This window comes from Pipistrellus kuhlii, unplaced genomic scaffold (genome assembly GCF_014108245.1).
Source record: "Pipistrellus kuhlii isolate mPipKuh1 unplaced genomic scaffold, mPipKuh1.p scaffold_m20_p_2, whole genome shotgun sequence".
Taxonomy (NCBI): domain Eukaryota; kingdom Metazoa; phylum Chordata; class Mammalia; order Chiroptera; family Vespertilionidae; genus Pipistrellus; species Pipistrellus kuhlii.
Window position 1 is genome coordinate 177,920,210 of NW_023425515.1, and position 68,913 is coordinate 177,989,122.

Genomic DNA, 68,913 nt, shown 5'->3' on the forward strand with positions numbered 1-68,913 from the left:
GGGCACTGCTGAGCCCTCCCTCGTTACGATCACAGCGTCCCTCAGAGCCACCAGCTCCCTGGGGCCATTGGTGCCACGTGGGTCCAGGGGCGGCATTTTACTGCACCTGCCCCTCCGAGGGGCGCGCCCTCTGGGCACTCGCGGAGGTGGGAGGGCTCCGGCTGCTGACTCCGCCCCCTGGAAGGGCCCTGTCCTTGCCCTCTGCACCAGGAGGGACTCTGCTCTGACTTAGGTCCAGGGTCGTCCAAGAGCCGTCACCCGAGCCGGGCTAGGACCCCAGCCCCCAGCTCTCTCCACTGCTCCTTTCGTCCCTCTCCCCCGAGCCCCCCCATCCTCCTGGTCTCCGGGGCTGGGAGGGCTTCTCTGATCCCACATTTCCCGTACCACCGAACTCAAAAGCAGCCCATTAGGCTCCAGGTACCTGCGCTCTTGGAGGTCATTCCTTGGGCCAGAGCCCCCTCAGCGGGGGGCCGGGGCAGGGGGGCTGGAGGGAGAGACGGGGACAGAGGAAATCCTGGGGAAGTGGCGTTGGGACTATTTCATCGCGCTATGCTACCACATGCTGGGTGAGTGATCCGCCTCAGGTGGTCCCGCAGGCTCGAGGCCCTTTGAGAACCCCAGTCCCGGCTCCGAAGAGCAGCAGCGAGAGGAGAGCATCAGGGAGGCCAGCGGGCCCTCCTGCAGATGCAGATGGCGGCCTGGAGAGGGGAGACAGCATCTAAGGCAGAGCGGGCGGAGCTCAGGGCTCCCGCTCTGGCTGTGTGGGCCCTGGGACCAGCTGCTGCTCAGAATCCCCGCGAGGCCTCTGAGCACGGAGGAAGGAGAGACACAGAGGGCGCTGCGGGTGCCTGCTGCCCCCTTCGCCTGTGGACTCAGGCAGGCCTGTGCCCTCCGGGGCGTCCTCGTCTCACCTCATCTGCTGGAGGGACTTTTCACTTACGGGGAGCTGGACCCTGCAAAAGAGCCCGTGTCTCCTCCTGGCTTCTGTGCATCTGAGCTGGGAACTTAGCGATTCATGACCCCCTGCCCTCTCTCACACACGGCGCCCTCTCGTTTCCTAATGATCTCAAGAGCTGGTTCCCCTCGGCCTCTGAGGGGGTCGCTGCAGGCTGAACCCCGCCTGTGAGTGTAAGTGCCTCTTCCTCAGCCACAGGGACTCTGGTGCTGGCACATCTCTGGGACTTTGCTCACGCTCCGTCTGAGTTCCCCTCTGTCCCAGGACCGCCTTTGCCCTGAGCTGTGCTGTCCGTCCAGGCGTGCAGCCAGACCGTTCACGGCCCTGACTCTGCTGAAGGGCAGGCCAGCTGCTCCGGAGGCTCCTCGTTTGGGGTCCGTTCCCTCTGATGAGCTCTGAGCTGGGCACCTTCAGCTGAGCGGCCACAGGGGTGCTGGGTCCTGCCTGCATCCTCAGGGGCCCCTGCTTTGAATTGGCGCCCCCTCCTGGCAAAGTTCCCCGGGGGGGGGGGGCCTGGTCTGGGCCAGCTGCAGGCTGCCCGGCCATCCCCTGCCCCACCCCCACTGGCCCCGCGGAGGATGGCGGGAGGCGGGAGACAGCGTGAGCAGCGCATTCCTCAGCAGACTTTTCATTCATTCATTTGTCCCTGTGGCCTTCCTGGGTTCCTGTTTCAGTCAATGGATGATAACGCGTTATCATTTTTTTTTTTTTTTTTTTTTTTTTTTTTTTTTTTTTTATGCTCAAAGGTGGCTGGCGGGAGCCCCTTATTGCTGGGGCATATGTCCCCATCATTCTTTGAGCATTTCCTTGTTTTCTGGCAGGAAAAAAAGCGTTCTGGGCCAGTCTTGTCTGGTCCCTGGCCCAACCCTGGAACTGGCCGTTTCTTAAACGAAGGGCCTAGTTTTAAGTTTTCCATGCGATTCCCAAATGAGGTAGAACATACAGTTATTGTACCGTGTGCGTGCATGTGCGTGCGTGGTATAGGTGTGTGAGGAGGGTTTATTTATGAAGTGCCGTGCTCAGAAACATGCCAGACGTTTTATAACCGTGTTTGGGCAGCTCTTGTTTTTTTTTTTTTTTTAAAAAAAGCACACTGGGCGCTTTAACAGCTGGGTGTGGGTGTCGTGCGATGGTGCCTTGGGCGGCGGGCAGTGGCTGCTTCGCCCCCGGGCCCGAGAGGCCCGTGCCCTCCACCTGGCGCCTGCGCCCGGGCCAGCGCACCGCGGCCGGAGCCAACACCGCTCCGCGCGCACGGCCAAGGGCAACAGCCTGGGTCAACATCAGCTCGTGCAGGACGGGCCTGAGGAATGTGCACGGGGCCCGCGGCCTGGGGAGGGGGGCGGCCTCAGGAGCCCACAGGAACCTGATGTCACGGACCCAGCTGCCCCTGTGCAGACGGGGAAACCGAGGCTGGAGGTGGCAGGGGCTTGTCCTGGGTTCCAGTGTGAGTGGCAGGGCGAGCCATCAATTGTGTTTTCCTTTAAAAAAAAATATTTTATTGATTTTTTTATAGAGAGGAAGAGAGAGGGATAGAGAGTTAGAAACATCAACTAGAGAGAAACATTGATCAGCTGCCTCTTGCACACCCCCTACAGAGGATGTGCCGCAACCAAGGTACATGCCCTTGACCGGAGTCGAACCCAAGACCTTTCAGTCCGCAGGCCGACGCTCTATCCACTGAGCCAAACCGGTTTCGGCTGTGTTTTCCTTTTTGTTTCTTCCTTTGGGGGGTCTGTGCTTTTGCCTTGGGCTCCGGGAGGCAGGTCAGCAAGCACTGGACTGGGAGTCGGGACTCCAGGTCCCAGGCCTGGTCCTGCCCAGTTCTGCGTGCAACTCGGGGATGTTACTGTCTCCTTCTTCCTTTATCTCTGGGGTCCCCACTCCTTGCCACTCTGCACCCCGGCTCCAGTGCACCCGAGCAGCCATTCAGGCCCTCACACTCCATGGTCGCTAGGGACCAGGCGGAGAGGGAGCATGTGTGAGGTGAGCCCAGGGGGTGGCAGGGAGAGGTGAGGACAGTGGCGAGCTGGGGAGCGTGCCCAGCACGAGGGCATTCAAAGCAAAACAGCACGAAACTCAGCGCGCCACGTGCTCACAGGAAGCTCAGAGCTGCAGGCCCAGAGGGCGGGAGGCGGGGAGACAGGCCACTTGCCACTTCTTGTCACGCTGTCTCCCACACAGGACCCCGACAGAGTGGGGAGCCTGGCTGGGGCCGCAGCATTCAGGCCTCGGGGAACACCCCCAGGGTGCTTGGAGGTGCGGCCCGAGAGACCAGGAGAGGGCCCAGGGGACCTGGGGGTCGCAGGTCCCTCTTCCAGCCGAGGTGCTGGTCTCGTGGAGGCTGCTTCTCAGCCAGCCGCCGGGATGCGTGCCTGGCCCGCCCACCTCCTCATTATCTGTGGCTGCCTGCTTCCTATCGCCCAGCTCCAGCTGCTTCCCCTCCACCCCCTGCCAAGAAGGAGAGGTCACTGGCCGCCAACCGCTGTCCACACCCTGACGCGACCTCTCCGAGGCCCTGCCATTCACAGAGAAACTGAGAACCAGTCCTCCTCACGCCAGGCCAGCACTGAGCCCCAGCTCTGCCTGCTCTTGGAGGTAGGATCCTCTGAAAGCCTCAGTTTTCCCACCTGTAAAATGGGAGAGGGAGGCAGTCCAGGCTCGCAGGGTCACTGGTTGTTGTGAAGGTAAGAGGGTGTCCTACAAGGCAGGGGCTGTGTACACACCTCCCCTCTCACCCCATCTCCCAGGCCACCTGGCTTCCTGGATCTGCACCCTTTCCCTTCCAGTAACCCAGGTGGCCTGTGGGCAGACATCTAAGGGTAGCCACCCTGTGCCCAGCCTCACCCCTGCTGGGTAAGTCTCCACTCCTGACCCAACACACAAGCAGGATGAAAAAACGGCAAATTCAGGGCCTGATAAATGGTGCAAACCAGGACACCTAAGTAACTCAGAAGAGGGAATGACCCAGAAACAATAGCAGGAAAGTACTAGAAAAAACATTGAGGAATATTTTTAGAATCCAATATTTTAACAGATATTATAACTTAAGATATCAATAAATTCAAATACCTCTTAAAAAGATACTTAAAAAACAACAACAAAAAACCCCCAACAACAACCACCCAGCGAGCTGAAGGCTAAACTGTGTAAAAATACTTACCACTTATATTACCAACAAGAAGTTTACTTCTTTAATATGTAAAGAGCACCTTAAAATCAATAAGAACTAGATCACCAGCCAGAAGAAGAAAAAAAAAATGGGCAAAGTTTGTAGAAGAGAAAATATAAATGGCTTCTAAACACACGAAAATATCCTTAACGTTGCTGGTAAGACGAATTGAACTGCAATGCAAGTAACTTTTCACCTATCGTACTGGTCAAGATAAGAAGGTTTGATAGCTCAGTGTCGGTGAGGATGTGGGAAACAGGCACTCCTTCAGCAGGGCTGTGGGAGTACATGCTGGGTACAACCTCTGTGAAGAGCGATGTGTCAGTATGCAGTCTTTCACATGCTAGTAATTCCACTGGTAAGAAACTTATCTCACACGTGTACTCAAACGTGAGAGTGATGCACATACAATGAGATCAACGGCTGCTGTGTCTGTAATTGCAGAATTGGAGTCAGTCTGATACCCACTGGTTAAAGTTTACTTAGTGATGAGGGAGCCACTCCAAGGAAGACTATGCAGCAATCACACAGCGGGGGAGCACTCTGTGTGTACCCGAATGGGACAAGCCCCAAACTTGTGTAAGGTTTGCAGGCATTTAAAAAAAAAATACATATTTTTATTGGTTTCGGAGAGGAAGCGGGAGGGAGAAGGAGAGCGAAACATCAGTGATGAGAGGGAATCATTGGTCGGCTGCCTCCTGCACACCCTCTCCTGGGGATTGAGCCAGAAACCTGGGCATGTGCCCCTGACTGGGAATTGAACCGTGACCTCCTGGTTCATAGGTCGACGTTCCACCACTGAGCAATACCGCCTGGCTGTGCTACTGTTTTCGGTAATGATGGTATAACGATATGTGTGTGTATATGCGTAAAAAACTTGGGAAAGAAATGCCAGCAGCCAGGTGTTAGTGTTGCCCCAGGGGTAGCTGTTGGACTGGGTTGGAAGGATACTAGTTTTCCCTTCTAGGTCCTTTTGTGCAGTGCAGTTGTTACCTATTCAAAACTAACTGTAAAACATTGACTGGCAAGGGCACTGCCTCACCCGCAGGAAGCAGGGCTGATGGGAGAGCCTCAGGCATCATGAATGAAGGAGTGGAGAGGACAGAGCTGGTCTGCACCCTGTACCTCCCTCAGCACTGCTTTTCGGTCCGGAGCAGCGTCTGGAGGTGCTGTGGGTTGGTGGAGACGATGAAGGCTTCAAGCCTGAACCCCAACTCGAAGCCGGCTAACCAATCCACCACTGGGAGCCTCAGTTTCTCAGTCTGTAAAATGGGGACACACCCAGTCCCTTTGCAGAGTTAAAATGAGACCGTGCATGGGAAAGGCCAACCCTCCACAGGGGCTCTGTAACCCCTGGAGGTTCCGAGGGATGATGGGGTCAGTGACGTTTCCCTGGACGCCATCACTGCCCCCCCCCCCCCCTGAAGGGTAGGGCTCAGGCCCCCCTCCTCCTCGGAGCACGTAGCCGCATTGCTTAGCAGAGCCGCTGAGGGGTGGGGTGGAAAATGTCAACATCAGATTAGCCCGATGGGAAACAGCACTCGTTGCCAACCACAAACACCCCCACGTTTCCCTCCGGCACAAGGGGGTTTTGGGGAACTGGAGGGGGCCGGAGGCTGGTGACAACAGTGACACCTTCAGGTCTAGCACCCCAAACCCTCTGGCCAAGGTACTGGGGGGTGGGACGCCCCGGCAGGGCTCTGGGCTCGTGGCTGCCCCACCAGGCGGGATCCGGAAGAGCTCTGCCTTAGAGAAGGTCCTGCCGTCACCGGGGAGGGGCAGAGGGTGCAGCCCCCGATCAGAGGTGCCCAAGAATGGGTCCTGCAGGCTCTCCCGAGCCAGCCGTGGCTCCTTGACAGCCAGCCTTTCGGGGGCGAGGTTGGCAGGGAGGACGGTGATGAGTTGGGGAGAGCAGGTACCTCCGAGGCCCTGTACCCAGCGCCTCATCTTCCTCGTCTCCGTCTCCACAGTAATTCTGCAAGAAGGGCCGGCCCACTGTTCCGCCCACTTTACAGATGAAGGAACAGAGGGAGCCAGTGAGCCTGGCTCTCAGCCACACAGCTTGCCCTGGGCAAAGGTGGGGTGTGAACTCCGGGTCTGTCCCTGCCAGGGGCTGCGGACTTCCCCTGCACCTGACTCCTGTCTAACGGAGGGGCCCGCTATTTTTAGATCGCTGGCTTCATTTCGATTATCCTTTTTACTAAGAGGCAGCATGGGTACCCCGGTCCCCGCGATGCTGTTCCTGGTCGTGTGGCTATTATTGGCTGCCGTCTTACCCAGCTGGGTTTTGGCGAGTCGCTGGGGCTGCCACCTGGGGACCAGGCTTGCTCAGCCTCCAGGCCCCCCTGACTGTGCAGAAGGCCCCCCTCTGACTTTCCCGAATGGGGGCTGGGACAGAGTGGGCAGCCCGTTCGCAGGCAGGACCTTGGCCTTGTCCACTGCTCTGTCCACAGGGCCTCGCACGGGGTCTGAGACATGGTGGGAGCACAATAACTTAAGGTGATCAGTTGTCCCGATTTTGGCAGGACAGTCCCGATTTTAAACAATTTGTCCTGCGGCGTTTTAAAAAAGTCCAGATTCTTTCCAAAAATCGGGACTTTTTAAAAACGCCTCGGGACACGAGACAAACTGTTCAAAAGCGGGACTATCCCGCCAAAAGCGGGACGTCTGGTCACCTCACAAATGCTGAATGAGGAAGTGAGTGAGCAGCCACCTGTCCGATTAGCATGATGAGGACCCTGGCATAGACCCAGCTTCCCCTGACCGTGAGACCAGGGCTGACCTGGGCCTGGGGCAGGGGGCAGCTGGGGTGCCCAGAGCAGGGCTGGTGGCTCCGGGACAGCAGGCGGGTGCCGCCCAGCCTCGAGGCCCGGCTTCTCGACCTGCTCAGGGCCCTGCCCCACGCTGGCAGCGAGAGCGCTTGGCCACAATCGGGCCCTTCAGCCTTCAGCTGGCCAGGGGCGGGCCTTTTGGCGGCTGGTGGGGATTTATTGGCCGCCCTGAGAGGCTGCAGTTAGGAGGCTGGGCCGGCAGAGGGGCCGCCCCACTGTTTGCCCAGCGCGGAGGAACCTGAGGCAGCACGTCCATCCCCGTCAGGCTGGAGGGGCTCCAAGCGCTGGGCCCAGCAGCTCAGGATCAGGAACCTGCCTGGCCTGGGACTGGCCCAGGGGACCACTCCCTGAGGTTACACACAGGGAGTCCGAGGGTGGGGTGGGGCGTGGTTGTCCCCAAACCTGCAGGGGGGCTGTTCTCTGGTCCAGACCAGACCGGCTGGAGGAGGCTGGGAGCGGCAGCTGGGAAGGGGCACTTGCTGATATGCCTTCGTTCCTGTGGGTTCTTGTAACTGCCTCCCCACCAGGATGTCCCCGTGAGAACAGGGGTCTGTCCATCTTCCTCCCTTCTCCCCCCAATATATTTTTATTGATTTTCCACAGAGAGAAAGGGAGAGGAATAGAGAGCTAGAAACATTGATGAGAGAGAAACATCGACCAGCTGCCTCCTGCACCCCCCCCCCCCCCCCCCCCCGCCCCTAGCGGGGATGAGCCCGCAACCAAGGTACAAGCCCTTGATCGGAATCGAACCTGGGACCTTTTAGTCCACAGACTGACGCTCTATCCACTGAGCCAAATCGGTTTTGTCAGGGGCCTGTCCATCCTGCCCTCTGCCGTGTGGGCGGGAGCCTTTTCTCACCTCGCACATGTCCCGAGGAGGGGGGCTCAGAGCCGGAGCAGAGGCTGCACGAGGCCATCAGCACCCCCACTCTGTCTGTCTCTCTCCGCCCTGGACCTCGAGGCTGTGGCTTTTGTCCTCATGCTTCCCCAGGGGCTGCCGCCTCACTGGGCCCTGTGCCTGCAATCCCGGCAGGAAGAGGGGAGGTAGGACAAAAGGTGGAGCAGGCACCGCTGATCGGTCCTTTGTCAGTCAGGGTCACTGTAGATTAGATTTCCTAGAAGTCCCAAACCTCTCTCAGGGCCAGGGCCCTCGGCAGGCCTCTCACGTGTGTTGTTGGGTGGTTGTTGTGTTGGTTGGCTCAGTAAAAACCCCCGCTCCAGGGGAAATGCCCCAATGAGGTCATCCCACCGCAGTGCCCACGGCAGGTGCGCCGCCGAGGGACCTGGATCTCAGGTTCTTTCCGAGGAGGGCTGGCAGCTGGCAGCAGGGAGGCGCTGGCCTTCTGGTCCTCGCAGCAGCCTGGGCCAGCGTGGCGATGCCCGCTCCGGAGCACCAGAGCCCAGCAGAGGCCGGGCGGGGCTGCAGCCGGAGGGGAGGGGCGTGCCCGGCTCCAGGGTCAGCGCTCTGCTCTCCACAGACAGTGCCCGTCCTAGCAGGTGCCGTCACTCCATGGCCTCCTGCCCAGGGGGCTCTGCCTTTATGCATTTATCTTCCTTTTTTAAAATATATTTTCACTGACTTCAGAGAGGAAGGGAGAGGGAGAGAGAGAAACATCGATGATGAGAGAGAATCATGGATCGGCTGCCTCTGGCACGCCCCACACTGGGAATCAAGCCCTCAACCCGGGAATGTGCCCGGACCCAGAATTGAACCATGACCTCCCGGTTTATGGGTTGACGTTCGACTGCTGAGACACGCTGACCAGGAGCTTCTGCCTTTAGAGCCATGACAGCATGGACCGCCCAGTAGATGGCACGATGTGGCCCGGTGCAGCCGGTGACGGCTGAGCACCCGGCTGAGAGGCGGCCTCCTTGATGGGATGACCGAGAGACAGCCTCGGGGGCCCTGCCTGCCTGGCTGGCTGGCTGGTTACTGGAGGGCCTGCTGTCCCCAAGCCCAGGCCTGTGACCGTTCTTGCCAGGCTGACTCTCGGAGGGACGGAGAGGAGGGGCAGGATCCTGAGGTTTCATGCCAGGCCCCAGCCCCTGGTGGTGGGCACGTGAGGTTGGGGGCAGGATAAGGGCAGGGCGTGCGGTGGGATTCTCCAGTTCCCAGGCAGCAGCTCCAAACGTCAACGATGGGAGTGAGGCGGGGAGGGCGGCAGGAGGGAATGCCCGGGAATGCCAGTGGTCTGGCGGGAAGCTGGACCTTCGGCCTGAGCAAGGTGCAGGGGCCCCAGCAGCTCCAGAGGGGAGAGGCCTGGAGCTGCCAGGGGCGGCCCCACTCACACGCCTCCCCAGCAACTGTCCCTGAGCAGGACCTGAGGTTTCCTGCTGCTGCTGACCAGCCATGCGCCCGCCCAGTGGCCGGTCGCTGCCCTCCTGGCCCTGCCAGGCACAGCTCAGCACCTCGGGGCTGCCTTCTGGTCTGGGCTGGGGCAGTGGAGGCCCTGCTGAGCTGGGAGCTGGGACAGGGCTGAGCTGAGGACAGAAACGATCGCAGCGGCGATCAGAATCACACGATCCTGCCACTGCGGCCGGCCCGACTCAGAGCCAGACCCTGCTCCGGGAAGGACACAGGGCTGTCCGGCGCTTTGTTTAAACCTGAAACTTGGCCGAGCGGTGTGTTTATTTTTACCTCCAGGCATGTGGGTGAAGAGGGAAGTTCCGGGCATGCTCTGGCTGGACAAAGAAAACGTGTCACTTCCCTTGAGGCACAGAGCTGTCTGCGGACACGTGCGTGCGCCACAGCGGCAAATCATTCCAGGAGACACACAGCTGCAGGATGGGCCGTCTCGATGGAAGATGCCGTTGTTGGGTGTGCACATCCCTCCTGAAGCCAGTGGGTTTTGAAAGCCTCCTTGGTCAGAAGCAACCGTTGGGAGGACAGTCTGCTAAGCAGTCCCGCTCCGCTCTGGCTGTGACCTTGGAGCTGGGGAGCATTTCCTCCCAATTATCCCGAGGACTGAAGTTTCCAAGGTCCACCACTTAAGAAAGAGAGTTTAAAAAGTAGTCCATGTGTCATTTGTGACAGAAGACGGCAGAGTAGGAGTAAGGGGCATATCCATGGTGCTGCCCCCTTCCCCCCTGCAAGGGCATTTTCTTATTGAATACTCACAGACCATGAGATGGTTTTATCCCCACCCTACGGAGGAGGAAGCTGAGGCTCAGAGAAGTCCTCAAATCGTACAAGGTCACACAGTGAGGAAGTCAAGGGCTGTGCTTCTCAGGATGGGGGTGGGGATGAGGACTGTGGGGTGGGCTTGGAACCCGTGTCAGAGGGACCTGGGTTCCACTATGGACTCTGCAGAGGAGATGTATGAGTTTGCCGTTGCTGCTGTAACGAACTAGCCACAAATCAGCGGCGAGAAACAACATAAATGTATCATCTGATAGTTCTGGGGGTCAGAAACCCACAGTGGGACTCACTGGGCTAAAACCAAGGTGTCAGCAAGGCCGTAGTCCTTCGGACCAGGACACACCTTCCTTCCTTTCCCGGCTCCCACAAGCGGCCTGCGTTCCTGGGCTGCGGGCCCCTTTCTCCCTCTTCAGAAGCCAGCAGGTTAGCCTCTTCAGATCTCTCTCTGACTCTGGTATTCCCACTTTACACGAACAGGGACCCTTTTGACGACATTGGGCCCACCTGGATATTCCAAGATAATCCCCCCATCTCAAGATCCTTTATTTAATCACAGCTGCAAAGTCCTTTTGCCAAGTAAGGCAACATATGTTCACAGGATCCGGCCATTTAGATGTGGGTATTTGGGGGTGGGGGGTTCTGTATTCTGCCCACCACACTGGGCTTGGTCAAGGGCATGGCCTCTGGGATAACAGCGATTCCTCCCTCAGGAGGTTCAGAGGAGGTGAAAAAAGAGGACTGGGATTCCGTCCTTAGAAAGCGATGGAGGTCTCCGTCAAGGGACCAGCTGTTCCGGAGGCTGGGGACCCAGCAGGGAACACGTGATCTATCAGAAGTGTGCTTCTGGGAGACGCCATTGCTCAGGAAGAGGCTGTCCTCGTGGCCACTGGCCCCTCCTGGAGGCGTGGCCCGGACTGCATCAGGCCCAGCTCTACCTCCCGCAGCCTGAGGGGGTTGGTGGGAGGGCGGGAAGGGGAGCAGGGTGGGCCAGGAAGGGAGTAAACAAACAAGCTGGGTTTGCACATGACCTCATTTCACTGCCACCAAGGTGGAGCTTCTGCCTCTGGTTTGCAGATGTGGCAACAACAGCTCAGAGACCTCAAGCATCTTGTCTGACATCACACAGCGACTGCGAGATTTCTCACCCACCAGGATCCCTACACCCGTGGTGCCCACTCCACCTCCATGGCTGCTTGCCGCACCTGCCTGCCTCCTGGCCTACAGTGGCTGTGATATTTTTCTTTAAATCAATGTATTGCCTTTTTTTTTTTTTTTTTAAAAACTTAAATGCATCTGTTTTAAAATGAGACCTTATATTACTCCCATACATGGAAAATCACGGAATTCACCAACGGGGTATGTATATTTTTAAGATGCACACTTAAACGAATCTGTCATCCGTGGACCACATAAAACATGCCTGTGAACATGCCTGTCTCTGAGGGTGCAGGGGGGCTGGAGGGGGAGCCTCTGGAACAGCGAGCTCCGGTCCAAGTCCCCATTCCGCCACGGGCTCCTGTGTGACTTTGGACAAATCCCTTCCCACCTCTGAGCCCCAGGTTCTTCATCTGTAAAACAGGGACAATAAGAATACCTCCTGCCTAAACCAGTTTGGCTCAGTGGATAGAGCGTCGGCCTGCGGACTGAAGGGTCCCAGGTTCGATTCCGGTCAGGGGCATGTACCTTGGTGGCGGGCACATCCCCAGTAGGGGGTGTGCCAGAGGCAGCTGATGGATGTTTCTCTCTCATCGATGTTTCTAGCTCTCTATCCCTCTCTCTTCCTCTATATAAAAAAAAAATCAATTATATATATATATATATATATATATATATATATATATATATATAAAAAAAGAGTACCTCCTTCAAAGGGTCGAGGTGAGGGTGAAAGGGTTAATCCGGGCCCATGCTTAGAGCGGGCAGGAATGAGTAGATAATAGTTGTTTTCCCAGTCTTCCAGCCCTGGCTGTGGATTCTGCCACCAGCACGGACTGCTGTGTGATTTTAGGTGAATGCCTTGATGTCTTTGGGCCTCTGTTTCTCTCTCTGGAAGTGGGCTTGGTGACAATGCCTGCTTCTAAGGTGGAGGTGAGCATCCAGCCTGCGGGGGGGACGGGTGAAGACGCTCACACAAGGCAGGCAGATGCTGACGGTGCAGGGCCTGCCCTTCCAGGGAAGCCCCCTTCGGGAGGGGCAGGGGCCAGCCGCCTCCCAGGCGGGCGGGGGCCCCCCCAGCGGCCCCGCCCCATTGTGACGGCCTTGCCCCTGCCTGTCTGAGGGGCAGGAAGGAAGTGAGGAGGGCAGTGGCAGCTTCCCCTTTTCTGTCCTGCTCCGGGAGCCGGGCTTCTTCCCCCTCAGAGCCTCCGAGGAGGGGACAGCGGCACCATGGCCCCCGGCACGGCTGTCCGCCAGACCTGCTGCTGCTTCAACGTCCGCATCGCCACCACCGCCCTGGCCATCTACCATGTGGTGAGTGCGGGTGGGCCCGGGGCCCGGGGGAGTGTGTGTGACTGAGAGGGGGGACCCCTGGTCTCCTCAGCCCTCCAGCTGGGCAGCTACCGGATGGCCGCTACTCCCCACCTTTCTGTGGGCTCCTGCTTGGGTGTCACCTCCCTCCCTGTCCCCTGGCGGTAGGGGAGGGGACCCTGTAGCAGCCGCCTGAGCCGAACAATGGTGGAAGGAGGGGTCCTTGTAGCAAGACAACGTAGCTCACGCTCTTTCAGAAGCTCAGTTTGTCCCTCTGTAAAATGGGACAAGAGAGCAGCCCCAAGGTCAACCGGATGCCAACAGAACCCCAGAAGGGAAAGTGATCTGGGAGCCAGGACTCTTGGGAGAAGCGGGGGCTGGGACTGCTGCCAGGAGGTGGGCCAGGCACAGGCATGGCGTCCCCCCCTGTCCCCCCCCCCCCCCCCCCCGGAATCTCTCTCTGTCTCCTCATGGAGGAAGGAAGGAGTCCTCGAGTTCACTGCCTTCTCCTCAGGAAGCCTTGAGGCTTTGTGCTAATGGATAGGGGGCCTGCCTGGCTCCGTCTCTTAAGGGGGGGTGTGTGTGTGTCATCCCAAGTGGGGAGCAGGCCCAGCGGTTCCACTTTGAGGGCTGGTGTGCACCTGCCTGGTGTGGAGCCTTGACTCTGGGGGAGTCATAGCCCTCTGGGCCAGTGGTCCCCCATCTTAGAGGCTGAGGTTTGGCGCTCCTCCTCCTCCTCCCTGTAACTCCAAGCCGTGCCCGCCCCCCCCCTCCCCCGGGCCTAGGCGCCTTCCCCCAGGGTGAGTCATGGCCTGTGGGGAGCAGTTCTCCCAGGAGCCTGGAAGGGCTTCCTCAAAACCAGCCCAGCCCGCAGGCAGTGGGGGCTGCGCTGAGCTCAGGCCGGCTGCCTCCGCTTCCTGTGGAGGCCGGCTGGCCGGGCGGGTGCGGGAGCCCAGCCCGTGAGGGGTGAGGATGCTCTTCAGGGCACTCGGCCTCTGGATCCGGCGCCCTGGGTGCAAGTCCTGCCCTGCCCCCACCTCCCCACTCCCTAGCTGTGCAGCCCTGGCTACTTGCTTAACCCCGCGGAATGTCAGCTTCCTGCTCCAAGGAAGGGCCACACAGCAGCCTCTGGGGGGCCGCTTGTGAGGGGCACAAGTGTTACCCCCAGGGCAGTGCCTGACGCAGGCCGAGCCTCTTAGCGAGCAGGGTATGGGTCACCTGCAGTCACCCCGCAGCCCCCAGAGGCTGGCTTGGGGCGGCGCTCTGAGGTCGCCCTGCCTGGCCTCTGCCAATGCAAGGTGATGCTGAGGCTGGCGGCGTGGCTGTCCCCACACCAAGTCCTGTGGCCCCTTCAGCTCGGAGGTTACCAACGTTCTCGGCAGATCAGGGTGGGTCCGCAGAGGAGGCCCCTCGGACCCTTACCTCCCCCCCTCCCCCTCCCCACTCTGCCACTAGCCAGCCGTCCTATTTGGACAAGCCTCGCTCCTGGGCCTCAGCCTCCCTTTGTAAAAGGAAGGGGGTGTAGGGGGTGTGGACCGGCTCTGAGGTCTCAAACTCCAGCACCTGGGGGTGGGGCGGGGGACCAGGCGGTCATGGGAGTGAGCGTGGGGGGCAGCCGGACCTGCGGGGGGCCACTCTGGCAGCTGCTCTCTGTTTCCGCCGATTGTTGCCATGAAGGCATGAGGGCTCTCCTGGTGTTTAGAGAAGCAGGGAACACGGGCTTTGATGTCTTATCTTCTGATGTTTCCAGTTGGTGACTGCTTCGAGGTAAAAAACAACAACAAACCCCTGTGCAGGCCGAGCCGAAGCCACCTGCCGGCCGCCTGGGCGGGAGGCTGCCCTCTGGCCCCTGTGATCTGAAGGTTTCCCCTGAGGTCCTCACCTGTGCACAGTGTCCATGCAGGACACTCCTGACATTAATATCTGCCCTCAGAGCATGACCATCTGAGGGCAAACGATCAAGGAAGACCGCTTGGAGGTGGTGTCCTGGGCAGAGGCATAGAGTCCCGTGGTGGGGGGTGTGGGTGGGGCAGAAGGGGTGTGCCGAGGCGTGGAGAGCGAAGGACAGAGGCTTGTGCAGGAGACACTACCCAGACCCGCCTCGAAGCTTCCGGCTGGCGAGCAGGAGGCGGGAGGGGCCGGGAGTGACAAGGGAAAGAGCCGGGACTTTCTCTGCTGATGTTTGGGGCTGGAGAACGAACCCGTGGTTGTGGGGCCTGAGCTGTCTGTTGTGAGATGTTTGGCGGAATCCATGGCCACGGCCCACAGGGTGCCGATAGCACCGCCCGGCTGTTAACCAAAAACATTTCCACACTTTGCCGACGTCCTCTCCGTGGAGAGACACGGGAGCCATGGGATGCTCTGGAGTGGGAGGTGTGAGTAGAAGCCTGGAAACTGTCTGTCAGGCTCGAGCAGCTATCTCTGGGCTGCCGTCCTTAGTTGATTCCGGTGGGGAGGGGGGGAGGGGAGTAGGGAGGAGGGGAGGGGTCCTCCTCCTGCCCCCTCTGTGACGGGGACTGGGGCTTCTCCTATGGCCCAGCAGCCGGTGGCAGATGTGCTGTCAGGGCCTTGAACATCTGGATGGAAAAGGAGAAGTCACCGCCCAGATGTGTCAACCACCGAGTTCGCCTTCATCTGGAGCCAGCCGAGGGTGACCGCGCTGGCGTATTGAGAGCTATTCGTGGACTCCGGCCTCTGGGGAGGATTAAATCGAGCCCTTGGTGCCTCGGGTCGCATTACACGCTATGGAGTCACAGGGAGCGTTATTCCTGGAGGGACCCTCTGGTGTCCGATGGCTGGAGGCCCTTCCGCAGGGTTTTGCTGGGCTTGGGTAGAAGATTCGCTGGGTCACAGGTGATTTCTAACCCAGACTTGCGCAGGTAGGGGAAGGAGAGGACTTTCTTACAGTGGCCACGTGGGTCCTGGCTTGTCTGGCAATCCTATGTGTGCCCTAAGTCAGTGGTAGGGGGGCGGGGGGAGCCCTAGAAGATCCTTCCGCCCAGAGATATTTCCCTGCCTGACCTTGAATTCCATTGGAAGTGCATTGCCTCGGGGAGCGCTCACACCTGCTGTGATTCCAACCCTGGAGCAGCAGGATACTGTGAAGAGGGAAGGCCCTGGCCCTAGTCGTCTCTGGATGATAGGATTGTGAGCTCAGGTTGTTCTCTGCTTTTCTCTGTCCTCCATCTGGTACCGTGGGCACGACTGCTTTTAAAAAGGACCTCTTGATTTGGGATGGTTTGGGTTTGCAGAGCAGTGTTGAACAGAGCACAGAGTTTGTGTCTACTCCACACCAGGCTTCCCTCGTCGCCAACATCTCACATTGAGAAGGCACAGTGGTCACAGTTGCTGAGCTGGTGCCGTCCCCTGTTATTAACTGAAGTCTGTCCTTCGTTCCGATCCCTCCACTGTCCCCAGTGATGCCCCTTTCCTGTCCCGGGAGCTCCTCCAGGCTCCCCTGTCACCTTGAGGCCTTCGGTTCCTCTCGGCTGAGGGGTTTCTCAGGTTTTCCTCGTTGGCGATGGCCTTGACCGTGGTGAGGGTACCGGGGAGGCACTGTGTCGGATATCCCTCAGAGGGGCTTGCCTGACAGCTTCCGCGTGGCTGGACTGGAGGGACGTGCTTTTGAGAGGAAGACGGCAGAGGCAAAGCTGTTCTCAGCTCATCATCACATCACATCACTGTTGACCTTGATCCCCCGGCTGAGTGCTGTCAACAGCCTTTTCCACCGTGAAGAGACTGTACCGCCCCCTCCCCCACCCTGCTCTCGTGGGAAGGAAGTCACTGTGCACAGCCCACACGTAAGGAAGGGGGAGGTGTGCTCCCTTCTTGAGGGCAGCGTCGCTACATAAATTATTTTATTTTAAAAAAATATATATTTTATTGATTTTTTACAGGGAGGAAGGGAGAGGGAGAGAGAGTTAGAAGCATTGATGAGAGAGAAGCATCAGTCAGCTGCCTCTTGCACACCTCCTACTGCGGATATACCCGCAACCAAGGTACACACCCTTGACCGGAATCGAACCCGGGACCTTTCAGTACACAGTCCGACGCTCTGTCCACTGAGCCAAACCGGTTAGGGCTACATAAATTATTTTAAATTCCTCATGGGACATTTGTTAGTTCTCCTCATTTATTACATAAATAAGGGGCTGATTTATGTTTTTATCAGCCCGGCCTCCGGCATATTTATTTTATACTTTGGCTTCTAATCCAATGCTACTTTGTTTATTTGGTCGCTCGAGTGTGTACTGCTTTTTCAATTGGAAAAAAAAATAAAGCAAAGCGGCCTCTGTTATGTCAAGAGTCTCTAGTGAGTACAGATACATGTCTTCATTTCTCACTCTCGGCCCCGGACCAGGGCCCAGGCCTGGCTCCTTCCTAGCCTCTGCCCTCCAGGGGTTCGAGTCCGTCCCGGAAACGCTGTGACTGTGACTTTGATGGGTGACAGCGCAGGTGATGGGGTGCCGAGGAGGGGTCTTTACCCAGCCTCTGGTGGAGGGAGGGGCTCCAAGAAAGGCTTCTTGGAGGAGGCCCGAGAGCTAACTCTGAGCAGGACTTCCCTTGGGTATGTTGGGGAGGAAAGGGAGTGCCAGGCGAGGGGACAGCATGAGCAAAGGCTTGGCGGTGGGGAGACCATGTGATGCTGAGACATTATCTGGCTGGGCTGGAGGAAGGAGGGCTGTGAGGAGCGGGTGGGGAACGCGGGAGAGGTGACCGGCAGTGGGACTGGACCAAGTCCCTCGCTTCTTTCAGGCTTCAGAGCAAAACGGTGGATCTCTGCCTGGCCCAATCCTCACATTTTACAGAGGAGAAGACAGGTTCAGGAGGGGTCACCCGGGGCGGAGGGGGTGTGAGCAAGGCCTTGGCACCCAGGGGTGCGGAATAAGCCCGGCAGAGAACAAATGAATTATTTTCCTGGCTCACGGGCCAGGGGTGGTTAGGTGTCTGGATGCCCTTCATTTCTTCTTTTTGCTTCCGCCTCCAGGAAGCCTCCCCAGATTTTCTTCTTCTTTGAATTTCAGGGGCTCCTCTTTCTGTTCCACTTTGAGATAGGAGAGATCACAGACTTGTCTGCATCATTTACACTCCATGTGACCTTGAGCAGGCAGGCCTCTTTGCTGGCTGGGCCTCGGTTTCCTCACCCATTCAATGGGGCTAGTAGTCCCTGTCTCCAGGGTAACCGTTTCCAGGTATTGAGCCGATGTGGCCCCAGTGGAGTGGGCGGCGGGAGCTGGCAGGCAAGGGCCCAGCGTTGTTCGCCAGAGCAGACCACAGAGGCCGCGCCCCTTTTCAAATCTCAGCTGCTTGGGGCCTTAAAATAGGCCCCAACGGTCGGACGGTGAAAGCCCCAGATGAGAATCTGTTAGGTTCTTTACCTTCACGCCCAGTGCCCCCGTGTGGGCCAGAGAAGCCTTCACGGCCGATGCTCCCGTGTGGGGCGAGAGGCCTGGCTCTGTGGGCCCTTCCTGCAGGGGTGGGGTGACGGGGGTGGGGTGAGGGGGGGAAGGGGTAGGGTGGGGTGTCTGCCTCTCCCCAGCACCATGGCAGAGGGAATGAGTTGTGCTCCTCACCTCAGGCCTGTGCATCCCACCGTCTAGCTCAGTGGTCGGCAAACTCATTAGTCAACAGAGCCAAATAGCAACGATACGATGATTAGAATTTCTTTGGAGAGCTGAATTTTTTAAACTTAAGCTTCTTCTAACGCCACTTCTTCAAAATAGACTTGCCCAGGCCGTGGTCTTTTGTGGAAGAGCCACACTCAAGGAGCCAAAGAGCCGCATGTAGCTCAAGAGCCGCTGTTTGCTGAGCACGGGTCCAGCTTATAAAACGTTGGGGGCCCACGAGGTGGCTGGACCCATGAGGCCAAGGGGAGAGGCGCGCGGGGCCCTCTGTGGGCAAAGAGGCTCTTGGTGCTGCACCAGGTCAGTCACCTGTGTGAGGTGAGCTGGGCTGCCCGACCCCAGCCTGGGCCTCATCCTCTCCCCAGCGGCCTGGGTCTCAGGCCCAAAGGAAGGGCAGGAGGAGGCTCTGGGAATGGCCGGTGGTGGTGGTCCAGTCGTTGGGGTCGCCTTGGGGGGAGGGACTCACCGCTGTCAGAGGGCCTCGCGGGGGGAGACACCGGCCTGGGAGAGGGTCCTCCCGATGCAGGGGCTGGGCCTGCTCAGACCGGCCTGTGGCGGGAGGGCAGGGCCTGGGGGGGTCCTAGGGTTCTCGGTCACCACCCTGTCCCCGAGCTCCCAGGAAGCGAGGCTGTCATTTGCAGCTGGGGCAGCGGTCTGGAACTAGGACTCGGCTCTGAGGTCACAGTGAGGCCTGTGTGGGTCTCCCAGGGGACCCTGCATTGACGGAGGGGAAGCGGGTACAGAACGCCCAATGAGGCGTGCAGCTGAGCAAGGAGCTGTGCAGAGCGGGCCTGCTGGCTCCCTGCCCTTCCATCCTCGGCCCGGGCGGGGCCAGGGTGTCCCTTCCAGCCTCAGTGTCCTCCCCTGTCAAATGGGGGTCAGTGACCATGACCTGCAGAGCTGCTCGGAGACGCCAAAAAGAGCAGGTGGCCTCACACCTGGCACCTAGTGAGCGCCCCACGAATGGCAGCTGCCGCCAGAGCCCCTGCTTGACAGAGGAGGAAACGGAGGCTCAGAGCGGCGGCTCTTCTGTGCTCCAGACTGTGGTGGGAGAGGGGTCAGGGGTGGGGGGACCATCGGCTGTAATATCCGATGGGGAGCCTCGTCCCAATCTGCCTTTTTCTTTTAAGCAATCTTGATTGAAGGGCAGCTGACATGCACGCTAGTGGGCTTCAGGCATTGGGCACAGTGATCCTTGGCGGCTGTGCCTCACCATGCGGCCACCGCGATGTGTCTCGTCCCAGCGCTGTCACCGAGCGGAGTGATGCTGATGGTGCATTCCCGGTGCCGCCTCCACATCCCCGTGGCTCACTCCGTTTACAGCTGGGAGTTCGCACCTCTTGTTCGGGGAGCCTGGCTCTTATTAGCACGGAGCCCGCGTGGGAAGACATGTCTCCATTTCCCTGCAAAATGGGGCAGACAGTCCTGTTAGCAGAATCTGCCTCCCAGGACGAAGCGAGGGGGGGAGGGGAGGTGGGAGTCTGCGTTCAGAAGACCTGTCCTCCCCTAATGCTCAGCTGTAAGAGCAAAGCTTATCATCATGGTGTGTGTGTGTGTGTGTGTGTGAGTGTGTGTGGGCGGGTGTGTTTGCTCTGAACGGGAATAGGGAAGTCATGGTTCAGGGGGATAGATTGTGGGGTGCGGGCCACTTCCCTAGAACCTGAAGAGGAGGAGGACTAGGGCTTAGGTCAGGCCCCTGAGTGGCGGCCCATAGAAGATTTGATAATGTAGTCTCCATCCTCCCCCCTCCCCTGCCCCCACCTCCCTGCATGTGGAAGCCCCTGGAAGTCATTAGGGCAGGAACTTTTTATTTTTTAATTTTTTTTATTTTATATATTTTATTGATTTTTTTTACAGAGAGGAGGAGAGAGGGATAGAGAGTTAGAAACATCAATGAGAGAGAATCATCAATCAGCTGCTTCCTGCACACCCCCAACTGGGGATGTGCCCGCAACCAAGATACATGCTCTTGACCGGAATCGAACCTGGGACCTTTCAGTCCGCAGGCCGACACTCTATCCACTGAGCCAACAGGTTTTGGCTGGGGCAGGAACTTGATCCTCCATGCCCGTTTCTTGCCATTTTGCCTTCTTTCATCGGGGCAGGTCCGGAAGGCCAGAGGCCAGAGGCCAGATGCCTCGCTGGACTGCCACGGGCCCCGCACGGGCGTTCCCAGGAGGCCCCGGGGCAGAGCGGGCCGCTCCCGGTCCCGTGCTCCCGTCCCTGATCCAGGCTGCGGGTGTGCACAGCATGCGGGGCGACCACACGGCGGCCAGCCGGCCTTTGCCCAAGTGCTTCTCTCCTGTCCCCGCCAGCCCCAGAGTCACGCCTTCGGAAAACCCTGTGCCCCCCAGCGTCTCCCACATCCTTCCCCCAGCCCAGCCACACGGCAGCTACCATTTCCTGGCCTACTGTGTGCCAGGCACATGGGTCACCCCCAGTCACAGCTCCCCGAGGGAAACTTCTTGCCGTTTCCTCAATGCACCTCATCCGCGTTTGCTTTTCCTCCTGCCTGCCGTGCCCTCTGCCTGCAGCACCTTCCCATGCCCTTTGGGAGAATCGTCAAGACTTACCACCTCTCAGAAGCCGGAGCTCCCTGCACCCACCCCCTCCCAGGGCTGCTCGCGGCTGAGGAGGGGTCAGCTCCAGGGTCTGACCCAGAGGAGGGGTCAGCCCCAGGGCCTCTATTTTATTTCACCTTTGTAGACCTTTTATGGATGTGTAACTGGCCTATCACCACCACACATCTGGACGAACTTCAGCAGAGCGAGCACACCCGTGCAATCGCCACTCACATGATCCTAGCTGTTACCACCACACCAGACCCAGCAACAGCCACCTCTACCCAGATAAGGAAATAGGATAGGACCAGCACCCGGAGCCCCCCAATCCCTCCCCCCGCCGCCACTCCCCTGCCCCACTGACTGCCCCCAACATGCGAGGCTCTCGGCCACCGGGGGGTGAGGTCACACACACGTGCAGCTCCTTTTCTCAGCAGTGTGTCTGCGAGCTTCCCCCATGTTGCTGTGTGCTCATCCCTCTGCCCTCGCCCGTCAAGTATTGTGTGTCATGAACATAGAAAGTGCATTTGCCTGTCCTGTTTTTGGGGGGGGGGAGTGGGGTGGGGGATATGGGCCGTTGCCAGCTTAGGGCAGTTACCAATAGCAAGGCCACTGCACGGGGACCTGGGGCTTGATTCCTACACACGAGTGCTTTTGCGGGCCAGTCCGTCCTCTGAATCTCTAACTTTGGGGGCAGGCCTATGTTCTGCAGACGCGGCGGCTGGGCCCAGGGGAGGAGAGCGGCAGGCGGAGTGGACAGGGACAGAGATGGGAGGACAGGAGGCGGCAGCCCCGGAGAGGAGCGGGCTCTGGGCAGGTGGGGCGGCCGGGCTGGCTGCAGCTGAGCCTCGGCTCTGAGGCTCTGGGAGGGGGAGTTGCGATGGTATCTGGGCCGCTGGGGATGTGGTTGCGGAGATAATGCTGCAGGGGACCGGCCCCCACCGGTGCCCCCTGATTAGCTGCGGCAGGAAGTGCGGGCTGGGGGCGGGGAGCTTCCTCTTGCCGCGGGTGCGTCTGGTTCTCTTCTCCTTCCAGAAAACTTGGGGGGAGGGGGTGGAGTGCACGGGGAAAGCAGGGTGAGCCTGGGAGGTAGGGAAGATAGAGCTCCAGGCTGAGGCTGACAGCAGGGATGATGGTGGTGGCCAAGGTGTGCTGGGGCCCTGCAGCCCCAGGCCTCCAGGCGGAGGGTCAGACTGAGGACAGGAAAGGGTGTGGCCCGGGGGCCTTGTTTGCAGCCTGCGTTATCTGTGGGGGACTCCAGCTTGGCCTCTGAGAAGTCACACACAGGCCCCACTCTCTTCGTGGGGAAGTGGGGGGCCATCGACCTCACAGGCCTATCAGGAGGCAGCAGAGAAGGTCACGGACGGATTTGTGCCCTCGCACCTCGGGGACATGGCGGGGGCCCACGGAGGGCTGATCTGTCAAGAGGAGCCCCTGAAATCTCAGAGTGGGTGTCTGGCTGCTTCTGAAAGGCTGGGTCCTGCACTGCCAGGAGGCCAAGAGAGTGGGCCCACCTTCTGGGGAGGGAAGTGGCATTTGAACCCCACACGAAGGGGTCCAGTATCCCCATCATCTTCATCACCACCCCCGTATCCTGATGTCACCATCCCCTCCAGCAGCAGCAGCAGCAGCAGCAAGGCCGTGTGAGTGATCGCTGCAGTTAACCGCCACTCACCAGCATCACTTTAATCGCTACCAGCGTGGCCACACCCACTGCCGCCTCTGTAATCACCGCTCACATGATCGTAGCTGTTCCCGCCACACCAGACCCTGAGGCACGCAAGCCGTCCCCCCACCTCCCAGCCCGGTCCCCACGGCCGCCTCTCCCTGCCAGACTTCCTTTTTTTTTTTTTTTTAAAAAAAAATAAATAAATATTTTTATTAATTTTTTTACCGAGAGGAGGAGAGAGGGATAGAGAGCTAGAAACGTCGATGAGAGAGAAACATCGACCAGCTACCTCCTGCACACCCCTCGCAACCAATGCACATGCCCTTGGCGGGAATCGAACCTAGGACCTTTCAGTCTGCAGACCGACGCTCTACCACTGAGCCAAACCGGTTTCGGCTCCCCGCCAGACTTCTTCCATTACACTCAGCTGTGGCATCACGTCCCACGGCCAAGGCCATGCTCAGGAGGGCCCCGTCCCCCCGCAGCCCGATTTCCCTCTCCTCCCACAGGCCGCTGCCCCTGTTTGTCAGCTGAAGCTCTCCGTGGCCTCTCAGAGCCACCAGGAGGACAAACAAGAGCGCCCGCCGGCCGCTTGCCCGCGGCTCAGCTTGGGGAAGTGGTGCTGGCGATTGAGAAAGAAGGAGCAGGATGGGGGTGGGGGTGGGAACAGAAACCAGGGGGAAGCAGAGAGAAGGGCTAAAAAGAGGAATGGAGAGCGGGGGTGGCAGGGAGGGCGGCTGGCAAGGCCAGGACTGACTCAGTCTCGCAGCCTGAGCCCTAAAGTGGCCCCGGGAGGAGGGAGGCCGGTCCTGGCTCCACAGCAGACTTCCCTGCGACCGACCGTGGGCTGCTTACTCCTCCTCTCCGAGCGCCTTCCCCCACCGGTACCCCCTCAGGGAAGAGGCGTTCCGCCCGCCTCCCCGGACCTGCACTGCCAGGCGCCAGGCCTCTGCACATGGTATTCCCTCCTCCGGGAGCGCGTTTCTCTCTTCCCGTCGGAAAACCGCTCTTTGTCCGGCAGAAGCATCTCAGGCTTTTCTCGTTGTTGACATCCCCCCCTGAGGCCTCCGGACGGCGGGGATCGCTGCTTCCTCAGGGACCCTCACGCCTGTGTGCTCCTGGTCATGGCTCTGAACACACTGGTCACTTAGCAGTCCCCCGGGGACTGTGACACCTGCTCGTCGCCAGGGTCTTGGCTTACCCAGGGCCTGGGCGTGGTCTGGGCTCAGAGAGTATTTACTGGAAGGGGAAGAAGGAACACCCACAAGGTTCGTGAACACTGCCCCGCAGTGCTGGTTCAGGGCGTGCTGTCTGTCTGTCTGTCTGTCTGACTCCGGGCCGCCTGCCATTCGATCGGAGAATGACCTTACAAGGCAGGGCCGGTTAGTACACCCATTTCCCAGATGAGGAGACTGAGGCTGAGAGAGGTTAATAGTTCACTTAAGAGGCTAGAGCTCAGCTTAGGCCCAGGACCACCTGACTCTAGCACCCTGCTCTTCACCGCATGGTTTCCCCGTGCAGAGTTAAGGACCAGGGAGAGGGAAGACGCTGTAACGAAGGGACAGTGAGTGTGTGAGTGCTGTCTACCTGGGCTCTGCAGGAGAGAAGCCCTGTCCCAGGAGGGTGTGGGTCATAGCCCTCGGCGCTCAGGGAGAGGGCAGCACTATGTCCAGGTGGAAGCCGGGTGAGGGTAGCAGGCCTGGAGGGAGGTGAGCGGAGCGGATGGCCTGGGAAATCGGGGCTCCTGGGTTTTCTGGGCCTCGCCCAGCAGATGCTGGAGGTAAGCCAGGTACTTTTCCAAAACGGCAAATGTCTTGGTTCCAGACTTGGGTGGAGCAGCGAGGGCGGTCGGATGAGCGGGGTGCAGCTCGGGGCTGGAGCCTGGGTGAGATATGCCACAATTTGCAGAAGTTCCACTGCCCTGACTCTCTTGTGGTCAATCATCCCAGTGGCCTGGGTGCAAACGGGGTGACTCTGCTGGTTGACAGGGGTGGGGGGAAAGGAGGAGGGGAACACAGGCCAGGGAGGAGCCAGGACCTGTCTAGGCTAGGACAGCAGTGAGGCTGTGAGGGAGCTCCCCTCCCCCCCTGTAGTGCTCTAGCTGCTATGTCCTGAACCCTGAGTCTCTGGGGCTGGGCAAGGATGGGCAGAGGCTTGGTGTGACCTGGGGCTGAGCCCCGGAGCAGCCACTTGGCCCTGGGTAGAGCCCTGGGTCCTGGGCACACAGGTACCAGGGTTCAAATCCCAGCTGGGCCGCCTGCCCCAGAGCATGTGATTTCTCTCCTCTGAGCCTCCGCTTCCTCATCGGTAACACAGGGAACACGCTGCCGTTCTGGTAGCGTTTGGCAGTTTGTGGTGCAGACCTGGGAGTACCGATCTGAGCACGCTGTGGCTGCTCCCTAAATGTCGATTCCTCGCCATCCCATCTAGTCTCCTCTTTCTCCTGGATTGGGGACCTGTGTCTTTGTGGGAGGTTAGGGGTCCGAGGAGGTCTGAGTCAGGCCCTGAGGCTGCCTGGGGCTGTGACCTGGGGCTGGCTCCTGCCCTTCGGAGCCTCAGGGTTTCCATCTGGTTAGAGGGGACGGAATCACCTCCTCCCCGTACAGGAGTGCCGAGGAGGTGAAACGGGTGAAGATGGGGGGCTACAGGGCGCCCCACTCTGGTGCTCGCTGCTGCGTCTTACGTAAGCTGCGGGCGGGACAGGGGACTCCAGAGGGAAGAGGACAGGGCGTCCCTCTCTGACTCCACGGGGGCGCTGATGTGCAAGAGGGGGCGGGGAGCAGGCCTCAGCCAGGAGGCTGGGGGATGCTGGGAGGACAGGGAGAGAGGGTGAGAATCACACTCTCCAGCCTCAGTTTGAATCCTGGCCCTACAGACTGCAGACTGGGGAGCCTGGGACCTCGCTGAGCCTCACTGTCCCCATCTTTGAAATGGGGTGGGGAGGCTCATTGGGATGGTGTGGGTGGCACACCGGGCCCACAGTGGAGTCAGGTTGCACAAATGTCCCTCCCCTTCCTGCAGGAGGCGTGATGGGGTGCCAATGGCAGGACTGAGGCCTGGTGGGAAGGCACCAGGGCAGCACCGGGAGACTTGGACTTCAGTTCCATCTGTCCCCAGCTTGCTGTGTGTCCCTGGGCAAGCCACCGAGCCTCTCTGAGCCCATAAAACAAACAGGGAGCTTATACAAGAAGGGGACAAAGGCTCTTCCCCAAAACTGGAGGTTGAGATCCTCTGACTCTGAGCTTCGTCCCAGATCGCGGACGAGCCTGGATTCTCTAGATTTCAAAAAGGTAACTGTCCACAGAGACACCTGGAGGGGGGACGGGAGTCTCTTTGGAGAAGTTAGGGGTCTCTCTGAGCCCAGCTGTGACTCCTCTGGGCCCTGCTGGCACACTCCCAGGCACCTCACCCTGCAGGGCCCTGTCCCTAGTTCAGTCCTAGACAGAGCTGTGGTCCGCCTCCCTTTCTCTTTCTTTCTTTCACTGAAGGTGAAACTGGGGGGAGAGGGCTTGAGGAAGCAGCGTTTCTCCCTCAGGCAGTTTCTATGGGTGGCAGCTGCAGGCCCCGCCGCGTCTGCCTTCCGGTCTGGGCTGCTCTCACTTTCCTGGTGAAACAAAGCCTATTTGGTGACCCAGGCGGAGGGGGCAGCGAGAGCAAGCTCACGGCCAGCCCCTGGCACTTGCCCCTGGGACTGCCCGAACAGCCCTCTTTGGCTAAGGTGACCAGATGTCCAGTTTTTTAACAATTTGTCCCGCGTCCCGCTGCATTTTAAAAAAGTCCCGATTTTTGGCCAAAAATCGGGGCTTTTTAAAAAAGCTGCAGGATGCGGGATAAATTGTTAAAAATTGGGACTGTCCCACCCAAAATCGGGACTTTTTAAAACGCCGCGGGACGCGGGACAGATCGTTGAAAATCCGGACTGTCCTGCCAAAAGCGGGACGTCTGGTCACCTTATCTTTGGCTCATAGGCATCCCTCAGAAATGAGTCCCAAGCTGGTGATGCTGGTGAGCCCCGTATTGCCAGGCCCCAGGCTGTTCTTCGCAAACACAACCCGATATTTTCCTTCTGGATCCGGGGATTGCCACATGCCGGTGAGAACACAGAGGTGGAGTGACTTGCCCAAGGTCACACAGCGACCCGGATTCACACCCACCCCTGCCTCCCTCTGGAGTCTGGCCCTGCGTTCCTGCTCTGTGTTGCCCCTTTCTGCCCCGCCGAACAGGATGTAACGTGGCAGGAAGACCCGCCGAGACCTGCGTCAGAGCTAAAATAACTGCACGGTCTGCCGGGGGAAACAGATGGCGGGGTCGGGCTGCCTGTCAGCTGAGCATGAGCTGCCAGGGCAGGGCTGCCTAGAGGCCCATCTAAACATAAGCCGTATCGCCGAAACCGGTTTGGCTCAGTGGTAGAGCGTCGGTCTGCAGACTGAAAGGTCCCGGGTTCGATTCCGGTCAAGGGCATGTACCTGGGTTGTGGGTACATCCCCAGTAGGGGGTATGCAAGAGGGAGCTGGTCGATGTTTCTCTCTCATGGACGTTTCTAGCTCTTTATCTCTCTCCCTTCCTCAATAAAATATTTAAAAATAAAAAAATAAAAGGCTAACTTAAAAAACAAAAACATAAGCCGTGCTAATAGAGGTCGGACACCCGCTGCGAGGGGGGAGACAGTCTGGTTCTCAGTGTGGGCGGAGGGCGCCCAGAGAACTGGGTGTGTGATGGAGGAAGGGCAGAGGCCTCCTCGAGGACACAGATGGAGTATTCCGAGTCCCCGTGGCTGGAAGCATGTGGATAGAGGCTGTGTGACCAGGATGCCTGCAGGGGAAGGTGGAGGGCATGGACAGGTGCCCCCCGAGGCCTTTCAGACTGAGGGCTGTGGCTGGGCTGGACTTCGTCAGTGGCTTGGGCCACCTCAATACTCACGCCCATCAGATGTGCCCCTTCTCCATTATTCAATGCTGGGGTCCCCTGAGGGGATGGGGTTCATTAGTCCATCCCTCCATCCCTCCTTGCTTTCCTCCATCCATCCCTCCATCTATCCATCCCTCCATCCTTTCCTCCCTCTCTCCATCCCTCCATCCATCCAGCCATTCATCCATCCCTCCATCCCTCCATCCTTCCCTCCCTCTCTCCATCCTTACCTCCCTCTCTCCATCCATCCATCCATCCATCCATCCATCCATCCATCCCTCCTTTCCTCCCTCCCTCCCTCTATCCCTCCCTCCCTCTCTCCCTCCATTCCTCTCTCCCTCCCTCCCTCTCTCTCCCCATCCATCCATCCATCCATCCAGTCATCTACCCATTTATTCACCAAATAAAACAGCCAGAGCAGTAAACAGGAGAGACACAGAAGCCTGTAGTCCAATGGGGATAACCGTAATGATGATAGAAAACAGACTGAGTGCTTAGACCCACCAGCACTGTGAGTGAATTCCGTCCCACTGCAGCCTGGGAGGCAGGCATTGTCATTGTCCTCACCTGGCAGGTGGGCCAGGAGGGACGGGTTGTGGAGGGCACCCCAGGGACTCATGGGTCAGATGCTCCCAGGCCTGTGCTGACGACTCCGTGAACTTAAAGCTCTCTCCTGCTCAGACGCCGTGGCTAAGGTCCCCTGATGACCAGCGCCTGCGGTTAGAAAAGACCCAGGCTCAACCCCCACCTTCTCTCCAAGGCTGCCCTCCAGCAGTCCTCGTGACCCCTGTAATGGGAACACGGGTCTGAGGGCTCTGGAGGATGTTCTCATTGACTCCTCCTAAAATCCTCCTAAGGTGGCTGCTCCGGTACCCTCCTTTTCCGGAGGGGGAAACTGAGGCCCAGGGAGGCCACTAATTTGCCCAAGCCACTCAGCTGGGAAGAGGAAGAACCCGGATCATGAGCTTGCTCAGGCCGAACTTTAATCAGGATGTTCTACTGACCTGCCCTCCCATCTCCTCCAGCACCCTCCTCCCAGGTCCCGCTGGCCTCCGAGGAGGGAGAGGGCTGGGGAGGGGGGGGAGTGGTGCCGACCCCGCTGACGCATGCTCCGTTCTGCCCCCAGATCATGAGTGTCCTGCTGTTCATCGAGCACGCCGTGGAGGTGGCCCACGGCAAAGCCTCCTGCAAAGTCTCCCAGCTGGGCTACCTCAGGATCGGTAGGTCCCGGGGACCAAAGGGGAGCCGGGACGGAGAGGGGAGGGGCCCTGGCGAGGGCAGACTGGCTGAGGTTTGAGGCTCTGCCACTTCCCCTCTTTGAGCTGCAGATCTTTCCTCTGCCGATGGGCCTATGCCATCCGCCTGGCCCAGGTGTGGGAGCGGACGGGAGGGCGCTTTGCAAACATAACCAGCTTAGAAAGGGGACAGGAGGAGCCCCCTGCCCACACCGCCAAGGCTGCCCATTGAGCCAGAATAAAATTGTGAGACGCAGCCCCTGCCGACCTGCTGGCCACACGGGTCCTTGAAGCTCCCTCTCCACTTCCTCCAGGCTGTCCTGGCTGCCCGAGCTCCCGCTGCTCTGACCGCACCTTGTCTCTGGCCCCTGCCTGAGCGCCTTGTGGCCCAGCTCACAGGCTGCCCCCCCAGAGGCCTTCCCAGTCCTCACCCTGGTGACAGCAGACCCCAGCCTGCCCTCCCCGCCTCAGCCGAGACCCCGTGTCATACATACCCCGTGCCACCCGAAATGCTATGATTGCATCGCTGTAGCCTCTTAGACTGAGAACTACTGAGGAGAGGGCCTGGGCTTCCTTCTTCCCTGGGCTCCCACACCAGTGGTTCCCAAAGTGTGGCCCTTGGAACCCCGGCGGGGTTCCCCGGGCACCTCTGATCCCTCACTGCTCTCCTTGCCTTTCAGCTGACCTGATCTCCAGCTTCCTGCTCATCACCATGCTCTTTGTCATCAGCCTGAGCCTGCTGGTCGGTGTGGTCAAGGTGAGAGCCCTGAGGGGGAAGAGGCATGGAGGGGGGGGAGGGACAAGACTTGGGGAGCCCCAGCTGCCCTCCTACCCCCTCCTAGTCTAAGGTGACCAGATTTTAACATTGGTAAAGCGGGACACCATTGACGGGGGGGAGGGGGAGGGCCCGGGGGATTTTTGATTAAAAATTTGGTCTGGATGGAGCAACAAAAATTTTCATAGAATGCAAAAATAGTATTGTAATATTTTTAAAACCCCGTGGGACGCAGGACAAATTGTTAAAAATCGGGACTGTCCCTCCAAAAGCGGGATGTCTGGTCCCCTTATCCTAGTCACACCCACTGGGTGGGCAGAACTGGCTGCTGAGACGGTGGGTATTTGGGAGTCCCCACCTATACCCTAGACATCATCCCTGGTGACCCACATTTTTTTATAATGCAAATGGAGGCAGGGCGTTTGGGTGGAAGAAGAGCGGTTTGGAGGAGTGAGGAGAAGGGAGGATGCAGCCTGCTCGCTGTGTAACCCGGAGAGGAGCCAAGGCAGAGGCCAGTGTAGACGCAGACAGCTCAGTTTTGTCGGTGAGCATAGGAGACCGCGGGGCTGTGGCTCAGCCTCCTGCAAAGAGGAACCACCTGCCCCTCGGCTCCCGGGAGGCGGAAGCCAGGACCGGAAGCAGGGCCTTCCCAGGCAGACAGCGGCCTGGCGCCCTCAGGGCCGGGACAGGGAGCCCCGGGTGAGGTGCCAGGTTGGAATGCTTCCACCTTGCATGCAATGTCACCCTCGCCCCCTGGCTAGTGCCAGCTCCCAGCCCTGTGCCCCAGGAATGGGCTCCCCCTTGTTCAGGGCAGCGCCCCGGTGCTTAGGCAGAAACACAAAGGGCCCAGCGATCAAAAGGACCCGGGCCGTCCCCGGAGGCTCTGAGACTGGCCTGGGCCGTTTGGGCCACGTCCTGAGTGGTTTTAGGCAACCACCTGAGAAACCAAAAACCACCCTTTCTGTGATCTGGTCCCACCTGTGGCTTCCGAGGAGGTCCAGCCCCACAGAGGTCACTGCTTTCGGTTGAAGGAGAGGGAGCTCACTGCTGGCTCCTCTGCCTCCACTACCCTCCCCCTTCCCACCCTTCCACGTCTACCCGGTGCCTCCACCTCCAGGAAGTCCTCTCTGATCCCTTCTCGTCTGTAAAATGGCCCATCCTGGTGGAGTTCCTGAAAGGGAATTGAGTTGAACTTGCTCCTCCAGGCCCTGGAGCTCTTCCCTCTGTAGATGGGGACCGTTCTGTGTCTCCCGGATGCCAGGGCTCCTTGCATTCAGGGCCAGGGTCTTGCCTTGTCCCCATCCTCATAGCGTCACCCAGGTGAGGGCATGTGGAGTCACGTGGGATGGGAGAGTGGGCTGGGAGGGAGCTGCCGTGAGTGGGGGCACGGGGACGTGTGCCAGAGACGCCCTGACCGCGCCGGGCCTGCCTTTCAGAACCGGGAGAAGTACCTGCTGCCCTTCATGTCCCTGCAAATCATGGACTTCCTGCTGTGCCTGTTCACCTTGCTGGGCTCCTGCGTGGAGCTGCCTGCCTATCTCAAGTTTGCTTCCCGGAGCCGGGCTGTGAGTACCCAGCCCCCACCTCCGCCCACCCAGCCTGGGGGTGTGGGGGGAAGGGCTGAGGCAGAGCCAGGGAGCCCCCGGAGTCCCTTCCTAGCTGGTGACCTTCAGCAAGTCCCTGGGTAAAGTGTTCCAGAGTTCCTTGTTCTGGGAAATGGCCCTGGGAGTCCCAGCTGCTCACTGCGCCCTGGCAGCACTGGCTGAGGACGGGGTGCAGAGGTGCTCACACACGGGGAGCACTCAGCACACGCCCACAGCGTGAGCCCACACCCAGGGGAAGGGCGTGGGCCCCCCTTCAGCCCGTTCTGCCTCGTCCCTCCTTGTAACTGAGGAGGGACGAGGCAGCAAAGCTATCATTCAGAATTGAAGGGCAGATAAAAAGCTTCACAGATCAGAAAAAGCTAAAAGAGTACATCACCACCAAGCCAGGATTATATGAAATGCTAAACTGTGTTCTTTAAAAAGAGGAAAAATAAGAAAAAAGTAAAGACAAAAATTATGAACAACAAACACATATCTATCGACAAGTGAATCTAAAAGTCAAGTGAATTAAAAATTGGAGGAACAGAATAAACTGGTGAATATAATAGAACCAGGGGCATAGAATGGGAGGGGACTGATAATTCTCAGGGGGAAAGGGATGTCTGTGTGGGGGGTACGGGAAGAGACTGGACAAAAATCATACACCTATGGATGAGGACAGTGGGGGGAGGTAAGGGCAGAGGGTGAAGTGGGGACCAGGTGGAAGGGAGCTATGGGGGGAGGTGGGGAGAGGAGAAACATTTGTAATAATCTAAACAATAAAGATTTATTAAAAAAAAATAAAGAGAGAGGAAGACGGTTAAAGCCATGCTGAACACACACGTGAGATGCCCTTGCTGGCTTGCGCCACTCGCTGACGTGGCTCCCCAGAGCTGCTTTCCACATTTTCCCCACAACACTGGTTGGGGGCTAACTGTGGTCTGTCTTCCTCCTTGTCTCTGTCCCCCTCAGCACCCCTCCAAGGTCCCGGTGTTAACCCTGCAGCTGCTGGACTTCTGCCTGAGCATCCTGACCCTCTGCAGCTCCTACATGGAAGTGCCCACCTATCTCAACTTCAACTCCATGAACCACATGGTGAGTCTGGGCCCGGGGCCCACTCGGGTCGCCGGCTGTGTGGCCTTGAGCACGCTGCTTCCCCTCTCTGTGCCTCTGTGCTTAGGCTGGGCCGGAGGGGAGCTTGGGAGGAGGATTCTTTTATGAGTGGTTTACGGAGGGGCAGCGCTCAGGAAGAATCTAGAAACAGGGAGGGAGGCAGGTGAGACACAGGGAAGCAGCCAGGCAGGCACGGGGCTTTAGGAGTAGCCCTGCCCCACCCTAGAGGGAGCCCTGCCTTGTGAACTGCACCACAGAGCTTACACTATCTTTTTATTATGGCCTGACCAATTCTCCCCAAACAGGGACTTAAAGCAACAGCACTCGTCTCACACAGAGGCTGGAGATCAGGACTCTGGGAGCGGCTTAGCTGGGTGGTTCAGATTCAGAGTCTCTCTCTCACAAGGTCCCAGCCGAGATGGGGTGGGGCTGCGGACGATGAGGGCTTGGCTAGGTCTGAAGGACCCCCCCAAAGCTGGCTTACCCATGGGTCTGTCAGCCCTCTGCCTCCATCCCGCAGCCTGTGTACCTTGGATAAGGAGCTTGAGCATCCTCATGGCACGGCTCTGGCTCCCTCTCCCCCGTGAGTGTCTGAGGGGCGGAGCCAGGAGAAAACTGCTGTCTCCGAGGTCACCCTCACCTCCGCCTCCTCTGTTATCCAAGAGACCTGAAGCCCCAAGTCCAGCCCACACTCGGGGGAGGGAAGTGAGCTCCGGGTTTTGAAGGGGGCGTGTCAATAAATGTGTGCACACATGTGCACATGCCAGAGAGGCATGTCAACTCAAAGGCTAACGGGGTCAGATGAGCAAGGTGTAAGTTTGTGTGGGCCGCAAAAAAAACCAAGGCTTCAATTTCCAAAGAAACGTAGGTTTATTTCGATGGAAACATCTGAACACAAAGGACTGAAACAAATGAGTCATCGTTAACATAAAACAATAGAACATTTAAAAAATATTTTTTTTTATTGATTTCAGAAAGGAAAGGAGAGGGAGAGAGAGATAGAAACATCCATGATGAGAGAGAATCATTGATCGGCTACCTCCTGCACACCCCCTACTGGGGGATCAAGCCCGCAACCCAGGCATATGCCCTTGACCGGAATTGAACCTGGGACCCTCAGTCCACAGGCCAATGCTTTATCCACTGAGCCAAACCAGCTAGGGCAAAACAATAGAACATTTTAATAAAAATTAATGTTTTTTTTCTTAGACATTAACTTACCAAACACTGAATAATGGCACAAATTAATAAGCGTAACGCAACTGAACCTATTTTTCTTGTTCTCCAAAAGCGAAATATTTCCTGGTGCGTGCACCAAACAAGTCAGTACAAGACTAACGACATGGCCATCGGCTGCTAAAATATTCACCCTAGTGTTAATGGAGAGAAATGGTGCTCCTGATCGGAGAGGAAGGGACATGAATGCAGCACGATTACAGCAATCAGTCACTAGCGAATGTTGTAGTTTGTTATTAATAATTATGTATAACAGGAAGTTGTAAAAATTAAGCTATGGAATTTTTATTAAAACATTTCTTACATGCCGTTATATTGGCTGGGCCGCGAAAATACTCGTGGACCGCGGGCTTGACACGCTCGCTGTAGACGAGGCTATCCTGCTGTGAGCAGAGACCTGGCCCCCGTTAGCTCTGCTGTGAGCTGCCCCTGGGGGAGGGCCCTCCCAAGTGTTCAGGATCCGGTGGTTCTATCAGCCAAGCCTGCTCCAAGGAGGGCATGCCACCGCCTGCAGGGGTGGGGGCCCCGTCAGGTGAGGGCCATCGGGCCAGCAGGGGCTGCGGCTGCTTCTCTTGGTTTGCTCCCCCGTCACCTGCCTTCCAGGGCCCCTGCAGGATCAGCCAGGGTAGTGGCTGTGCCATGCGTGTTCCCGCGTGTATGGCGAGCAGGTATGTCGTTCTTCCACGTGTAGCCAGAGGCACTGACATGGCCCCCACATCTGTTGCAGAATTACCTGCCCAGCCAGAAGGAGATGGCTTATAACCAGTTCGTCAAGATGATGATCATCTTCTCTGTCGCCTTCATCGCCGTCCTCATCCTGAAGGTGAGCAGCGCCCGCCCTGTGGCTCTGGGAGGGGCGGTGAGGAAGGGGGGGACTGTTTGGAGGCAGGAGGATGGAAGATGTCTTATTCTTTTTTTTTTTTTTTTTTTTAAATATATTTTATTGATTTTTTACAGAGAGGAAGGGAGAGAGCTAGAGAGCTAGAAACGTTGATGAGAGAGAAACATCAACCAGCTGCCTCTTGTACACCCCTACCGGGGATGTGCCCGCAACCAATATACATGCCCTTGACCGGAATCGAACCTGGGACCTTTCAGTCTGCAGAGTTGTCTTATTCTTCTCTGGAGTGGTCAGACCCAGAGGACAGAGTCCAGTCCAGGTCCCAGTCCCTAGAGAGATGGTGACAAACAGGAGGATGGAGGCCCTAGGGGTGAAAAGTGAGCTCCCAGGCCCCCGGGGTGAACAGTGGGGTCTGCAAGACTATTGGCAGGGGCTTGAGGGTGGCTCAGCAGCTTCCAAAAGCCCTTCCTGTGCTGAGTCTGTGGGGTAGTAACCAGGGGGATGCCTGGAGCACTTAGGACTTGCAGGTGAGGCCCCCCTTCAACCAGAAGAGGGGTCTGAGCAGCAGCAGCAGAATGCTGCCTTCCTGGGGTGAGCTGGGTCTTCCCAGGGCTGGGGGGGCAGCGAGGAGGGTCAGCCTCGCTCAGCCTGACCGGGGCCTTTTCCAGGTCTACATGTTCAAGTGCGTGTGGAGATGCTACCGGCTCATCAAGTGCATGAACTCAGCCGAGGACAAGAGCAGCTCCAAGATGCTGCCAAAGGTGAGCCTGGGGGGTTTCGGGGAGCATTGGGTCTGCCCCTCACTATGTTATTTGGGGAGGTCTCTCTCCCTGGCCGTGCCTCAGTTTCTCCACTTGTAAGAGGAGGGCTGGACCAGACAAACTCCAAAGATCTCTGATAATTTAGGGTTCTTTCGTGCAGGCATGCACCCAGGACTCCCTGCCTCTCACTCTTCCTTGGCCTCGTATACAGCCCTGGGGTTATAAGAAAAACGAAGATGCCACCCCGTTCTAGAGGAGGGTACAGTCCAGAGCGAACCCAGACACAGAGATCTGGTTACAGGGGGCTGTGCAGGGGAAATGCGAGCAGAGGAGGGGGCTGGTCTCATCAGGGTGTCAGGGAAGCTTCCCGGAGAAGGTGACATTGACCAAGTCTTACACTGTCCGCTGGTTCAGGCTAGCTGGGAAAGGTGCCCTTACAATAGCTGTTGGGAGAAGGGATGGTAAAAGGGCAGCTGGTTTAAATGGCTTGTGGCTCGCTGTCCTCATCTGTGAGACGGGCATTGTATTCGACATGGCTTTTTTGTTGCAAGTGGCAGGAAGCCAACATAATCCGGCTTAAAAAAGAAAACTGTATTGGTTCACAGAACTGGAAAGTCCAGTATATGCCTGGCTGAGTCCCGACATCCAGATGCGACCTCATCCTTTCCGTTGTTTTTTTTTGTTTTGGGCTATTTAATTTAATTTAATTTATTTTTATTTTTAAAATTAATTCCTTTAATTTAAAAGGTTAAGGTATCACATATTTGTCCTTAATCCCCATTCCAATCCACCATCCTCCCCACTCATGCCCCCACCCCCCTATTGTCCTTGACCACTGGTTAGGCTCATATGTGTGCACATAATCCTTTGGTTGATCTCTCCCTTTTATCTCCACCCTCCTTTGAGGTCCAACAGTCTGACCCATGGCTCCTTATCTCTGGGTCTGTTCTTGTTCATCAGTCTATGTTGTTCACCATTTCCCCTAGATGAGTGAGATCATGTCCTACTGGAAATATACTTATCAGAATCAAAAATGAGACAAGCAATAATCGTTGTGCTGAAAGGCATATGAATCAGTCTGTAGTGAGCTTCTTTGTGAGCCACCAGTTCTTTTGAGACCCAATTTCAATGTCAACCTTTCCATCGTTTGAACCTCCTTTCCTCAGTGGGGGCTCCATTTGAGGCAGCCCTTTCCTCATGGTGACAAAGTCGCTGCTGCAATCCCAAGGGCTGACATCCCACCCTTTCAGCAGCCCCAGCAGAAAGGAAGTCCCCGAAGCAGGTTCAATTGGACCCAGTTGGGTCACCAGCCTATGCCCAAACCAACGACTATAGCTAGCCAGGGGGATGAAATTCTACTCTGAGGGGCCCCTTCCAGATCATCTGTCTACCCTGTCCATCTGAGGGATGGGAGCGATTCTTCTGGAAGCAGATGGATGGAAAATGTTTTCTCAGGGAAAATGTGTGTTGTTGTCAGACACGCAGAGGGGGCTTGATGCAGAGACAAGCCTGTTCACGACAGGAGCAGAAACTGCACCTGTGCGGTGCACGCCATGCCCGGCACCCAGTAGGTACACAAGGTGTGCCAGCCATGGCATCCTTCTGTCAGAGGGGTGGTTCCTTCTGGCCAGTCCTCAGCCCTCGTCTCTGTCCCTCCCAGGTGGTCCTGCCGTCCTACGAGGAAGCTGTGTCTCTGCCATCCAAGACGCCGGAGGGGGACCCAGCGCCTCCCCCATACTCCGAGGTCTGATGGCGCCAGCCCCCCGACCCGGTGCCGGGAGGGGCGGGGCTGCCTCGCAAAGCACTTCTTCTTCGCTTTGGCAGCCCAGGTGGCCTGGCCCAGGAGAGCCACCCAGCCGACTTCAGGACAATCCGCTTGTGTACCCTTCGCTGGCCTGCTTTTCCCATGGGGCCTGGGAGACGCTCACCGCTGGGTGAACCCTTTAGGCTAACGGACGCCTTGGGTCTCTCGAAGATTCGCTCTAACAACACGTAGCTTATTTTGATCAGCTTTGGTGTTTATTTAAACAATTGGTCATTCTCAATTCGTTGAGTTTGGTTCAATAACTTTCAGCTTGGCCAGCATAACCAAGTGGCTGACAAATTAAAAAACTTGTCAGTTCAGTAAAATAATTTGCTCAAACAACAACAGTCCGTTGCGCTGATTTTGTAAGTAGCTGTCAGTTCACACAGCAATTTCCTGAAGTAATCATCAATGAGTCCCTTCCCCCGCCAAATCCATATGTTCAATGTCTTCAAATAGCTTGCTTACATAATGATCGAGTCAGCCAACCCAGCCAATTTAGAATAGGTTATAACTTCAATAAGAAGATGTCAGATAATTCAATCCGATCCAGTAACTGGCTGCCCACACTGACCAATTCAGTACTTCCTAGTGGCTGAATAATGGTTAATTCAAATGAAAATCCAGGCAGTTGCCAAACCATCACTCAATAGCTAGTTCCAGGGAATAGCAGTCACTTTGAACACACATTGTTTTGCTTAAGAGTTGTCACCGTCAACACTCAGTCACACGTGGCTGGAACAGTCATGTGTGGTCAGGGCAGTCACACAGCCGTGGACTCCGTGAAATGGGTTGCCTCGACCACGGTCACCTCTAGTAACCAGCCACCAACCAGTCCATTCCTCAGCTCAGTCCCTCCAACGCCAATTTGTTTGTAAGTGACCCGGCGCTGCCCGATGCTTGTGGTCAAGCAGAAATTCAGCCTTGAAATCAGGCAAATCCATTTGTTGGACTAAATCCACAGGTTGGTTCAGTCAAAACAGGCAAACCCTGGTGGGTGCAGACTGTGCCCTGGGGGCTGGGGTTGGTGGGGCTGTACGGAAGGTTTTGGCCCCAACACCCCTTCTTTTGCTTGCTTCCCTGAGGACGGGGGTTCCCGAGGGAGCTGACCCAAAGGTGGAGATAGGGCCATAGGCAGGGAGCCCAAGGCGGTGTGAGTTGGGCTTCCCCACTGGGGTCCAGAGACCTAACAGAGCCTTGAAGTGTGGGCTTATCCCGGGGCGGGGGAGTCTTTGAAGGGTTGGGGCAGTGGAGTTCCAGGGTCAGGCTTGGGTTTGCGTTTTAGGAAGGAAGAGACCCAGTGCAGGGACCCGAAGGAGGCTGGTGAAGGTGACCTTGGGGAAGAAGGGGAGGGGATGGACTGGAGACGCCTGTCAGCTTTCCTTGGGGGCAGCAGGTTTCTTCAAGGGTTTCAAATGCTCTTTTTTTTTTTTTTTTTTTTTAAATATATTTTATTGATTTTTCACAGAGAGGAATGGAGAGAGATGCAGAGTTAGAAACATCGATGAGAGAGAGTCATCGATCAGCTGCCTCTTGCATGCCCCCTACTGGGGATGTGCCCACAACCCAGGTACATGCCCTTGACCGGAATCAAACTTGGGATCCTTCAATCCGCAGTCCGAAGCTCTACCACTGAGCCAAACCGGTTTCGGCTCAAATGCTCTTTATCAGATCACCAAGCAATGGAAAAAGCGAGGCTGTGATAGAGATGGACAGCGAGCTCCCATCCACATAGGAGGGCACTGGGCCCAGAGGCATCAAGTAACTTTCCTGAGGCCACACAGCAGTCAGGGATCAGACCAAGGGTCTTCCCCCGCTCCCTCCAAATGGAGGCTGTTAAGAGGGGTTGGGGTCCCAGCCTGTGTGAGCTCTTGCTTCTTTGTGCAGATTCATATGAAGAGCCCCCCATCCCCCCGCCCGCCCCCAATTACCCCACCAAGTGGGGACTGGGGGCAGAGGTTACAGGAGGAAGGGACTGGCCTTGTCCCCAGCCTCGCATCCTCATCAAGAGGACACCACTCGGCCGGCCGAGGCTGTGTGCCCCCAGGAATAGCTGAGGGGTTGCCGCCGCCCCCAGCCTTGGCCTGGAGCCGAGGATCTGGCTGGATGTGTGGTTGGATTGTGCCTGCGGGCAGGCGGCTGGGAGGGGGCCGGCCCAAGGAACAGGAAATAGCTGGGTTTGGGGAAGTCTCGTGGACCGGCCAAGCCAAGCCAGCCTGCGATCCGCTGAGCAGCTCTCACCACGGCCCATCAATGCCCTGTTTGAGGCGCACACAGGGGCCTTTGACGGGGCCAGGTCGGACCACTGTTCCAGCCACTGAGAGGGCCTGTGTGAGCTTGCAGCCTGGAAGGGGCTGGCCCAGCACAGAAGGCTGCACAGGCCGGGCAGGTGAGGGCCACCCAGGCGGCTGTCTCTTGGGGAGAAGGAGAGCCTGCGGAGCCAAATCCGGGGGCCACGCACAAGCACCCCGGTCCTCAGGCTGGGATGGTGGCAGGCATGGTCCCCACAATTGGGTACACTCTTCAGGGTCATCTCCGTGACTCTCCCCCTGGCCCATGCGGCAGGTGCCGAGGGATGGTCATTCCTGGGCTTGGGGTTGGCCAGCCATTGCCCAAGGTCGCAGTCAGTTGAGGGGCAGAGCTGGCAGAGCTGTGATGGGGGGCAGGGTTCAGAGTGGGTGACTGGCCCAGACAGGAGGTGGCCCAGCAAAGGAGTGCTGGGGATCTGACCCAGACAGAGACTGTGGGGCTGGATATATTCAAGAGGCATTTGGGAGGTAGGACCTGCAGGGCCTGGACAGAGCAGGAAGGAAGAGGGGGATCAAGGTGGGTGCCCAGGTGTGGGGAGCATTTGGGGTGGTGGTGCCCAGTTCGGAACTAGGGTCACAGGGAGGGAACCAAAGATGTGCTCAGCTTTGCTTACCCTTAACTAGGGGACGGCTGTGTCTATAGGTCTGGCGTTCAGGACAATGAGCAAGGAGGGAGGGTGGATGTGTGTGTCCACCGTGGACATGAAGTGGGGGATGTCACCAAGGTTCACGGAGGATAGCACACTAGCCGGACACGAAGCCGACACACCCTATGGCCAAAGCACGGGCCTCCGTGCCCTGTCTGGCCTCTGGCCCCCGGCGCCCGACCACCTCCAGGGCCTGAGACCAGCACAGCACGTGTGAGGTGTGACGAACCACCTGAGACACACACACACACATACACACACACACACACACACACACACACACATGGCCCTGCGCAGATGGGGAAACTTGTGCTGATGGGCAGGTTCTCCACTCTGTGGGGTCTCCGCTGGCTGTTGGGGAGACCAGAGACTCATACGCACGCAGGCACCAGCCCTGGCCTGGAGACTCATATGCCGCCGCCCCCAGCCCTGGACTGCCTCCAGTTTGCAATGAAACCGTTGTAAGCGCGAGGAGAGCAGTTCCCGGGTTAAAGGCAGTGGTGGGGGGAAGCTGGGTCCACCTGGGGTTTTGTGTGGCATCTGAGAAGCAGCTACTGTAGGTGTCTGTGGCCACAGGCCCTGCCCACCACCTGCCCCATGCCCACTGGGAGCCAGTGTGCACAGCCCGCCCTCTCTCCTGGGGTGCCGGGAGGAAGCTGGCTAATTAGCCACCGAGTGCCCGGCAGGCAGCGGGCTTGGCAGAGCGCGGTTGCACCGGGAGCTGCCGCCCTCAATAAACACGGCCCGCCCGGTAAACAGCTCTGCTGCCACCTCAGGGCCCGGTGCTCACACGGGGCACTGGCCTCACAGCTGCCTCTGCCCACCTGCTGGGGGCACCGTCCAGGCCGGGAGACGGCCCGGGCAAAGGCCTGGATTTGGACCGCAGGTCACAGGGCCACTGCAGCCTGGGAACCTCCAATTCCAAAGCGTGCTCAGCCCTGACCTGGACAGGGCCACGCTGCTGGACGTTCACCCGTCGGTGGAGCTGCATTCCCACCTGAGGCTTTAGGAGAGAAGGAGGAAGCTCTCATTCCGCAGCACTTCAGGGGGGACGGGGGAAGGGACGGGCGTGGCAGGCGTGTGGGAGGGAAGGGGTCAGTGTTCTGGGATTGGACATCCGCGTGGACACGCTGACAGTCCACAGGGCCAGGCCTTGCTCCCCAGTCACCAAACTCCACGATCCCTCCCCCTTCATGGCGGAAGCACCGGCGGGAAGGGCCTGGAGATGGCCAGGAGAGCATCCCGAGAGCTGGAGTTTGGTCTATTATTTAGCAACTCCATCTTCCCATCTGTCCTTGAGCAACTTCCCCCCAAACTGAAAAAGGCTTTATTTCCTTGACAGTCCCCTGCCCTCTTCCCCCCTTCTCTTCTTCTATGCCCAGACACACCACCCAACGTAGGCAGGATTCCAAGGTGCCCTCCAATGACCTATGACCTTGTCTAGTCTTCTCCCTTCTTGAGTGTGGGTGGGGCTGGTGACTGACAGGACGGTCGCTCTTGGGACTAGGCTATGTCACATGGCACCGTTAACGTGAAGAGAGGGACATGATCTGGGGTGGGCCTGGCCTAACCAGCTCTTCCTGAAGAGGGGGGCTCCGCATAGGAGAGAGGTGAGGCACAGGGGACCACATGGCAGGGAACTGTGGGTGGCCTCCGGAACCGGTGCGGCCTGGTTAACAGCCAGCAGGGGGATGGGGGCGGAGAGGAACTGAGTTCAGCCCAGCACCGTGTGAGTGTGAAAGCGGATCTGGGCCCCAGAAAAGAACACAGCCCAGCCAACGTCTGTATCTCAGCCTGAGAGGCACCGGCCAGAGAGCCCCGTTTAGTGGTACCCAGACTTCAGACCTATGGGAACTCCGGGAACACATTTGTGCTGTTTCAAGCTGCTCAGTTTTCAGTAATTTGTTACATACCAATTGAAAGTGAAAGTACCAATTGGGAAGAAGTTTTGTAAGTTTTGTTTTTCATATATATATATATATATATATATATATATATATATATATATATATATAATTGATTTTTTTACAGAGAGGAAAGGAGAGGGATAGAGAGTTAGAAACATCGATGAGAGAGAATCATTTATCAGCTGCCTCTTGCACACGTCCTACGTACTGGGGATGTGCCTGCAACCCAGGTACATGCCCTTGACCGGAATCGAACCTAGGACCTTTCAGTCAGCAGGCTGATGCTCTATCCACTGAGCCAAGCCGGTTTCAGCTACTTATATATTTTTAAAATATGTTTTTATTGCTTTCTTTAGAGAGAGAGGAAAGAAGAGGGACAGAGAGAGAGGAACATCGAATTGGCTGCCTCCTGCATGTGTCCCGACGGGGAATCGAACCAGCAGTCTCTTGGTTACGGGGTTAACACTCAGCCATTGAGCTACACCAGCCAGGCAGGAAGTTTTCTTTCTTTCCTCCTTAAACTTCTAAGTGGCGGCAACAGCAATCATCCTGGAGGTCTGAAATCTTGGTCAGGGTAGATCCGAAGGTTTGAAAGTGAAGGATGAAAGGGGCAAGCGGAACACTGCTCACATCGTCATGGCTCTTAGGTCTCCAGAGGCTCTGTTTTGAGGCGGAGGGGACACAGCAGGGATTTTAGGCAGCACAGAGTTGAGGGTAGGTAATTTGGGAAATGGGAGAGGAAATATATTCTGTCCTGCTAACGGGAGGATTACATTAAATTCAGAGCCCGAATCTTTCAGAAGGAAAGAGACAAATTGAACTGCCACCAGGAGCTGGCACCAGGCTAAAGAGGATGTTTGTAAGAAACAAGGATGTTTTCATTAGAGAGGCATCAGCTCAGAGGAGACGTGACCGTGGCCTTCAGGTCACTGAGCATGGTACACCAGCAGGTGTGCTCGCTTCAGAGTTGATGGAATACTCGTTGGTTGGATACTCCCTATCCAAGAGGTGTTCCCAAGACACCGAGAGGATTTATGTTTCATTTGGGAGGCTGGACGAAGTGGGTGGTTTAGTTACCTCAGAACCACCTGGAGAGCTTAGAAATACAGATTCTCGGGATGGGGCCCGAGAATCTGCTTTTCTAGAAACTGATGAACAAAAGTAGATCCAGAGACTAAGAAACACTGATCAGACTGTCCAGCCTCAGAGAGAAGGAGGGGGGAGAGTAAGAGATCAACCAAAGGACTTGTTTTCATGCATATTAGCTTCAATGGGTGGTGGGGGCTTGTCCTGGGGGTGGGAGTGTCTGGGGGGGGGGGTGGTTAATTGGGGAAAAAGGAGACATATGTAATACTTTAAACAACAATAATAATAATAAAACAAAACAAAACAAAAAACACACAAACCTTTACCAAACCTGTTGCCGGGTTGGGGTAACTGAAGGAGGGATAAAACAGAGAATAATGCAGCTGATCTAGATGATGATGCTTATTCTGTTTAGCATGAGTGACGGCGGGAGTCCTTTCCCACAGGAACCTCTGACAGCTGCCCCCAGCTGGCCACAGGGCCCTGTGCAGACACCTCCCTTTCTCGCGTTCACCTGTCAGGGCTGTCTCCCCTAGGAGAGCCTCACACAAGGCCCGTCTGGGACTCCCACCTGGACAGAGCTTTGCCTTAGCTTCGTTTAAATCCCTCCAAAACTGATCCCGAGACAAAGGCGTGGGCGCAGGTCATTTATTTGGGAGGTGGTCCCAGGAAATACAGTGAGAGGGGAGGGGAGGTCGGGAAGGGATAAAAGCCGGTAAAAAGTGCATTAACAGCTCGCTCCTGTGGCAATTGGGGCTCACTCCCCGTTGGGGACTCTCCGAGGGACCCTGAGGAACACATCTCAGCACTGTCCACCAGGGGGCAGTGGGAAGCTGGGGTATTGGTTCACAGTGCCCATCCCTCACTGGTTGAGGGTTGCCCTCCAGATGTGAAATGCCCAGGCTGCCTTGCTCACTGTCAGGGTGTGGGCAGCCAGGAGATGTGCCTGCTGCAGCTGTCGGTGAACCAGAGGTGGGCTGAGGGGCCATGGGGAGGGGGATCGGCCTGCTGCAGTTCCCAGTGCTAACCCTGTGCCCGCCCTCTACACAAGTGACTGACAGCGGGATCCTTCCCCAGGGGAACCTCTGACAGCTGCCCCCAGGGCTGGGGGCTGACCCTCCTGCACGGGACTCTGTGTTTGTAACCAGCTCTCCAGAGGAGCACGATTGAGGGGGGGAGGGAGATGGGCTGTCTGAGTTTCCTTCAGGGCCTGCAATTCCAGGGTTTACACATCCCCCAGACAAGATGAGTCACTGAGGGTGACTTCTGAAAATGGCTGGTGCCAAAGGCAGTCTCTGCCTCTGCAGCTCTCAGGGCCCAGGGGGTGGGAATCCCTGAACCCAGGAAGTCAAATCTGAAAAAACACCTGCTGCAATTGAGGCAAAAAAAAAAAAAAAAAAAAAAAAAAGGTGTGAAAACGAAGGAGAGTGTGAGTCACTGTGTGGCAGAGAACAGAGGCCGATGGGGGAGGGGACGAGAGGCTGGCACGGTCGGGGAAAGCTTGTGCAATGCCCTCAATTTTTTTTTTTTTTTCACTTGGGAGCGGTCACTGCCCACTGAATACCCACGTCCCACCCCTGGACTTCCAGGCAGCCAGGCGATGTGCACTCCATGTCTGAGGCAGTAGGAGAGTCACTTGCTGTCCCTCTCATCCCTGTGGCTGGAGATGAAGGACTTGGACACGATGGGACGGAGAGCTGACTGTCTGATGTCAACCTCGGTCACGGGACAGAAACTTGCCCTTGTGTTAACGCCATGGTGACCGAGGGCTTGTTTGTTACTGCAGCTTAACCTGCTCTCTCCTGACTACCATGCAAGACACAGCGAAAGCAACACGGACACAGCGTTCACTACATTTCCTTCTCAACCACCGGTGCTACTGCCGTAGAGACCCCAACTTGCAGACGGGATCCCCCAAGAGCAGTAAAGTGAAGGGAGTCACCTGACGTCAACGCCGCTGGCAGGTGGCAGAATCAAATCCAGCTCTGCCTGGTCCCAAAGTGGCTTCGCCTCACAGGATGCCTCCGAGTCTGGCCTGCATGCCACTGGCAGGATGCAAGATAATTTTTGGCACTAAATGGATGAACTCGCAGGCTCTGAAGGGAACTCAGACAGCCCACCTCCCCCCCCCCCCCCCCCCACCTCCTGACCCAATTGTGCTCCTCTGGAGAGCTGGTTACATTGAATTTGTTTCTAATTTGTTTAAGGGCATATCAGAACAAATATATCTATATATATAAAAGCCTAAGCAACCGAATGACTGAACGACTGGTTGCTATGACACACACTGACCACCAGGGGGCAGACGCTCAATGCAGGGGCTGCCCCCTAGTGGGTCAGTGTGCTCCCATAGCCAACCTCTCATGGTCCCTCCCCCCAATCGCTGGCCAGGCTGAAGGACCCCACCTGTGAATTTGTGCACTGGGCCCCTAGTAAACAATATCAAACTGGTGATTTCATGGCTGTTACTTCTTAGAAGGAGGAGCAATTTCCCACCCAGTAAGTGGATTTGGATTTCAAGAGAAAGATGAAATAAATCGCTCTCTTAAACTGGGGCAAAGGGGACGGTCAAGGTTTACCATATTTTTCGGACCATAAGACGCACTTTTTTCCCCTAGAAGTGGGGGGAAAAAGTCCCTGCGTCTTATGGTCCAAATATGCCTACACATATACTTAAAAAAAAAAGTTTTTTTACTTGCCCGGCTCTGTGTGGTCTCTGTGTGCTTGCCCGGCTCTAAAATGGTTCTAAATGCTGCTGTTTACTTTACAGGGTTGATTACATGTGTTTATGACTGTGATTTTGGGTTTTAATGCACATAAAATATTTTAGGACACTATTTGTTTCAGAATCTTTTTTTCTTCATTTCCCTTCTCTAAAAACTGGTGCGTCTTATGGTCCGGAGCGTCTTATGGTCCGAAAAATACGGTATGTGGATGCAGCCACCTGTGGCGATGATGGGGGAGGGGGAAGGGGACATGCTGCCCTGGACAGGGCTGCATTCTTGTCTTGGGAGCTCGAGGTGACCAGGTTTGCTCTTTCGGAGAAAAACTGGGCCTCAGGGGCTGAGCGGGAGCCCTGTGCGCTTTCCACTGAGCCACACTGCCGAGGGGCCCCTCACTTGGTCACAAATGCACTCTCTCTCTGGGATAAAACACTAAAGGCTTTAAGTTTCTGGCAGCCCGAGGTGTGTGAAAACAGGGAGCGGGAACAGCGCATTTTTTCCTCCGGCCCATACCGGACCCACTGTTCCCAGTTTTGATTCCAGGGGAGGAATGTTTCACATTTTTGAAACGCAAATATTTATTTTCTTTCCTCAATGTATATGCTGAACTTCCAGGTCTCCTTCCTCGCAGCCCCACTCTCTCTCTGGAATGTACAGCTGCCCCTTTTTGGGGCGGCTCCATCACTGCTGCTGAAAGCTTACCTGTCGCACATTTCTGTGGCTCTGCTAATGAGTGGCGAGGTGGCCCAGAAAAGGCGCCTGTGTTCCTCCCGGCCTCCATAGACCGGCCATTCAGAGCCTGAGCTGAAAGGGCTGTTTCATGGGCCCAGCTGCCACCCCGGCCAACAGCGCTGCACCCTGAGCCCTGGACACAGCCCTGTCCACGGGGGAGGGGGCTCCGGGCGAGGGGCCCCAGCTCACGTTCTCCTCATCCACCCTCCCCGGGGCCATGGGGGTGTGCTCTGCCTCTGTCACTGCTGGTCCCTTTGCTGACTCCAATCTGACCCTTCATCATTAGTTCAAAAAAATTAAATTAAATTAAATTAAATTAAAAAAATATATCCCCTAATTGATTTCAGGGAGGAAGGGAAAGGGAGAGAGATAGAAACACCAATGATGAGAGCCAATCATTGATGGCTGCCTCCTGCATGTCCCCCCACGGGTATTGAGCCCACAACCCAGGCATGTGCCCTAACTGGGAACCGAACCCTGATTTCCTGGTTCATAGGTTGATGCTCAACCACTGAGCCACACCAGCCAGGCAGTTCTTGCTTTTAATGCATTTCTTCGGTTGCACACCAGATACCCTGCTCCAGGCACCCCGCTGAGTCCCGGAGGTTCAGTGATCAGTGAGACAGGCCAGACCCCTGCTCCTGACACACTCCGGGTGGGGACAGTATCACATTCATAACACAGTGGGGGAAGTGATAAGTACCCGGGCATCATGCCTGCACTGTCTCTGGAGGAGACAATTAGGCTTACAAGTTGCAGAGGGAAAAGAAACCAGCAGCATCCCGGTTTTGGAAGTTGGGGAGGGCTATGAATTATATGAATATAATGAAACTTAACTGAAAAAAAAGTCAGAGGGAAATGCTTCCGACTTCCTAGTTCCAGGCTGGGTTCTGCCTCTCACTGGCTGGGGGCAGTCATGAACTTCTCTGAGCCTCAGTTTCCCCATCTGACAAATGGGCTAACATACTCGGATCTGCTGGCATCGAAGGTGTCCTGGGAGAACAAAGAAGTGCAGTGACAGGGTGAGCAACAGCACCGTTATTGATGAAGATGTTGAGAATGCCGGCTGGGTCAGCTGTGCCCGGCAGTCATTGTAAGGATGATGTTTGTACATCTCCTTTTATGAAGGTACAGTTTACACGGAGTGAAGCGCACAGGTCATACGTGTTCATGATTCTACCGCCTGGGAAGATAATACTTCTTTGGCCCCATCTTCACTCCTGTCCTCTCACTGCCTCCTCCCATGGTCCCGTGAGGCGGGCAGGCCAAGTACTGCCATTCCCACTGCGTGATGACAAGCCAAGGCTCAGAGAGGGTAAGGCAGCAGCTCTGAGGTCAACAGCAGAGGTGGATTTGAACGTGGGTCTCTCTGGTGGCCAAGTCCATGCTCTTTGCACTGTATCCCATCAACTACTGGCCCTGGATGCAATGGTAAGGACCATTCCTGATTGTTTCTTTAGTTTTTAATTAAAAATATTTATTTTTAGAGAGAGAGAGAAAGGGAGCGGGAGAGAGAAGAGAATCATGGATGTGAGAGTGAAACATTGACTGGCTGCTTCCTGCATGCACCCCAACTAGGGATTGAACCTGCAACCCAGGCAAGTGATCTGAGAATCAACTGGCAACCCTTCGAGGCTCGGGACAACCAACCAACTGAGCCACACCGGCCAGGGTGACGTTCCCTTATTTTTGCCTCCTTCCTGCAGACCCTGGGCTGGGCCTGGCTGCAGACATGAACCCATCAGCCCCTTACCTACTCATGGACGAGACAGACCATGCGCAGAAGCCCAGGGAGTGGGGAGGAGGTGGGTGTGGAGGAAGCCCCTCCATCACACAACACCTAAGAAAGCAGGCGGCAGAGGACACTGGCCTGGGGCAGTGTCCTGGCAGTGACCCTTCTCAGCTGTGTGACTTCAGACACGTTACTGCACCTCTCTGTTTTCCAGTCCCTCTTCCGGGAAATCAGGGTCATCACAGGACTGTCCAGAGGATGAAACGAGATCGTTCAGATACCTCTGCTCTTCTAATCAACTCTAGGAGGCAGGCCCTGCCCGCGTCCCGCTTCCGGAGGAGGAATGGGAGGCACAGAGAGGGCAGGCAGCTGGCCGCGGTCACACAGGTGGCATATCGCAAATCCAGCTCCTCCGCCCCCGGTCTGTGCTTTTGGCCGTCTCCTCTGCTGCCCGGCACACATCAAGTCCGAATGTACCCGTGACGCCGGTTACGGTCTTGGAAGAGCGTGTTTGGCTGGCTGGGTGGGAGGAAGGATGGCCTGGGCAGATTGCCCTGTGAGGGCCAAGGCTTGGAGAGAGCTCCGAGGACAAGGTGCAGCCGGAGAGCAGGGCTCACGGGGAGAGGCAGGGGGTAGTTGAGGCCGGAGAGGGGAAGTGTGTCTAAGGTAAGGTGACCAGACGTCCCGCTTTTGGAGGGATAGTCCCGCTTTTGAACAATTAGTCCCACGCCCCACGTGTTTTAAAAAAGTGAAAGAAAGCCGGGACTGGTTTGGCTCAATGGATAGAGCATCGGCTTGGGGACTGAAAGGTCCTGGGTTCGATTCTGGTCAAGGGCATGTACCTTGGTTGCGGGCATATCCCCAGTAGGGGGTGTGCAAGAGGCAGCTGATCGATGACTCTCTCATCGATGTTTCTAACTATCTTTCTCCCTTCCTCTCTGTACAAAATCAATAAAATAAAATTAAAAAAAAAAAAGTGAAAGAAAAATTGGGACTTTTTTTAAAACGCTGCAGGACAAATTGTTAAAAATTGGGGCTGTCCCACCAAAAGCGGGACGTCTGGTCACCTTTGTCTAAGGAGAACGTTGGGGTTGACATTGCAGGTGAGAGGAGCGTCGGGGTGTGGGGCAGGGCTGCAGGGCGGGGCTGGGGCGTGAGGCCCAGGACGCGGGTCTCCCTGGTCCGGGAGTCTCGGCCTCAGGTCAGCGCGGGCTCCAGCCCCGGGAGGCGACGAGGGGCCGCCCTCCACCCACCTGAGAGTTCCTGCACGGCAGCTGCAGCTCGGACTGCTTCTGGAGGCAAAGGAGGCCTTGTGGTTACGGGGGCCTCTCCAGCCCTCTCCGGCTTCCTCCCTTCCCTCTCTGGAGGGAGGGAAGCACGCCGCGCGCGCGCACACACACACACACACAGCCCCTTTTAGCCGGCCCCACCCCTCCAGGAGGCCGGGGGCAGGGCAGGGCCTCCTGGCCGGGAGGCTGGGCGGCAAGGTTGATAAGACCCGCAGCCACCGGGCCTCCACAGCTGTGCCGGCCGCTGCCCGCGCTGCCAGGACCATGAGGGTCATCCCCGGCGCCGTCCTCCTGCCCTGCCTCCTGCTGCTGCTGCCCCTGGCCCCGCGCACGCACGGCCTGGCCCCCCAGCCCAGAGGTGAGGGGGCTGTGGGAGGTGGGGGGCGTTGGACGACTGGCTCCTGACCAGCAGCCAGGGGACTGGGCACTGAGGTGGGCAGAGAGCAAACGGGATCCCAGAGGAGGAGAGGGCGGGGAGGCAGGGCGGCCGGCCCGGGAGCAGACAGAGATGGGGACGCGCCTGAGGGCCAGGGCTGGGGGGACCCTCAGCCTGGAGAGACCCTCAACCTTCTCCCCGGAGCCCCTGGTCTTCAGGGGGTGTCTCAGGCCCCGGCTGCCCGCAGGGACGTCCATGCTGCAGGAACTGCTGCCTCTCGGGTCTCTGAGGACAGAAGCGACGCAGAGGGCTGCGGACACCTGGGCCGCCCCGAGCCCAGGGCCGAGCGTGTGGCTCTGTGAGGAGTGTACCTGTGGGTGGGGGCTTCATGTCTGGTCACCAGCCCTTTCGGCACATCCCGATTGGGCTCCATGCGTGCTGCACCCTTTCCAGAGCTCCAGCCATGGCCCCTGAATCCGCGAACACCCAACTCTTCCATTACAGATGGGGAAACTGAGGCTGCCCAGGGGAGGACCCACGGCCACACAGTGAGAGAGCCCCAGAGCCTTCTGGGTCTGGATCCATTATTGCTCTGTACTGCGGCCGTTTCCCTCTCCCTCTCTGCCTCAGTTTACCCATTGTGCCATTAGCTAGAGGGCACCAGGGAGGGGCTGCCAGGCCATTTCTGAGGCCCGTGGGGAACGCTGATGCCCGGGGAGGGACCTGGGGCAGGGAGCTGGGACCCGGGGCCGCCGGGAGCACCTTCCTGCATCCTTATTTGGGAGCAGCTGGGCTCAGTCTGGACGCCCTGTGGGTGGAGAGGGAACAGCCTTTGCCCTGAGGCCTGCTGGCCGCAGGCCCCGGCCGGTGACCTCATCGAGTGGTAGCCATTCTCCCAGCGCCTAGAGCTGCCTCCCCGGGGGCTGGAGAGACCTCTCTCCTGGGGGGTGTCCCGGGGGCCCCCACCTGGCCAGGCCGCCCAGGCGGCTCCTAGACGTGCCTGCCCCTTCCCCTGCCCTGGGACGCCAGCCAGCGGGCCGCGCCAGGGAGGGAGACGGGTCGGCCCGGGGATTTGCTCTGATGTTCAGATGAAAGAGCCCGTGTTGACAGGCGCTGCGCTGGGCCTCACGGCCGCGTCCCCCCCGGCGGGCCCACCCTCGGTGTCCTGCGGCCCGGCTCGGAGGAACAGCTGCTCCTTGTTCGTGGAGCCTCTCTGGGCACAGACAGACCTGAGCAGCAGGTCTTAAAGGGCAGCCAGCCTCCGCGGCTCCCTGAGCGCGCACGGCAGGCCCAGCCCTGGGCTGGCGCCCCATGTGCACTTCTGCCCGTCCTCAAAGGATCCTGTAAGGGAGGGGTTACCCGCCCATTGCACAGACGAGGAAACCGAGGCTCAGAGAGGTGAAGCGGGTTACCCAAAGCCAGAGTCTGAGCCTCTTCCCTGGGAGCTGAGCTGTGAGGCCGAGTCCACATGCTGGTCAAGGCTCAAGGGCCGTCTACACTGCCCGAGGCCTCCGGTCAGGGTCTAAGCAGCCCCCGATGCTCTGCCCCGTCGCCTGAGGGTCTGGTCCAGCCTTCTGACCTCTGACCTCTGCCCCTTGCTCTCTGCCTCCTCCCCCTCCTTCTCCTTCCCCTCCCAGGGCACCTCTGCCGGACCCGGCCCACGGACCTGGTGTTCGTGGTGGACAGCTCGCGCAGTGTGAGGCCCGTGGAGTTCGAGAAGGTGAAGGTGTTCCTGTCCCAGGTCATCGAGTCGCTGAACGTGGGGCCAAATGCCACCCGCGTGGGCGTGGTCAACTACGCCAGCTCCGTGAAGCAGGAGTTCCCGCTGCGCGCCCACCTGTCCAAGGCCGCGCTGCTGCAGGCCGTGCGCCGCATCCGGCCGCTGTCCACCGGCACCATGACCGGCCTGGCCATCCAGTTCGCCATCACCCGGGCCCTGAGTGACGCCGAGGGCGGCCGCGCCAAGTCCCCGGGCATCAGCAAGGTACACGCCCCCTGCCCCGCCCCCACCACCCTGGGGTCCCACTGGGTGCTGAGAGCTTTGCCTGTGGACCCTTGGATTCTCCCAACGCCCCTGCCGGGTGGCCATTTGCAGTTGAGGAGCAGGCAGAGCCGTGGCAGAGCCGAACCCACCTTCCCCACCTTTCGGACCCCAGGGATGTACCTGAGTATTTCCGTTTAGTTGACCTAGGCTTCCCAGCCGGTCCGGGCTCCTGGAAGGCAGAGTGAGACGGTTCAGATGTTTTATGGAATGGTCAAGGGCATGGACATCACCACCTGCCTGCCTGGGTTCAAGTCCCTGCTCCACCACACTAGCCTCTGAGCGACTGACTTCATCTCACGTGCCTCAGTTTCCTCGCCTGTAAAATGGGGGTCACATACGCCTTCTCAGGGGGCACCTAGGATAAGGGGATCAGACGTCCCGCTTTTGGCGGGACAGTCCCAATTTTTAACAACTTGTCCTGCGTCCCGCAGCGTTTTAAAAAAAGTCCCAATTTTTGGAAGAATTGTTAAAAATCGGGACTGTCCCGCCAAAAGCTGGACGTCTGGTCATCTTATCCTAGGAGGACTAAACGATGGGCATCTTCGTAGGTGGGAAAGGCCGCTCCCTCTGCCGCCCTCTGGTGGCCAAAAGGCAGAACGGCAGGCTGTTGGGCACACTTGTTGGGCCTCCTGAGAGGCTCCAGCCTGGGGGGTGGTGGGGGTGGTGGTGGGGGGTGGGTGGGTGGAGATAGGGGTGGGGAGACCCGGTCCTGACCTCTGTCTGCCTGATGCGGGAGACATCAGATACCCCAGCCAGACGGGAGAAAACTCAGCCTGCTCTCTTTCTGTCAGAGGACACCATCTCGTCCTCTGGCCTCCGTCTCTCCCCCGGGGGAGAGCCCTGGGGTGGGGGGTGGGGGATGGGGGAGAGACTGGATCCACCTGCACCCGGCCAGGCTCCGCCTCCTCCCCGCCAGCGCCCGGCCAGGCCCAGCGCCTCACCGTGTCCCGCTGCCGCAGGTGGTCATCGTGGTGACGGACGGGCGGCCCCAGGACAGCGTGCAGGACGTGTCTGCGCGGGCCCGGGCCAGTGGCGTGGAGCTGTTCGCCATCGGCGTGGGCCGCGTGGACAAGGCCACGCTGCGCCAGATGGCCAGCGAGCCGCAGGAGGAGCACGTGGACTACGTGGAGAGCTACAACGTCATCGAGAAGCTGTCCAAGAAGTTCCAGGAGGCCTTCTGCTGTGCGTGGGGAGTGGGAGTAGAGGGGGTGGAAGCGGGAAAGAAGGGTGTATAAGGTCAGGACAGAGATGGAGCCAGCCTCTGGGGCCGAGGTGCCGATCTGTTGGCCGGTCCTCAGCCCCGGCAGAAGGTTAGCTGGGGAGAGACCATCCAAGAACGCTTTTATGTGGCAGGGCCTGGTGGGAACAAGGAGGGGCGGGAATCCACTAAAATCCTGTGTGTGATGACGGCGGGTTTGGGTGTCAGTGCTCTGCGGTGGGGGAGGATGTGAGCGGCCTGGGCACTGGGCAGGGGAAGGTTTAGTCCCTCAAAGAGGGGAGGAGGGTTTGGGACGTGACAGTCATAAGGGGCGGGGCCTCGAGTAGGATGGGCGGGGCCAGGGTGAGAATATTCCCATTTGGAAAATGAGTCCAAGGAAAACATGCACCTGAGTGCGAGGAGCCCATGAGAGGACGCCTGGTGCAGCGCTGCGCGGGTGGCAGGTGCCCAGTGCAGGTCAGACCTCTTATCCAAGCTGCCTTCTCCGCTGCCTGTGCTCTTCTCCACACGTGGGATACAGCGGCGAGCAAAGCAGGGCAAGGTGCACCCTGGTCCCTGTGGCCTTTACCTCTTTATCAGGAAGTTCTGTTTTTTTTTTTTTTTTTTTTTTTTTTAATATATATTTTATTGATTTTTTACAGACAGAAAGGGAGAGGGACAGAGAGCTAGAAACGTCGATGAGAGAGAAACATCGATCAGCTGCCTCCTGCACACCCCACACTGGGGATGTGCCCGCAACCAAGTTACATGCCCTGGACCGGAATCGAACCTGGGACCCTTCAGTCTGCAGGCCGATGCTCTATCTATCCACTTAGCCAAACTGGTTTCGGCAGGAAGTTCTGGTTTTATAATCAGCATTAACACCTTCTTCGGGGATGTCAGCCCTGGGGCAGTGATTCCGGCCGTGCGCTGAGCTCCGGGGCTGGACCCCACCCGGCAGGGGCCTCCGTTCCCCTGAGTGTGTGAGGGCCCACCCTGGCTGAGATACTCAGGCCCCGTGACGGTGAGATCCCCCTCCTGTCCCTGCAGTGGTGTCAGACCTGTGCGCCACGGGAGACCACGACTGCGAGCAGGTGTGCGTCAGCTCCCCGGGCTCCTACACCTGCGCCTGCCGCGAGGGCTTCACCCTGAACAGCGACGGCAAGACCTGCAATGGTCAGTGGGCCGGACCCGGGCGGCCCTGGGGAGGGGGCTCAGGAAGGGACGGGGGTCTCGGCCACTTCTCGGTCCATCTGAGCCTTCCCACACGTGGCCTCTGGACCCATCTGCAGAGGCGATAGGTCCTCTTTTTCACACCATGGCTGGTGGTTTGGTGTGGTGGAGGGAGGCACTCATCTTGAGCTCATGTCTTGGTGCTACTACCTCTGAGCTTAGGATGTCCCAGCTGTAAACTTTGGCTTTAGAGAGAGAGTTAGAGTAAGGTGACCAGACGTCCCGCTTTAAAAAATCGGGACTGTCCCGCCAAAAGCGGGACGTCTGGTCACCTTAAGTTAGAGACAAGATGGGATGACCCTCCGCACCGAGCGAGGTGTGTGCTGGGTGCCCGGCCAGCGGTCGGACGGATGACTGCTCCATCCCCTTGCCTGTCCGCCCTCCCCAGTCTGCAGCGGCGGCGGGGCCAGCTCGGCCATCGACCTGGTCTTCCTCATCGACGGGTCCAAGAGCGTGCGGCCCGAGAACTTCGAGCTGGTGAAGAAGTTCATCAACCAGATCGTGGACACGCTGGACGTGTCGGACACGCTGGCCCAGGTGGGGCTGGTGCAGTACTCGAGCTCCGTGCGCCAGGAGTTCCCGCTGGGCCGCTACCGCACCAAGAAGGACATCAAGGCGGCCGTGCGCGGCATGTCCTACATGGAGAAGGGCACCATGACCGGGGCCGCCCTCAAGTACCTCGTTGACAACTCCTTCGCCGTGTCCAGCGGGGCCAGGCCCGGTGCCCAGAAGGTGGGCATCGTCTTCACCGACGGCCGGAGCCAGGACTACATCAACGATGCTGCCAAGAAGGCCAAGGACCTCGGTAGGTGCGCCCGCCTGGACCCCGAACGCCACGATGGCTGGGGGTGCATGGCACAACCCCCCTGTACTGGATCTCAGTGTCTATTCTGATTGCATGCCCAAGTCCCGGTTCATGTGAATAAGGAAGGACTGATTCATCCATGTCTTTCCTACATGGGTGACAAGACGGAGGCTCCAGAAGAGTCAGTGGCTTGCTTCTGACGGTCCTCTAGTGGGAGGGGCTTGGAACTGTTTCAGTTGAGTGTTCCCAAGAATATACCCATAGCCGAAACCGGTGTGGCTCAGTGGATAGAACGTCGGCCTGCGGACTGAAGGGTCCCTGGTTCGAGTCCGGTCAAGGGCATGTACCTTGGTTGCGGGCGCATCCCCGGTGGGGGATGTGCAGGAGGCAGCTGATCGATGATTCTCTTTCATCGATGTTTCTAACTCTCTGTCCCTCTCTCTTCCTCTCTGTAAAAAATCAATAAAATATATTTTAAAAAAAGAAAAAAAGAACATACCCATGGCTGAAAGGACAAACCTGAGCCCACAGGCGTCCTCAAACTTTTTAAAGTGGGGGCCAGATCACGGTCCCTCAGAGAGCTGGAGGGCCGGACTATATGAACTACTAATTCCTACTGTAACACCTCGGCTGCGCTCACTGCCCAAAAAACCTGGCGGGCCGGATCAGACTCCTCTGCGGGCCGCATGTGGCCCGCGGGCCGTAGTTTGAAGACGCCTGGATGGGGTGAGGATAACGCTAACCACCAGATGATGGCTATGAGAGTTAAATGAGGTGATAAAGCCTCCAAGGCAGGGAGTCAGTACAGGCCTGGCATCCAGTAGAATCTCAGTAGATGTTTATTTCCTCAATGTCTTTGTCCCAGGCATCGTGCCTTCACTCCCAGCAGCTGCCACCAGGAGGTGTCTGGAGTTGGTTTCCTAGGCATCCTCCCAGAGGCTCAGCCTCCGCTGCCTGCTCCCCTCAGCCCTCACCTGTTGGTCCCTCTTGCAGGCTTTAAGATGTTCGCCGTGGGCGTGGGCAACGCCGTGGAGGACGAGCTGAGGGAGATCGCCTCGGAGCCCGTGGCCGAGCACTACTTCTACACGGCGGACTTCAAGACCATCAACCAGATCGGCATGAAGCTGCAGAAGAAGATCTGCGTGGGTGAGTGAGGCCAGCGCGGGCGTGGATGGGAGGGGCCGGAGGGCCTGAGGGGCCGGAGGGCCCTGGGGTGGGCGTGGAACCACCCTGCAGCTGGATGTGGTGGGGAGAAGCAGGAGATGGGGTGGCACCAGGAGCTGGCAGACCCAGGAGGTGGGCTGACCAGTCTAACTCTTCCTACCAGCAAACATACATTTATTGAATACTCATCACACGAGTGACGCTGTCCTCAGTGCTCTCCAGATATTAAATCATGCACTTCTATTAAGGAGGGATATTTTTGTCCTTGGTTTACTGGTAGGAAAACCAAGGCCAGAGGGATCAAACAATTGTTAATAACTGGAGGAGCCTGGGTTTGAATCCTGCCACCTCCCCTGACCCTGCCTGGTGACCTTGCCAGCTGGTCCCCAGGGGCAGAGTGTGGACTCCAGGGCCAGACATGTCTGCATTTGCATCTTTGCTTTGACCCTGACTACTTGTTGGCCATGGACAAGCTGTTTTACTTCTCAGGTTCTTCCTTTGTTCACGGGGTTAATGAATTTACACACAAAGGATGGGGGTGAGGAGTCACCATGGTGACATAAAGGCTCCCGACAACAGTGCTCTGCACATAGTAGGTGCTCAGTGCAGTGATGCTGCTACTGAAGTTCTTTATCAGGGCTCTGGGGGGTCAGGAAGACATTCAGGGGTCACCCTCCATCACTCCCGGGGGCTCTGTCTCAAGGATTCTATGTATCTCTGCCCCCTCAGAAGTCCTGGGCCACACATTTCCCCAAGACTCCCTAGTCCTGGCCCTGGGCAGTGACGACCCCACCTCCCTGCCTGGCAACCCCCACATCCCCTTGTCTTTCTCTACTTCCTGTCCATTCCAGAGGAGGATCCCTGCGAATGTGAGTCCATTGTGAAATTCCAGGCCAAAGTGGAGGGGCTGCTGCAGGCCTTGACCAGGAAACATATCCTTCCCAGAGGCTGATGCAGGGAAGGGGAGGGATGGGGACAGGAGGCGGGGTGAGGGGTGAGGGGTGGAGGGGGCAGGCATGGTGGGGAGGGGAGCTGTGATGGGGTTGGGGCGGGCTCCTCCTTGCCTGCTCCCTGCTGAAGGCAGGCTTGATGCTGGCCAGATAGGCTGACACCAGCTTTGATACTGACCCTATCAGAAGCAGAGGGTCCTAGAGGGTAGACAGAGAAACTGAGGCACAGGTCAGGATCTAGAGATGGACACACACAGGAAAGCATGGTGCCTGGGACTTCCCCTTCTCAGGCTCCTGGTGACGTGACCAACACCAGCTTCCACTCAGATGGGCTGGGCTTCGAGCAACTCTGCTGGGTGGGTCAGGACCGGGTGGGGACCAGCAGGCCGAAGCCTGCAGCTGTGTTTGGAGAGCACCATTCTGAGGTCAGCGAATGGTAAATTCCGGGTGTGTGTGTGTGTGAAAGTGCTGGAAGAGGGGTACTCTGCAGGAACAGGAAGTGGCTGGGTCCACATGCACCTCTCCTTGACTCCGCCCACTGGAAGCTGTGAGCAAGCGGCTGGCCGTCATGGAGAACAGGATCGTCTGAGGCCTTTGTCCTGCTGCAACTTCTCCATCTCCCCGCCCCGGCTCGGCCCACAGAGTCCGGAGTGCCCCGTAGAGCCCCGAGTTTAGTCTAGCTTTGTCACTTAGCGAGGGGTATGGGAGGGGCAGGCCCTGGGATGGCAGCGGCCTCTCCCTCGTCCACCAGCCTTGGAACCCTGCCAGGGTGTGTGTGTGTGTGAGTGCGAGTGCTGGAGCCTGCATGCGTGCATGTGTATGTGTGTGCATATATGTGTGCATGTTTGTGCGTGCATGCATGTGTGTGTGTGTGTGTGTGTGTCTGCGCGCACATGTGTGTGTCTGGGAGCTATGCACGAGTGAGAACACAAGGGTAAAAGTAAGTGGGACTGCGTTTGCATTTTTTTAACCGAAAGCTTAATATATTCCTGTTGTTAGTCCCCCACCCTGACTGTGAGTGCTGTGAATCTCTCTGACTTCTCCATTCCTTTTCGAAAAACAATTAAATGTGATTTAACTAAGGGCTGGATGGGCCCGAGGCAGTGTGGTTATTTGGGGAGTGGGAGGAAGGATGGCCAGGGACAGGGCGATGGCGGACGATGACAGAGGTGGTGACGGTGATGACAGCGACTGCTCTGAAGCCCGTCACCCGCTCACATTGGTCTTGCCTTTTCGGTTACACATTCATTTCTATGCTCTCATCTCGTCCTCCCAGTGACTCATCCCATTTCACAGCTGGGGAACCCGGGTGTCTGAGGGTGAAATGACGGGCTCAGCACTGGGTCTGGTGGAGAGACAGGACTCCAGGACAGCAAAAGAAGGACACGGAGAAGGCAGTGGCTCCTGATCAAACCCATTCATTCATTCATTCATTCACTCATGCAGACAAAAACACTTACAGAGCACAGGCCCCATGTCAGACAGTGGGAGATGTGGCCTATGAAATAGACCTTTCTCTTGAGGGACTTACATTGATCAGGGTGCCTTGCCACCCCCATATCGCTGGAGAAAAGACAGTGGGTTCAGGTTGTACCTGAGGTGAGTGTGTGTGAGAGAGGTGACGGGAAGGGTCCCGGCCTGAGCCTGGCTGGCCCAGGAGCCCTGTGGTCCCCTCTGTTAGCTTCTTGTGCTTCTGAAGCTTCACCCCGACCCTCAACACAGACAGCTGCACCCCCATCTCAGGGGCAGCACAAGGGAAAGACTGCTGACCCCCCCCCCACCCCACCTGAGGGGCTTGCCGGCCTCCCCCAGACTCCCCTGGGTCAGTGTCCCTCTGAAAACCCAACTCCTCGCCTCCCAGAGGGAGCTGAGCTCATTTTCTGAGCTCATTCTTGTTTAATGGGGCGTTTTCAGTGCTGCCACCAGATTCACAGAAGCTCAGAGCGTCTTCCTTAGAGGCAGTTCAGGAGGCAGAATAACCCCCAGCAGCACCCAGCTCCCACCTCACGTGTCCCTGGGACAGGACCTGGCCACCCCACGCTGAGCCCTTTCTTTGTGCCTGGCCCCGGGCTAGGGGTTTTTCTGCTGTCTGAGGAGGCTCCTCGTCACACATCCCGAGGCAATGCTCAGCGCACACTCCCCTTCTGAGATCAGCCCCACTTCCCACCCCACAGCGCCCGCCTCTGGGCCCCGCTGGTTGGTCAGTGGGTTTGGACACGGGGAGACCAGTGACCTGGCCGCTGGCCCTGGAGCTGGGAGCCTATATGTTCTTCGGGTGCGTGGAGACTGGGCCACCGTCCTCAGGAAAGAGAAAAGCAGCCTTTGCTGGGCTGCCGGTCGCTCTCCAGTCCAGGGGTGCTTCCGTTACCTGCTGCTGGGTCACCCACCGCCCCAAACTCGGGGACTCAAAGCACCCCTCTGTTATTGTCGCGGTTCTGTGGGTTGGCTGGGCCCAGCGCCCACCTACACTGGCAACTGTTTGGGTCTCAGCCAGGTGGGGGCCTCCAGCATGACCCACTCAGGGGACTGTGGCTTTCAGAGAGCTGGCTGCGAGGCTCGCTCTCTCTCTCTCTCTCTCTCTCTCTCTCTCTCTCTCTCTGTTTCTCTCTCTCTCTCTCTCTCTCTCTGTTTCTCTCTCTCTCTCTGTTTCTCTCTCTCTCTCTCTCATCAATAAATAGAAATTAAGAAAAAAAATAAATGGGGCTCATGTTTTCCCCACAAACACTCAGATGGGTGTGAGGCAGGCTGTGCAGCGGCCTCGGCTGGGATGGCAGGGGCCCTGATCAATGTCACAGCTGAGGAAGGTGCTATGACTTTAAGGCTGGCCTGCTGGGTCCTGAGCAGGATGGCTGGGATCAGGTCCTCATTTGCAGGGGGAGTTGAGAAACTGACGGTGGCGCTGAGGGACCCTCAGCGCTAACAGTAGTGCCACCATTTGCAAGTGCTGGGACTGCCCGAGGGAGTGAGGAGCTGGATTCCCAGGTTTACCCAACGCCAAGGCCTTTCTCAGCAGCAGCAGGAACCCAGCATTGCTGCCTGCGATCATGAATGCCCAGCCCCGGGCACACAGGAGGTGCTCAGCAGGTCCCAGTGGCCTCTCTTTCCCCTCCTCCCACAGTCAGCAGGCTCACAGCTCAGCAGAGGGCGGACCAGGTCCTGGGAGAGCCTGGAACTGCATTCAGGTGCCAGAGGGCAGAGGGGCAGGGTTGAACCCCAAATGGTGGCAAGTGGGGGCCGGGCAGGAAGTGAGGGCCCCCACCCAGCAAGCGGGGGCCAAGGAGGGGCCTATGGAGCAAAGGCTGCCAGAGGCCACAGCACAGGTTAGAATGGTGGACTGGGGGCTGCTGTTGTGGTCCCTGACCCGGTCAGGCCCAGCTCAGTCCCCCGTCCAGGCTGAGCTGAGGTGAGTGGGGACCCGGAGTCCCTGGGGCTGAGCCTCAGGATGGTCCATGAGAGCAACAAATGGAGGGGGCCTGGGCCCAGGAGTGCCATGTGGTGAGCGGAGGGCTGCTTCCTGCCTGCAATGCTCCTGATCCAGCGGGGAGAGTGCACGGCAGCTGGTGGGGACGCAGCGAAAGCAGCCATGCGGGGACTGGACCCCAGGCACCTGGGCCAGAACGGCGAATTAGGGCTCCTGGTTAGTGACAGAAAGTTCACACCAACCAGCTCAAGCACAAGAAGGGGGCTGATGGGACCCCACGAAGGTGCCACAGGAGGTTCTGGGCTCAGCAGTGCCGTCAGCCCTCGGTCTCTCTGTCCTCTTGCCTCTGGTCTCCACCAGGACCTCATACCCAGGACCTCACACCCAGGCAGGCCCCCTGGACGGCCCCCAGCCCCACACTCAGAGCCGAGTTCACAGAATGCAGCCTCCTGGGCTCAGCGGGTCCTGTGCCCGTCCAGGCTGGGATCAGACACAGGCTCAGCAGGGGCTCAGCAGGGGCTCCTCAAGGAGGAGGAGGGCTGTTATCAGATGCCAGCGTCTGGGCACTGGTGGACAGGACCCACAGGCGTCCCCCAGGGTGGGGTGGGGGTCGGGTCGGGCAGGAAGCCCTGCATGGACTAGAGTCCAGCATCTCCCTGGCCCCTGTGTGTGTGTGTGGGGGAGCCAGCTCTTCCAGGGCAGGGTCATGTTGCCAGGCTCTGAGGAAGGTGGAGCCCGCATCTGAGAGTCTAACTCACATGTGTCAAACACAAGGCCCGCGGGCCAAATCCGTCCCGCCAGGCCTTGCAATGTGGCCCGCACCGCGCTGTCATCACTGCACTCCGCTGCGTTTCCATCACAATGACAGTTTATGACTGTTCAGTAAACCATTAGGCCCGCGATTTAGGCTGGATTTTAGATTTTGGCCCCTTCTCTGATTGAGTTCGACACCCCTAGTCTAACTCATCATAATTCTCCCCACAGCTACTCCGGGTCCCCCAACAACCCACTCTTTCCACCCCATTCCCTGTCTCCCTGCTCTCGGCTGGATTAACAGACGGCCATAAGCAAATCCCAGCAAGCAGGAGAGCAGGCCTCTCCCAGGGCAGCCGGCTTATCACAGACGGAGCATTACTCTGTAACCAATATTTTTGTTGGTTTTTATTTCTTATTTTTAACCTTAAAAATACAGATAAACAGGACTAGACTAATTAGAATTTTTTTTTCCCCCTTTCCTTACGTCTTGGATAACAATGGGAGTCTCTGGGCCCCCGTAATTGGCTACCAGGTTTCAATAAGAGGTTTGTCTTTGCAATTACAGTTCATTAATGGGTTTACAAGCGAGGGAAGATGGCAAAGCCCACTACGGGAATTGTTCTGCATTCTCCTCTTTTAATTACACCGTTTTCCCGTAGACCGGTGCTCTGTGAAAAACGGGGTGCCGGGGGAGGCCCAGCATGCCATCTGTTCCAGATGCAAATGCAATCAATCGGGGGCAGAGAGGAGCTGCTGGGAGCCTCCTGCCGCCCCGGGGCTGGGCCTGCCTTCTCTGAGCTGCTGCAGGCCGGGGGCGCGGCCACCGGAGCTCAGGGGGGCCATACTGACATGGGACAGACCAGGTCTGCGCATGGGGACCTGGCAACCTTAGAGTATTTGGGGGTCAGAATCAGAGAGGTCCCTGCTGTGTTACCATTTTCGGATCATCCTTGAGGCGCCAGGGAATAGGTGCCATTTCTGAGTCAGACTTCCCAGTGATTTCACAAAAAGGGGAGACCAAGGCTGTCAGTGGTGGTGTCACAGTCAGCAAGTGCAGGCAGGGCTGGGATTCGAACCCTGGAATCCTGGCTCTGAAGTCAGGCTTCTTTCCAGAACATGGCCTCTCTGAGCTTCAGTCATTATGTTGAAAAAAAAATCTAGCCTTTTCCCACAGGTGGGCAGATAGCAGGTGAACCGGCCTTCCTGCCCATTCTTTTTTTTAAAAAAAATATATTTTTTTTATTGATTTTTTACAGAGAGGAAGAGAGAGAAACTTCCATCAGCTGCCTCCTGCACACTGGGGATGTGCCCACAATCCAGGTACAAGCCCTTGATAGGAATCGAACCTGGGACCTTTCAGTCTGCAGCCCGATGCTCTATCCACTGAGCCAAACCGGTTTCGGCTTCCTGTCCGTTCTTGAATCCATTGTGCACATCGGTCCCAGAGCGATGGCCCCTCGGGGAGCCTCGGACCAGGTCACAGCCCTGCTCAAGAGCCTCCTCTGGCTCCTCATCGGCACCGAGATAAGATTCAAACTCAGTTGGACACCCTGGGTTGTATGGTCTGGCCACTGTCCCGGCCTGTTAGCCTCCAAGTCCTTACTCCTCCCGTTCACCCACTGCCGCTATGGGGTGACTCGGTTTCTCTCTCTGGGAAATGGTCTTCTGACGCTGGAATGGATGCTCCTTAGGACTGCCTTGGACCTCGGAGTTAAGCCATCTTTCTTAGTGGGGCTGGAGTCGCAGGCCTGAGCTGCTATGGAGGCATCTGACCACACGGTGGCACCATTGGCCCAGGAATGGGGTGGCTGAGCCCCGCTGGGGGATGGGCTTCAGCCATAGTCACTGAGCTGGGTTAATCTCCTTCCCTTTTAGCACCTAATCTAATCCCTTTAAATTGTCCCCTCCCTCCCGCCCGCAAAGATTCCCAAGGGGGGCGGCGACCTCTCTCCAAGGGCAGGCCTGGCTGTGGGTCTCCCCAGGGGTGGTTATTATTCCCCCACCCCAGCCACACTCTCCGTCCCTCCCACGTGCCTGTGAGGGGCCTAGGCTGGCTGCAGGGCTGGTGTCCCAGGACCAGCGGCCCTGTGGGGTAGCGGAGGGCCATTCAGACCTGGATGTTGGGGATGGGGTGGGGGCTGAGTAGGAGTGCCCCAGGAAAGTAGTATCGTACAGCTTCCTTCCTCTCTGGTTTCTATAGGCAAATGGCTGAGCCCTTTGTCTCCAAATGAGGAAAGAATTGTTTCTGAGTCCAGATGAATGCAGTCTGGTCAGGCAAGGAGGCTTTGGGGTGACTTGGGGGCCCCAGGAAGGCCCCTCAGACACCCCGGAGAGAACACAAACTCCACGATCCAAAGGGAGGGGGACGGGGAGCGTCCCGGCACTGTCCCTGACATGCTGTGTGACTGCGGCACCTGCCTGCCCTCTGGGTCTCAGTGTGCTTACCTAGGAAATGGGGAGAACCATTCCCTCCTTGCTGGGGTGTGGGAGACTGAAAGGAGACTGTGTAGGTGCCCAGTGCAGGCGAGTGCCCATCGGTGTCCATAATGGGACAGCACCTTCCCTGGGGTTCGAGCCCAGGTGCCACCTCAGTCACAGGCCTCCCACCTGGACCCGAGGAGGAGGCAGCAGCTCCTCCAGATCAAGAACCCTCCTCTCCTCCCTCTTGGAAACCTGCAAACAGGCTAGGATGCGCCCCTCCCTTGTCCCCCAGCCCACACTGTAGAGGGGACATAGAGGAATGTGGCCCAGCTGGAGGGTCTAGAGTAGGGGTGTCGAACTCAATCAGAGAAGGGGCCAAAATCTAAAATCCAGCCTAAATCGCGGGCCGAATGGTTTACTGAACAATCATAAACTGTCATTGGGATGGAAACGCAGCGGAGTGCAGTGATGACAGCGTGGTGCGGGCCACATTGCAAGGCCTGGCGGGACAATTGGGCCCGCGGGCCTTGTGTTTGACACATGTGGTCTAGAGGCAGGGCCAGAACACAGACTTATGAACCCCCAGAGCACCCAGAGGGAGGAAAGGGGCACCCGGGCCTGTGGGGCACCCGGGCCTGGGTTCACGTCCCAGAGCCTTGACTTGTCTCTTTGAAGCTCTTCTGCTGAGCCTCACTCGATCCAGCCTTTAAAATGGGGGTAGTCCTCTCTCCCAAAGTGGGTGTGAAGAATGAACGAGGCTAGCACTAGGAGGACGGTGACATACTCATAGCAAGCACTGATGTATGTTAGCCATTCATAGGTTTATATTTATAAAGTACTACTTACAGTTTATAATATACTGTAAATGTATCATCATATAATAACTAGAGGGCCGGTGCACGAATTCATGCACCAGTGGGGTCCCTCGGCCTGGCCTGCGGGATTGGCTGGAACCGGCTCTCTGACATCCCCTGAGGGGTGCCGGATTGTGAGAGGGAGAGGCCAGGCCGAGGGACCCCACTGGTGCATGATCAGGCCAGGGAGGGACACGGGAGGCTGGCCAGCTGGAGAGGGACTGTGGGAGGGCTCCAGGGTGTGTCCAGCCCATCTCGCTCAATCCCTGTCAGCCGGACCCCAGCAGCAAGCTAACCTACTGGTCGACTGTCTGCTCCCTGGTGGTCAGGGCACATCATAGTGAGCAGTTGCATGGCCTTAGCATATCATTAGCATATTTTGATTTGATTGGTTGAATGGTTGACTGATCAACCGGACACTTAGCATATAGGCTTTTATTATGTAGCATATATTTACACATATTATTTATCTGGTTATATTATTATATTTTTATATATTATAATTCTTATATAGCATATACGTATTATATATAAATATGTACAATATACTACATGTACTGTGTACTAGTATATACCCTATCTCTCCTGAGGGTTAGCATGGCTGCTGTGTGGGCATGTGGCCACAACTGGAAACATTATTTTCCCCTCTCCTTGGTGTCAGATTTTCCCTTGCAGTTTCCGGCCTTCATTCCTGGCAGGAGCCCTTGGCCCGAGGACAGCAAGTGCCTTCCAGCCTCTCTCCTGTGGGTGGTATGGAGCCCAGAATACTGCCCAAGTCTACGCTTCCTCCAGCAGCCAGGAGGGGTGGGAGAGCATGCGGTGTGCACCCCAACATGCACCCGATGCTCAGAGGCCATCGGGCCATCATGGCCTTCTGATCCCTTCCCCACAGGGCCTGAGCTCACAGGGTCCGGGACAGGCCCAGCCCCTCCTGCTGCCACAGTTTCCCTGGGTGAGGCCCGGCCTGGGGGCAGTGGGTAGGGTGGAAGAGAAATCCCACCGTCCTGGGCTGGGAGAGGTCAGGCCACATCCACCCGCAGATGCCACCGCCTCCCCCTCCCCCGTCTCCCCAGCAGCAGGCCCGGGCCTCTCAGGGGCGTGGGGCGTTCTCACTGGGGGTCTGAGAGGTGACTGCACTGGTGCACGAACAGACAAGAATATCTCCTATTTTACCACTTGGGTATGTATTTTAATGGGCATCAGAAACCCCCACAGCAGGTAGTGCATTGAACTCTGGATTTCGTGGAAATTCTTGCTCAGGATGAGGGAGCCCATTTCAGGTCAATGTCAAAATCATGCAGGTGGAGGGTGGTGATGGCAAGAAACAGGGGAGGACGGGGGGAGGGTCCGGAGCTGGGGAGACGCTGACGAGGCCCGTGAACCCCAATTGAGGTCCCGGGGTGCAGCCTGGCTCTGCCTGCGGCTGAGGGACCCTGGGCAGGTCACTGCACTCCCAGAGCCTTCCTTTCCCCCTCAGATGAGCAAGCGGAAGGTGAGAGAGGCCAAGGTCACACAGCGGGGAGTGGGCATGCCAGGGTGTGAGCCTGTTTCCAGGCGCTCCTGGGCTTGGTGCCTGATGGATCTGTAACTGGAGCTTATTTCCCATCAAGGTTGGCTGTGGCTGAAGGAAAATCGTATAAAGTGGAGACATGAGCAGAGGTTCCCTGGGCTGTTGTGAGATTGAGTATGTGATGCACCATTCCCAGGCCTGGCGAAGGGCGGGCTCCGAATACAACCTTCCTCTGCACCACCTTCTCTCCCAGGCCCACCCTCAGGCCTCAGTCTCTCCCTAGTCCTGTCCCGGCTGCCTGTGCACCCTCCTCTGTCTGTGTGTCCTGTAGCAGCCGCCTCAGCTCCGGGGCTCCGGGTGGAAACCAGGCCAGAGTGGATGGGGCTGCACAGCCCTGATCTGTCCCCTGGTGGCTTCGGCTTCACAAGGCGTCTTCCCACGTGGGGGCGGCCGGCACTGTCTGGTTCTTGAGCCAAAGGCCTGTCCTGCCTGAGCCTGGGTGGGTGCGGGCTCCCCTTTGTTCACATACGGCCAGGGACCCTGCCAGCCACTGCAGAGGTGGTCCCGCCGCTGGGCCTGAGGCCACAGGAAGCAGATTGGTGAGGCCCTTGCCTCCTGGCCCCGAGCGACCCCCTCCTCTCGCACGCAGGCCGGGCTCCAGGCTGCCCAGGGCTGAGTCCATCCCCATGATCCTCTCTCCATGACCAAGTCGCCCGGGCTCTGGGCTCCGGATTGTTCTCTGAGGCAGGGGGCAGGGGTTTTGGGGACTCCCACCTTCCTGCCGGGACACCCTGGAGGCACGCCTCCTCTAGGATCCCAGCCCCTCCCTGCCTGGCCGCCATTTCTCCCCTCCCCGGGCCCCGTTCCTTTCCAGAGAAACCAAACTGAGCTGGAAGGATAGCCCTTGCTCAGAGCCACCGAGAGCACGGATTAAATGCTGAATATGGGAGAGGACCTCTGTGATGAGCAGGGCGAGAGGATCAGGAAGAACAAACAGGACTGAAATGAAAGTGGGCTTCAGGCTTCCCATCCCCTAGCCGCTTATGGTGAGGGAGACACCGAGAAAGTTCCACTGCCGTCCCCACTATCGTCATAATTAACACAAAAGGGAAAACCCCCCTTCGTTACCTCGGCCTTCAAGATCCATTTCACTCACTGGGGTGGTGCAGGGATCCTTCCGGTGACCTTCCAACGGGTGGCCACCACCTCACCGAGCAGGTCCCAGCGTAGAGCAGCGGGGACGCAGCCCACACTCCCCTGCCTGGAGGCGGGGGGGGGGGGGCTCTGAGGGTGAAGGAGGAGAGAAGGGTTCGGGAGGAGGATAGGATAGCTGTGTCCCAGCCCTGTTTCTCCAAACCAGGGGATGGTCTACAGGGGAAGTGTGTTTGGGAGAATCCAAAAAGAAAGCAGACTGGCAGAGACCAGGGACGAGTCCATCTCTGCAGGCAGATGAACCAGGGTCAAGTGAAGGAGGGGGACGGAGAGGGTGCAGGCTTCTGGAATGTTTGGTCAGTCTCCTGACTCTGGATTTTTGAAGGGGTGAACCAGGTGAGGAGGAGAGAGATGGGAGAATGGGATGGGAACTCCCAGGAACTCCACTTTGTAATGCTGAGAGGCCCCTGGAGATAAACGGCCGAATAACCTCCTTCTAAAGATGCCGAAAGGGAAGGAGCTCAGGGCCTCCAACCTTCACGCCATCACGCAGCTGCAGCAATTGTGACTAAGCCAGCACCGTTTGTAGCATCTGAGATGCGCAGGCTTGGAAGTAGGGCAGCTTTTACCGACTCAAAGAGCATTTTATAGAACCTTCGAGTTTCAGGATCTGAGCATCTCGTCTTCGCACGGAATCCCAGCATGATGCCTCACAGGTGCAATCACGGCTCGCAGGCCCACAGAGTCTTAGGGTTTAGGAATCTCTGCAAAAGAGTTGAAATAGCCGAGACTCGTTCAGAGAAACTCAGAGCTGAAATAGAAATCTTGGAATCTGAACATTAGCACAAGCAGTGTCCTGAGTTCAACCTCTTCCTTCTCGTAGCTGTCCTGAAATAACTTGAACACTTCTAGGGAAAGAGAGCTCATTACCTGGCAGGGCAACTTGTCTCACTGTTCATGCAGGCAGGCTCACTTCCTCCCATCCAATCATTCATACTGCCATTTGCTCAATGCATTCATTCATTCTTGTTCTCACTCATTCTCCCCATTCATTCATTTATTCATTCATTCAGGCATGGGTTCCCTTGTTCCTCCACTCCTCAATACCTTAATTCCTTCAGGCATCCTGACATGCCCAAGCCTGCTGCTGGCTGCCTTTCTCCAACTTGTGGGCACACTGTTCCCTCAAAGGTGACTCTGGCCCTAGCTCAGTGGATCAAGCATCAGCCTGCGGACTAAAGTGTCCCAGGTTCGATTCCGCTGTGGGGTGTTCAGTAGGTAGCCGGTCAATGATTCTCTCTCATCACTGATGTTTCCCCATGGTTGGCACAGGGCCAGCCCCATCAGCGCTGGGGGTGGATGGCTCTGTGCCCGCTCTGCCCTCACTCGCTGTGGGGCCTTGGACAAGTCGCCTGACCACTCAGAACCTCAGTGTCCTCATGGCTGAAAGGGGGTGAGGCCCACCTCCCAGGACTGCTGGGGTGCGAGGGGAGGCGTGCGCGGACAGCCCAGGCACGGTGACGGGCGAGAACCTGCAGCAGTGCCCACTCTTAGACCCCAGCCTCTCCCCTCCTCCTGCCTCACTCCTTTCCATTCTCACCTCCACCTCTGAGGGTGGTCTGGGCTCCACGCTCCTGTAGGGCTGCCCACCCTCTCCTCCCTCTAGTGAATCCCCCCCCCCCCATCCCTGCTCTCCCATTCCCAGCTTGGTGAACCGGTCCTGTTGGCCAGGGAGTCCGGGACACACGGCCCAGCCAGGGGCATGTGAAGCGCAGGACCACTGGCTTGTCCCTGGCAGCCTCCCCCGCAGGCTTCTCCCGCCCTAAAGTGGGTTGTTCACCACGTTTGGTATTTGGAACTCAGGGAGCGAAGACTCTGCTTTATAGAGGCGCCGACAAGCGGGGCGAGGCAGCCCCGAGCTGCAGGTCACGGAG

At 57.6% G+C, this 68,913-nt stretch overlaps 2 protein-coding genes across 2 annotated transcripts; both read left to right on the forward strand.

The window, feature by feature from the left end:
* The first annotated feature begins 12,382 nt into the window (after positions 1–12,382).
* Positions 12,383–37,012, forward strand: LAPTM5 (lysosomal protein transmembrane 5). Its single transcript, XM_036446520.2, has 8 exons — positions 12,383–12,563; positions 28,449–28,542; positions 29,238–29,314; positions 30,769–30,897; positions 31,888–32,010; positions 33,992–34,087; positions 34,774–34,866; positions 36,527–37,012. The coding sequence occupies exons 1-8, from the start codon at positions 12,480–12,482 to the stop codon at positions 36,614–36,616; spliced, it is 786 nt and encodes a 261-aa protein (XP_036302413.1). The 5' UTR covers positions 12,383–12,479; the 3' UTR covers positions 36,617–37,012.
* A 12,279-nt stretch (positions 37,013–49,291) lies between these two features.
* Positions 49,292–57,689, forward strand: MATN1 (matrilin 1). The gene is made up of 8 exons (XM_036447792.2): positions 49,292–49,453; positions 51,109–51,455; positions 52,475–52,697; positions 53,764–53,889; positions 54,335–54,751; positions 55,745–55,897; positions 56,767–56,847; positions 57,405–57,689. The coding sequence occupies exons 1-8, from the start codon at positions 49,360–49,362 to the stop codon at positions 57,452–57,454; spliced, it is 1,491 nt and encodes a 496-aa protein (XP_036303685.1). The 5' UTR covers positions 49,292–49,359; the 3' UTR covers positions 57,455–57,689.
* The last annotated feature ends 11,224 nt before the right edge of the window (positions 57,690–68,913 follow it).

What these genes read in the sequence shown, in the direction of transcription:
- LAPTM5 (XM_036446520.2), top strand. Translation starts at nt 12,480, where the DNA reads ATGGCCCCCGGCACGGCTGTCCGCCAGACCTGCTGCTGCTTCAACGTC. An exon ending in TCGCCGTCCTCATCCTGAAG is followed by an intron (nt 34,088 to 34,773) that starts GTGAGCAGCGCC and finishes GGCCTTTTCCAG; the next exon opens with GTCTACATGTTCAAGTGCGT. An exon ending in GCTCCAAGATGCTGCCAAAG is followed by an intron (nt 34,867 to 36,526) that starts GTGAGCCTGGGG and finishes TGTCCCTCCCAG; the next exon opens with GTGGTCCTGCCGTCCTACGA.
- MATN1 (XM_036447792.2), top strand. Translation starts at nt 49,360, where the DNA reads ATGAGGGTCATCCCCGGCGCCGTCCTCCTGCCCTGCCTCCTGCTGCTG. An exon ending in CCTGGCCCCCCAGCCCAGAG is followed by an intron (nt 49,454 to 51,108) that starts GTGAGGGGGCTG and finishes TTCCCCTCCCAG; the next exon opens with GGCACCTCTGCCGGACCCGG. An exon ending in GTTCCAGGAGGCCTTCTGCT is followed by an intron (nt 52,698 to 53,763) that starts GTGCGTGGGGAG and finishes CTGTCCCTGCAG; the next exon opens with TGGTGTCAGACCTGTGCGCC.